General features: G+C 51.4%; 1 protein-coding gene across 2 annotated transcripts; it reads left to right on the top strand.

Moving 5' to 3' along the window:
• Positions 1-40,338: 40,338 nt before the first annotated feature.
• GSN (gelsolin) lies at positions 40,339-67,064 on the top strand (the record flags this gene model as incomplete). Of its 2 annotated transcripts, none has more annotated exons than XM_084238746.1 (17): positions 40,339-40,497; positions 41,963-42,164; positions 42,835-42,989; positions 47,511-47,672; positions 48,979-49,128; positions 50,227-50,316; positions 52,813-52,945; positions 54,145-54,233; positions 54,389-54,604; positions 56,539-56,672; positions 59,060-59,150; positions 61,226-61,396; positions 61,978-62,152; positions 63,220-63,344; positions 63,568-63,645; positions 66,062-66,122; positions 66,703-67,064. In XM_084238746.1, 17 exons carry the CDS (start codon positions 40,354-40,356, stop codon positions 66,870-66,872), a joined length of 2,346 nt encoding a protein of 781 aa, XP_084094872.1. In that variant the 3' UTR covers positions 66,873-67,064. The 2 variants fall into 2 exon arrangements, with proteins under 2 accessions (XP_084094872.1, XP_084094871.1); XM_084238745.1 differs by lacking the exon at positions 40,339-40,497 and adding an exon at positions 40,594-40,617.
• Between the last annotated feature and the right edge of the window lie 3,445 nt (positions 67,065-70,509).

Below are 70,509 nucleotides of genomic sequence, written 5' to 3'. Positions count from 1 at the left end.
GGACCCTCGCCGCCGTGCCGGGGATCGAACTGGTGCTGCAGAGGCTGTGGGCAGCTTTGTAGCCGAGCACTCAACTGCTGCGCCACCAGGGGAGGCCCTCTAGATACTTTTTAAGTAAACTTTTAAATTAAAATAGAACACACAGAGCCCATGTTCATTTTCCAAATACCCATTAACAATTTTTGAATCTTTAGTAAAAATTAAATATAAGATGAATCAATTCTGCCCCCAAACATTTACTGAAAAATTTCCTAGTGCTGGCAGGTAATGGGGAAAAGGAGATGAATAATATCTGATCAGTGTTATCCAGAGTTCACAGTCTTTTGGGATTGGGTGGCTGGGTGTGGAGAGAGATATACAAAGTATTGTTTGAAAATTTCTGAAGTAGAAGCATTTATTTGACAAATATTTGGTGCATGTCAGGCACTGTGAGAGATTCCAGGAGGTGACCTCCCAGGGACCCTTGCTAATGTAAGTACAAAAAACCTGAGACACTGGTGAATCCTCTCACACACACCCCCACCCCCTGCATCTCTGCCCTACACCCCAGTTCTTGTATGCATAAAAAAAAAATCTAAACAACAACAACAACAAAAAAAAAAAAAACCTGAGACATCCTGAGAAGGGTTCTATTGATTTTGACCTGAGGGCTCAGGAATGGGGAAGTGGCATCTGAGCCAGGCTTTAAAGGAAAAGTAGAATTTTGGCCCATGGGGAAGGTAGAAAAGGAGCTTGTCTATTTGGGAACCAGCTGGAGCAAATGGGGTGAATGACAGGCATGGGAGCTCAAAGAAGACTCCTGGGATCAGAGGTGGATTATGAGTTGGGATGGAGACAGTGGCAGGAAATGAAGCTGGTGGGGATCCTTGGGGCACATCACCAAGGGTCTTGAAGGTATGTGTGCTCACCAGATATCCACCCCTCCCCCACTTCCCAGTCTGTTGGAGGGAACCACATGCCCCCCTCCCCCCCCCCAAAGGAAAACCACGTATCAGTTTTAGGCTGAGACATAAAGAAGCAAGAAGCAAGTTCTCCCTTAACCTTTCTGGCTTGGAGAGTGGGCCTGGAAAGTTCTTCAGCAGATGAGCAATACTGTCAGGTTTGCCAGATGCTGCCAGATTGTCTCCATCTCTGGGCAGCATGTTATTAACCACCATTTCCTCTCAGGTAGTTTTGTTCCAGCTCATTCAGTTCAGCTCCTACTTCCCTCATTCACCACCCACACCAAGTACAGATGCCCAGAGCTTTCTTCTCTCCACTCATTGGCTCCAGGGATCCGTTCCCTGGCTCTGGGCTGTTGACAGTCATTGTCTGGTGCCGCAGGGCAAGCTCATGTTGACGATGTATGGGTGGACAGGGCGGGCGCCTCTCCAGCTGGGCAGGCATCCAGTGAGTTAGTGATGGTAAAGGAGTGATTTTTGACCAGCTGCCCACACAGGAGCAGTGGATACGGACAGGCTAGTGCAGGCAACAGGGTTTCTCTCTGGTCATGGCTGAGCCATCTATGACCGTGACTCATTCTCCCCCTGCTCCCTGTTGCCTCAGCAGAGCCCTTGGTGGCCCTTTTGGCTATTTCCATGACCCTGGATCCATCGAGCACCTGGTCCTCCTTTTTGGTAAAATGCTCCAGACTAGTTCCCAGCCCAGCAGGGTTCAAACGATCCCTCCTGATCACTTTCTCCTCTTCTTTTTCTCTGGCCTCTGGTTTTGAGGAAATCTATTTTTCTCCCTTTCCTGCCTCCTCATTAGTCCTGCCCTATTTCTCTCTCCTAGTGCCTCTACTTTTCTCTACTTCGTTAACAGACAACTCGATAACCTAGTCGATCTAGAGTCTGGCCATCAGCAACTCGTACACATTAACCTCAAAAGAAAAAAGGAAAAATTCCTTTTCCTTAGAGTGGGGAGAACAACATCCCAACTGCACAATAATGGAGGAAATGATAGTGGTGAGGAGGCAAGGAAAGGGAGACAGCTCCAAACTATTTTGGTATAAACAGTCTGAGCTGTCACCTGTTGCCATGCTCACAGAATAGCAAGTTATTTCTCCCCACAAAGCAAGAGCCACTTCCTCTAAAGGCCTTCAGCTTTATTCCATTGTGGGCAGCCGGCCCAGGCCTGGAAGAACATTCTTATTGAGTCCCTTCTCTTTCTTTTCTTCATGACCCCCTTTTCCCAGTGTGCCAAACTCCGGCGTCTGGGCTCCATCCCATTGGAGGTAAAGAATTGCTTGACATCAGAACTGCCTCTTCACACACAGAGGTCATCTTTTTTAAAAAAGATTTTATTTATTTATGCATACAAGAATTGGGGTGTAGGCCAGAGGTGTGGGGTGGGGTGTGTGTATATGAAAGGACTCACCAGAGACAGAGTAGGGAGCAGAACAGGTGGATCTACTGAAATACACTGCTGAGGGGAGCCACGGGCGAGACAGGAGAGGTCTGCTGAGCTATGTGGGTCAGCTCCCTAGGTGGGGATCAAACTCATGCTGCAGTGTCTGGATAGCTTGATAGCACTGAGATTTTTAACCCCTGCGCCACCAGGGAGGCCTCAGAGGTCATTTTTTACTTTCCCAGGGTTTTAAACTTTCTTCTCCAGCTGAGGCTCTGAGTTTTGGCTTTGCACAACCACAGCTAAAATCCCTTGCAAGGATTTCTCCCCCAACACAAGAGCAATTTTCTGCAGAAGATGAATTATTCTGCCATCCCCTTAGCAATATGCACGCTCTGCAATCTTTGTGTCTCCACAGCATGTATTTTCCATTATTGCTCTATTTTGAATAGAAACTGCATTCAGATCATTTACAAATCAAAGGCAGCAAAGGGTATCCACAGAAAAATCTTTTTGTCCCCATCTACTAGCCACCAGCCACCAATACTCTCCCAAGAGATGACTGGTGCCTCCTGTTTCTTCTGTGTCTTTCCAAAGCGTTTTATACAAGTGTAAGCCAATATACATATCAAGTCTTTCCCCCTTTTAAATTTCTTTCACATTTGCTGATATCCCATGCATGCTGCTTTTCAGCTTGCTTTTTATTCATCTAAAAGTATAGACATGGCTGGGGGTGCTGTCTGGTTACAATGTGTGGCGGGGGATGAAAATGGATTACTCAGAGCCCATGCGCAGAACAGTGAGAGCCTAGAGGGACTACACCAAGAATGTGCAGCCCAGCTCCAAGGGCTGTCTCGTTTTTATTTAGAATCAGACAGAAAGTAAAAAGATTAAAGAAGCAAGCAGGCAAACGAAGAATGCACAAGTGTATAGGGGATGCGTAACCAGCTAGCCCCAGCCAAGGTTGAGAAATAAGGAGAAAGTCAAGGAAAGTCTCAGTGTTTATGCTACTCTAGCCATAACACCAATTGCTGTTTCTGCACATGCTGTTTTCAGCAGGTTTAGATCCTCACACGGGACTTTTGCCCTGAGAGGTTCCTTATCAACTTGCCCTGTTTCTGCACACTGAGAGGCACAGAATAGTCATAGCAAAGAATAATCAAGGCAAAGACATAGAATAGTTGAGGCATATAATAATACAAGCTCCCACAGGGTGCCCCTGTTTTAGTGTATGGAGTTTCACTATTCCGTAGTTTGCACTATAGTCTCGCCATCCTGGGTATGTCTATTACATCACTCCTTTGAATAATTCCTTACGGGTGGACATCTAGGTGATTTCCCATTTTTGCTATTATAACCAATGTTGTCCTAATCACCTTGCAGGGATGCAATTTTGCACATTTTAAAAAGTATAACTATAGAAAAAAATTCCTGTAATTACTGGATCAAAGAGAATAAATACTCCAAAGGCCCTTCTTGGGGCTTGCAGTAATGTACACTCTCACTAGCTGTTAAGAGACTCAGTTTTCCCACATGTATTTCTAGAAAAATTCTTCTGGGGCCACATGGAAACTGGATTGAAGGAAAAGGACTTAGACGTGCATATGAGAGAAATGGTGTGTCCTAGGTGAGGTAGAACCAGAGACAGTCACTCTCTTTGGGGGTTAGAGAAGCCATTCTGAAGATGAGGTCCTTGAAGATTCCAGGCATGAGAAGGAAACCTGTGCAACCATGCTGACTCTTTGTGGAAGTTTAAATCTAAAGAGCTGTTTTGGGACGAATAAAAATGTATGCCTGAGGATGTACCTTGCAGAATTAGCTGTAAGAGTGGGAAATAAGAGAGCATGTGATAAGGTTAACTACTGATGATATTGGAAGTCTATGTACAAGCAAAGTGCAATAAAATAACACCAACAGCTACAATAATAGTGGCAATGACTGCTACTATGTGTCAGACACTGGGCTAAATATTACACATGCATTTTTTTAAAAAGAAATCTCTAATAATCTTATACCAGTTCTCTTGTTTTCAGTTTACAGATGAGAAAACTGAGAATCAAAAACAATGAGTAACTTGCAAAAACAATATAACAGGGAAATAGCAGAGCCAGGATCCCACAGTGTGTGTGTGACCCCAAAGCCTGTGCTCTCACCCAGTAGAATGCCTCCTTCCGTTAGCTTGATGAACTTCAGAGCTTTGGGGGAGGTGTCACTGGAGATGAGGTGAGAAAATGAAGGTTCTGGAGGATGTATGGCTTTCACAGGGGAAATATGAAGACGGTATCACAACCTGGAAAAATGTTTGTTAAATAAGATAACAAGGGGAAAACACTCAGTGTATAATTATTTAAATGTGAGTATGACGATTGTATAAAAACAGGAAGACCTGGGAAGGGTCACAGCATTTCAGGACAGTCCTGGGTTTGAAGTTTCTGATTATCATCAGTCCTAAGTCAGGGCCCATGTCCTGACTTTAGGAGAATGGGAGAAATATGGCTAGTTTATTTAAAACTAAAGATTTTGTTACAACATTTCAGTAGTTACTGCATTTTTAATAACAAGACAGGTATGTATTTAAACAGGTAAGTATTGTGGAACAAAATCTGATCTCGTGATTTGATTAGAAATACATTGTTTGGTCTTTGTTCCTGGCTACTGGCCAGAACTCCTAAAGCCTTTGAATTTCCAAAGTGATAAAGGTATTAAGAACATCTCTTGTTCTATAAGAGGTCTTTGACCCCAGTTCTGAGCAGAGCTCCTAAATCCCTTGGAATTTCCCCAGGTGATAGGAGGGAGCCGCTATTGTTTTGCTGTGGAGATTCTTGGTGGACTCAGGGAGACCTTCAGCATGGGGGCTGGTCCCCAGAAAGGCTAGGATTAGAAACTCACAGGAAGGGGAGAAGAGCTAGAAAAGGAATCATTGGTAATGGCTATGTGACCAGGCCTCCACAAAAACCCCATATCTATATCTATGCTGTTGGAGAACTTCAGGGCTGCTGAACATTGAGAGGTGCTGAGTGGTGGTGACACAGAGAGAGCCTGGAAGCTCCTTGCTTCTACCTTGCATAACGCATCTCTTCCATCCGGCTGCCCCAGAGTTATATCCTTTTATGATAAACTGGCAACCTTGTAAGTGAATTGTTTTCCAAGTTCTGTGAGCTATTCTAGCAAATTATCAAACCTGAGGAGGGGGTCGTGGACACCCCTGATTTATATAGCTGGTTGTTCAGAAGCACCGGAGGTCTGGCTATTGGTGTCTGAAGTGGGGGCTGGGACACTCAAGCAGGACTGAGCCATTAACTTATGGGATCTGGGTAGTTCATGTCAGACTCAACTGAATTGTCCGACACTCACTGAATGTCACAGAATTGGTGGGTGTGGGAAAATCCCCATGATTTAGTGTCAAAAGGAAAATTTTGTGTAGTAGTAGACAAGAAACAGTTTCCTTTTTACACACATACACACACACACACACACGCTACAGTGTTACAGTGAATTCAACTTTTTAAAATATGAAACTTGGAAAAACCAGGGGGTGATATTTGATACAAAACAAGGTTAAGGAAGCAGACATTTTGAGAGGGTATCTTAGCCTTACTAATTAATGTAAATTGATATGTCTTGCCTATTCATTCAAAGGCTACTCTGGTCATTAGATTTCTGTGGTGATTGTTTTTTAAGGTTAGCCTTGACCGACTCCATTATAATTTGTTTTTCCAGCAATCAAACAAGCAGAATTCAAAGAGGAGTCTTACATTTATTTCAAATAGTGAAAATTAGAGCTATCAACTGGTTGTTTCAGAAAAGTTACTTGGAATTTTCTGTATTTGATTGTTCATCCTGCCTTTGTGTTAGTTCTCTTTAGTCATTTCATTCTTTCATGCACATTTACTACTCTCTTTTTGGGGGGCTGGTTCTTTGCTGGGAACTGGGAGCATCATAATGAAGAAAACGTGGTCTCTGCCCCCCAAACTGAAGATACAGGGAAGGCTCAGGGAATGTTAAGATAGGCAATTGCAGGGAAAAGAATTAGGGTGCAAAGCCTTGTCAGTATCAAGGTGACAGAAAGCATGATCTGCTAGGGGATTATCAGGTGACTCAGTGGCAGAGTTGTATAGGATTGAGGTGAGAGGGATAAGATGAGGCTGGGGAGATAAAGCAAGATCACATCTTGGCTGGCCACCAAGGCCAGGCTAAAGGAACTTGGCATTTGAATGGTGGTAAAATGTAGAGCTTACTAATCCGTGGCTCTTGGCACATAAGGTTCCTGGAGCTTTCATGGGTCCCCTAAAACTGGACTATAATGATGGCATTTTGTGCCATGATCAAGTTACACACTTTAAAAGAAGCCACAGGTTATCTACTGAGGATTTAACTGCTTTTCTTTGGGGCTCTAGAGAATGATAAACTTGAAATGCCTCTTGGGTAATTAATTCACCTTTAACTACCTATAGGATGCTCCCTCATCCCTGCAGGGAGATGGGTAGGCCATCTGGAAACAAACAAGAGGGAGGTTTGGAGTTACTCAGGGTGGATCTGCAGACAAATGTTGATCTGGAGCTCCTGGCTGGCAGGTATCATGGCGAATAGCCGTGTTTCTTAACTGAGCACCAGGTCTGGCTAAGACCGAGGGAGCTGGACAGCGCCCAGAGACCCCTGGCTCCTACCTGGAACACCTGCACCTGCAGGGCCATCTGTCAGAGGTCAGGGTGAAGCAGCAGGACTGTGTGCCAGTGAGAAAGCAAAATTCCAGAGCAAAACTCCAGACTGCTGGGTGTGGGTGTGAGCTCACCCCCTCCCTGCTGGGCTATTTGGGCCTCAGAACCTGGGGGGCATTCAGGAGGAGACAAAAGCTCCATCAGGAAACTGCTTCTTGCTAATCAAGCCTTGTTTCTCAAGGTGTAGTTTCCACTTGAGGAGAAAAAGAACTGAAGTAATTCTATATGCCTGGTGAGTTTTTGGAGACATTCTTACAAATTGCAGATGGAAAACAAGACAGCCTAGGGGGACTTAACCTAAAGCCTAAGGTTTTGAAGGGCAGTCTCACTAGACAGGTGCCTGCTGACTCTCCTTAGGACAGGAAGACCTTCTGGCCAGTGCAGCAGAAGCAGGGGCTGGAAAAATCCCTGGTTTTATAAATCAAGTGTGACCTCTTCTAGAGACGGTTATTTTTATTGTCCCAGTTTGCAGATAAGACAATGGAAGCTCAGGCCTCTCTGGTGGCTCAGGTGGTTGAGCCGGTTGAGCGCAGCCCTGTGAAGCTGTCCGCAGCCTCTGCAGTGCCGGTTTGATCCCCGCCAGCCGCAGAGCAACCCACGTGGCACGGCAGACCTCTCCTGTCTTGCCCGCTGCTCACCTCAGCAGTGTATTTCAGTCAATCTGCCTGTTCTGTTCCCCACTCTGTCTCTGGTGAATCCTCTCATCCCTCACATCTCTGGCCTGTATCCCGGTTCTTATATAAATAAAGAAATCTTTGAAAAAAAATTTGTCTTTAAAAAAAAAAAAAGACAATGGAGGCTCAAGGAATGAGTAACTTGTCTGGAATCATTCTGCAAGACAGAGGCATGACAAGGAGTGAAGTCCATGCTCCAGTTCCCCCGGGCAAGGCTATCTGGAGCCCAGCAAAGTGCTGAAGACGGTGGTGAGAAAAGAGAAAGGGGAGACGAAAGAAAAAGAAGCACAAAAGGAGGTGCCAAGCCCAGGAGGGAGATTAACTTTTCACTCAAACCTTAATCCAATCAGCTGGTGTGTGTGTGTGTGTGTGTGTGTGTGTGTGTGTGTGTGTGTGTGTGTGTGGTTTCTCCAAATTCCAAAGAAGGTAATGATTTCTGGGCTGATTGTGTTTCCACTACAACTTGGGGCACAGGATACAGGGACTGTTTGAAAAGCTCATTGTTCCGGGTTGTGATAATATAACTCTCTGTAAACTGTGCAGTCCAGTGGACAAAGTACCGCTCCCTCCCACCCCACTGGTGACCTGCGGGGACAGCTGAATGCCTTCTGGTCTGCTGAGCCCAGAAGAGTGGGGCTGGGCTTTCAGAAACAGCTGGGCTGATTCATCTAGAACAAAAGCTAGCTCTGCCTGCTAAATCCCTGGCAGGCAAGCTCTTAGAGGCGTGTGGGCCCTGTGCCCCTCTGCAGAAACTTCTTCATCCAGCCCCAACAGTGTCAGTCTCCTGCCTGAGAGCCCCTCGCAGCTTCCCGATGCCCATCCCTGAGCCTGGCCTATTCTCAGCCCTACCCAGGAGGCACTGGCTTGCGACTGCAATCTGGGTCCTTGTCCCAGCTCTGTCATTTCCCAGTTGTGCAACACAAACAAGCAATCTCACTTCTCTGAGTCTCGCTTTTTCTTTTCTTTTTTAAAGATTTATTTATTTGTTTATACAAGCACTGGGTACAGTCAGAAGCGCAGGAAGGTGAGATAATTCACCAGAGCCAGAGCGGGGAGCAGAACAGGCAGACTGATGAAGTACACTGCTGAGGGGAGCAGCAGGCGCGGCAGGAGAGGTCTGCGCGCCATGTGGGACCCTCGCCCTGAGGCTGGTGATGGAACCGGCACTGCAGAGGCTGCGGGCAGCTTTGCAGCCCAGCGCTCAACTGCTGTGCCACTGAGGAGGCCCTGAGCCTCGCTTTTTCTATCTGTGAACTGGGAGTAAGAGAAATTTCAATTTGAGAAATCTGTGAAATCATCCCCAGAGTAAGAGCTGGTGAGCATGACTGTCCTGTTGCTGTCTGTTACTAACTCTGTACGCTGCCTTCCAGACACATTGGTACATGTTTACTCATCTTAACCCCTTACATGCCATTACCTGTGGGGGGCCAGTAATACCAGCTATTGTTGACAGAGACTTTTTACACCCCAGGGTTTGCAGCAAGCAGTTGACATAAATAAATTCATTTCATTTTCCTGCAACTCTTTGAGGTGAATGATATTATCAGACAAGGAGACTGAGCCGCAGAGAAGTTAAATGACTTGAGGGGTCCTCCAAGACTGGCTCACTATCTCCTTTGTGGTCTTCTTGACCCCTGTCTGTGTGCCCCGCCTCTCTTCCTCCTCACCCAGAGCTTTATCTATCTCGCAGCCTCCTATTTCCTTGGCCACAGGCCTTGCAAAGAGCAAGTGTATGACCAATGCCTCTCTGTGTCCTCAGCCCCAATCACAGGGCTTGACGCAATTGGTACTGGGGAAACCAGTAAGTACACAAGGAGTAAGGACAAACCAGAAACTATGAACTTCTTATGTGGGTACAGAATGAAAGGACAAAGATAGCACCACTTCAAGATTTTATGTGTGTGTGTATGAGAGAAGGGGTTTTAGGATTTTCTTTTTACTTGTGAAGCACAACTATTTAGAGTCTTTCTTAAAATAATTCTATATTTCTTAAACAACTCCAAATGCCTTCCATATAAAGAAAAAGTGAGTTGTCATCAAACATTTTAACGAGTGTACGGGAAAGAGCCTAACGTCAGGCCCTAACATGGTCAAGATCAAATAAATTGTTCCCAATCCTGAATAGGGGGTGCGGACAAGACCTCCTCTCTCTCATCTTTCTTGCTTTTCGATGGGAGGAAGAACCTGGGCTTTGGAAACAGACCTGGCTTCCAACCCCAGCCTATCACTCGCTCAGCAGTGGAACCAGAAGCAGGTTACTTACCTCTGCTGAGTCTGTTTATTTATTTGAAAATTGAAGACAATGCCTTTGATAATAGTTGTGAGACTTCATTCAAATAACAACGGCTTTGTTCTTTACTAAGTCTCCCCAAAGTGAGGCAATTTTCATTTGATTACATGAGTGCCGCTGTTGTATGTCAGCTGCGTGTGGCTGTAGCAGACAGATTGGCAGAATGAGGAAGGGCACCTGGGTGCTTTTGTAATTTTCTTGGAAATCTTACCTGGGAGGCTGGATGGAGGGGACATTAGAATCAGTGACCCTCACTGAAGCTCATGCTGTTCAGCATCTCACTGGCATCTGTGGGACACAATTACAGAATCGTGCCTGCCAGGAACCCAATGACGTGGAAACATATAAACTGTAGGTTTCATGAGTGAGCTGTCAGTAATTGCATTGGACCTATATTGTCAGTTATTAAAATATCGGGCAAACCCATTCCAGCCCCAGGCATGCAGGAAAGACCAGGACGGGCAGCTCTTGGAAAGCCAAGTGCAATCCTCTCCTGATTCCATCCGAGGCACCCAACTTACTCTATCTGATCAAACCCATTTCCTGATGAATTAATACAATGCAAAATTGCTAAGTATCTGCTTTGTTCCAAGGACCATTTGACACTGGGATATATTGAAGAAAACAAACGAACACACCCTTTCCTTGCACTGAGCTTTTCTTTATAATTTATTTAATTATAGGTTCATATAAATTAATTTTTATTGCAGGCTATGGTTTACAACATTCCTGGAAATTATAAACAGTCTGTGACTTGCTTCAAGCTGGCTCACTGAGGGGCTCAGGCTGAAACAAGTAACAGATACCTTCCTTTTCTAGACCTGTCTTCCTCCAACCTCCACATTCTTCTTATCTGCACCTTCTTACGTATCTGCACCTTTAACAGAAGATGCTTCCTGTTCCTCCTGATAAGTCAGATGATGGCTAGCAAAAAATTTTAATAAAGTATTTTTAAATTAAGGTATGTCCATTGTTTTTTAAGACTTTATGCTATTACACACTTAATAGACTGCAGGAAAGTGCAAACATAAATTTTGAGTGCACTGAAAGAAAAAAAATGTGTGAGACATTTAATTTCCATATTTGTTTGATTGCAGTGGTCTGGAAGCGAACCTGCAGTCTCTGAGTTGTGCCTGGACAGTACAGCCTGAGCAGTCTTCATGCATGCAAAACAAAGCACTAGGAATTTGCTTGATCTTCTGATGTAATATTGTTATCTCTGTCATCATCACCACTGTTATTTTGTATTATTTCTGTTGACAGCCTGGGTGATGGATTTCTTCAACACCAAATGGAGCAATCATGGGGCCAAATGTGCTAACCTCTCTGCATTTTTGGCCTCAGCTTCCCCTTTTCTAACCTGAAGATAGATATTCTCTAATGTTCCCTCCACCCAGATATAATATTCTCCAGTTCTGTGGAGACACAGACCCAGAGGTTTACCTCTCTTGGCCTGGGAGAAGTTGCTGGAGTTGGAAATGATAGGTTAGATCATTCCATGCATGTGTACACTGGGGATTATAATCAAAGAGCTCAGAACCAAAGAGCTGTGTGGCTGCCCTTCTCCCCAGATGCGCCACAATGGACCACACCAGGCTCTGGAAAAAGCAGAGTGGCGGAGAGGGGGGAAGCACCCAGCTTAAATTCTCATAGAAAGTGGAAGTGGGCAGTTTCCCAAGCTGGGAAAGGTGGCAGCATGTGACCTAGGAGAGGGGGCCAAGCACTCAGCATGCAGCCCTCTCTGTGCCTTGAGCTATTCTGAAACCTGTACTTGGTAATGTCTGTCTCCCGCGTGGGGAGGGGAGGCCGAAGGGCAGTACCTCAGGGGAAGCCCAGGGCATGGCACCAGGTGTTCAGGAAGAGATTCCTGGAATTATGAGTGTAATGCAAAGTGAGGGGGCAAGAGGAAGTGCCAGGCTGGCATATTCCAGGCCAGGAAATGGGGGTCTTGTCTTTTCTGTTACTTAGTATGAGCTTTTCCTGCCTGATTCCCTGGGCTCTGCAATTACCAACGTGGTGCATGCCAGCTTGCGTTAGAGGGAGATTCACAGTTGACCATGGGCTGCTGCTAACACCCAGCCAGGGAGTGGGCATCTGGGCCATGCAGTCCAGTCTCCTGTTTCTGATTCCTCCCAATTTGGAGTCGCAAATGCTTGCACCTGCACAGTAGGAGGCTCTCCTCACGCCCTGCACCATCTTAAACGGCTATTTCTCAAATGCATGTCAGATGCTGTTTAAAAACAAACTTGCACGCATCTTTTTGACAGTGTGGGATTTCTCCATAGTACCTGCCACCACACTAATAAGAACTTCATTTATAGGGGACCCGGAGCACCTGCATTGTGCGGAGAGCCCTCAAAATAGTTCCATGAAGAGGCAGTTATCAGGCCCACTTTACAGATGAGGAAATTGAGACATTGACATGTGAAATCATTTGCCCAAAATGACAGGGGAGAAAATACGCTGTGCGCGTGCTTACGTGTGTGTGTGTGTGTGTGTGTGCGCGTGCTTACGCGCGCGCGCGCGCGTGTGTGTGTGTGTGTGTGTGTGTGTCCAGTCCAGGCCGTCTGACGCCATGACCCCAATCAATGTTCTAATTTAAGGGCAGGGATGCGCTTCACATTTCTTGTTTCTTAGTTCCAAATGAAGTTGGAAATCACTCTTTTTCAATCCTTTCCCTGGCTCTAGCCGGGTTTGCACACCCTGCTTTCCCGGTGGCGTCTTTCACCCCGCCGGGGCTTTGTCTGCAGACGCTGGTCCTCCCCTGCGGCTCAAGCCGGCCTCCTGGTGCTCTGGCTCCCTGAAAGGCACCCCGTGGACACTGCAAGAGCCCGGCGCGCAGAGCACCCCAGCAGGCCTTCGGGCCCGGCGCAGCCCAGGCGCGCCTGCATCTCCTGCATCTCCTGCATCTCCCGCGTCTCCTGCATCTCCCGCGTCTCCTGCATCTCCCGCAGGTCTCCCGCTCAGTTTCCTCCCGCGCAAAGTAGGGCGCGCGAAGCCCTCTCTGCGCGGAGGCTGCGAGGAGCTGGCAGCGACGCGGGGTGCCCTCCCAGAACCCCAGCCCGAGCGCCCGCCATCCTCCCGGCTCCTCCCCTCGCCCTCCCAGCTCGGCCCGGCCGCCCCGCCCCGCCCCAGGGCCGCCCCGCCCGCCCGCGCCCTGCCCACTGCTGCCCGGAGCGCCGCGACCCAGACCCGCGCCCCGCCGCCCGGAACCCGCCGAGCGCAGCTGGACCCCGAGGCCGCCGTCGCCCGCGCCGCAGCCGCAGGTAGGGCAAGGGGTGGCCCTGCCCGGGCGCCTGGGCCCGCGCCCTGCCCTGCGGGTCGGAGCCGGCCGGAGCCTGGAGCCCGGTCCCGGGGCGCGGGCATCGCCGAGGAGGGGCGCCCTCTCGCCTCGCTGGTCTTTCGAGCTGGGCTGGGGGCTAGGGCAGGGGCGCGGGAGGGCCAGGCCTCGCCCCCGCCCCCCTGAGCCCCCGGAGTTAACTTTAACTGGGCGGGGCCGGGGTCACCCCAACTCGGAGTCCCGAGGGGGGCTTGCGGGCCAGCGGCGGCCGGCGCAGCCCGGGGGAGTGTGCGCGGCGGGTCCTGGACTCGCGGGTGGCAATGCTTTTGCCTGTCCTCTGTCGCCAAAGGAGCCCCAAGGCTCTCCTCTTTGGGAGCCAGGACTGTTAGAAAGTTCTTCCTTGTCTGAAGGCCGCTCGCGTTTGCTACCTGCAGGCGCTGTCTTCCCCATCCCGCGGGTAGGCTCCGTGCCTGACTCACCTGGAAACTTCTTTCAGAGTTGAGGACATTGATTGGAATCGCCCTTTCTCCCTGGGCTCCTTTCAGGTTCAGCACCCACAACACATGGCTGCAGGGTGCCGGGGGCAGTGCAGCTGCTGCTCTGGGTGGTGGCCAAGGGCAAGCCCAGTCCTTGAAGTCTGGGGGAGCCGTTGGGTGGCTGGAGGACCGGCTTCTGTTGCGGCCCCTCACCTGCCCAGACAGCCACCCTGATCCTGCCCTCACACCTTGCTGGCAGCAGAAAGGGGCTCTAAAAAGCTCTTTAAAAATCAAAAATATTCAGCAAATACCCAGGCCCGCAGCCTCTGGGGAGGTGCCTCCTTCTTTTGTTTGGCCTCTGGGGACTTTTCAAAGACATAATCCTGCACATCCTGTTCTCCCAGGACCACATATCTGACCTGGCACCAGCACCTCTGGCTGCACTGACACTTTGCAGTGACCAGAGCTTTGGGGAGTCTCCTCCCGACCCCAACCCACGGCTGAGAAAACTCAAGGATCTGAGAGTTTGCAAGTTTGCAACTGGCTCCTAGTCACACTGGGAGGAAGGGGCAGGGCTGGAAACCCCATCCAGTGGCCCTTAGCTGACTCCTAGCTCCTGGGGGCTTTTTCTTGAATGTTCCGTTCACTAAGTGATGGGGCATTCTTTTCCCCCACATGTCTGGGGGGTGCTGCTGGGTTTCTCAGGGATGTTAAGGGGAAGAGGTTTGGAAAAGAGGAAGAACAGGCCAGGGGCAGGCACAGTCAGGACCCAGCTCCTTTGAAACTCTGTTTTCCTTTCTAGGGCCTCGCTATTTATAATGTCAGGGAAATTATAAACAGCTGGGGGAACTTGGGTTGGCATCGGGTGAATTACATAGCAGCAAAGGAGGTTTCCATGTGAATCAGGGAAGGGAATTTTGCTCCAGAATTTTCCATAGTCATTTTTATTATGGATCGTAACACGAAGCCGGGGAAGCAGGCAGCTTCCTGGAGGGGATGTTGCAGGGTTTGCCTCTCTCGGTATTTCCTTCCTTCCCTCCTTTCTTGATTGACACTCTTCTGGGCCTTACTTCTGTGGCTTGCCCTGTGAGGGCCTGATAGCCCAAGAGGAGGACAAAGCTCTTTGTCCTCAAGAAGCTCCCCATCTATAGTAGTCAAGACAATCATGCCATAGGAGAGTTACTACAACCTGTGAGAGGGCTGACTAAATCTTTCTGGGTAACCCAGACCTCAGAAATGAGTAATCATTTACCAGGAGGTGAGGAAATTGGGAGCAAAGACATTCTAAGAAAAGGAATAACTTGTGCAAAGGCACTGAGATTTTCTGAGCAATCCAAGTGACTGTAATGGAGGGGGAGTGACAGCTGAGGTAGTGGAGCTGAGATTGTGAATAAAAATGAAACTAGATTGTAAGCTAAGGGTTTGGCCTTTATCCTAAAGGCAGTGAGAGGCTAAGAAAGGTTTTTGGCCAGTGCAGTGATTAAAAAACAACCAACCAAAACTAACTCTCATTCATCTGGTGACTCGTGTAGGGGATGCACTGGAAGGGGCTAACCTGGAGGTAGGGCACCCTGAGGAGCCTGGTCTGACCCAGAGCAGGCACCCCTGAGATCCTGGAAACCCAGCTGAAGATCTGAAACCTGCGATCAGTTTCATCTAAAAGTAGTTAATAGCCTTATAGTTATTGGATAAGGCTACAAAATTATTTTGACTCTTTCAGTGTTGTTCTTTTTCTTCTTTTAAATTATTTATTTTTTTAAATATTTATTGATTTAAAAAACCAGCCATGTTAGTGGGGTCGGGCACACTTGGCTCGTGCTCTTGACCAGGCAGGTTTGGTGTCGGCGGGTCATTTGGGATTCCAGGTCGGCAGAACAGGTAGGACACATTTAAGAATTTATCTCCCTCTTTTCTCCCTGAGTTGTACATTTCCTCATTCCCTTTCCCTTGTAAATAAACTTTTTGTTAACCTTTAAAAAAAAAGAAAAGTAATATTTATTTACTTATACATATAAGAACTGGGGTACAGGCCAGAGGTGTGGTGGCAGGGGGGAGAGGATTCACCAGAGACAGAGTGGGGAACAGGCAGGCGGATCTACTGAAATACACTGCTGAGGGTTGCTGCAGGGAGCTAGGAGAGGTCTGCTGCGGCATGTGGGTCAGCTGCGCGGCCGGCTGGAGATAGAACTCATGCTGCAGAGGCTGCGGATAGCTTCACAGTGCTGTGCTCAACCCCTTGTGCCACCAGGGAGGCCCCTATTTTATGTTTTTAAAATTATTTTTAAAGGGAAAAATGTTGTTAAAAGAAAAGCTTTTGCAAAAAAAGCTTCTGCAAAACTTATGCATTTTGGGGGGCAAGAGAAAGAGACCAATTCAGGCAAAATAAAGTAAAAATATCCCCTCCCTTTCAAATGAGTGAGCGTGTGTTGTGGGTTTCTGAAGCTGACTTCCCCTCTCCTCCCCTCCCCCTCTCTCTGGGATCACATCGTCCTTTGAAGAACAGGACAGAGAAAGGTAGTGGGCATGGTGGACTGGCAAAGTTTGGCATCAGAAGGCCTGGGCTTGGTCCTGATTTTGCCACTGACAGGCTATAGGGCGACTGTGCCTATGAACGCCTTTTTCTCCAGGCCCCAGTGTCCACCCTGCCCTGGGAGTTGGACAGGATAATGACTGGCTTACCCCGCTCTGATGACCTGTGAGTCACAGAGCTTTGTGCTCAGTACGTGAGCACGGATCTCACTTGCGCAAACCAAGAGGAGACCACAACAGTCACCAGGTCTCAGTCATTGAATCCAGCCTGAGATTCAGCTACTATTGGTCACTTTGGTCTTTGTGGACCAAATTGATTGTCCCATTTTGCAGATAAGGAAGTTGAGGCCTGGGATTCATTTATGGTTCCTTTTCCCATTTCTACAAGAGGAACAGCCATGACCACCGCACGTAACCTGCTTCCTGTGTGTTCACCCTTTGTTTTCACCGTTTTATTTAATCTTCTAACAGAGGAGATGCTGACTCAGTGCTATACAGATGAGGAAATTGAGGCTAGCCTCGAGGAGATGGAATGACTTTCTCTTCTTGGAGTCTCATAGTGGGCCTGAGGGTGTCATCAGGCAGCCCATTTTATAGATGAGTAAACTGAGGCTGCAGAAGTGAGCAGTCATGCCCAGGGCCCCCCAGAGGAAGGTTAGGTCGCTGGACTCCTTCAGGGTGATTGCTTGTTCTGACTCGCCAGATCCTCTGCATCTCTGGATTCAGGCTTGACTGTATGGACTGCAATGTTCTTTCTGGGCTGTATAGTATCTCTGGAACTTCCTTTTCCCAAGTGGGGTCTGGAAATGATTGACCCACAGGACCTCTCAGATAATGCAAATAAGGGGTCATAGTGTGGGAGTAGATTCTGTTGAACTGGTTAAGCCAACAGTTTTATACTTACCCACCTCACCAAGGATATCATCTGATTTATTTGCCAAGTAACAAATGTGATTTATTTGCTAAGTAACAAAAGTATATGGTACATGTGAGCCTTTGGGGTGGGGCAGGGGCTATATTTTCCTTCTGGAGTGTCTGGGCTGGGCCCTTGGTGGGTACTCGGTAAATACCAGTGAATTTTTGGGGAGTGGCAAAGTGGTATGGGTGTGATACCCATGGAGTATGGGGTGCTTTTTTCTCCTCTTCTTCCTTTTTTCAAGGAACATTTTCTTTTTCTTTTTTTTTTTTTTTTCTAATAACAGGAAATTTAGAAAAATTAAAAAAACACAAAATTAAAAAAAAAACACATAAAACTACCCATAAGTCTACCAACCAGAGATAATCGATAATCACTGCTAACATTTGGGTGCTTGTACTTCCTGATATTTTCAGCACATTTTTTACCCCCGCGTAATTGTGGTCCTACTGCATTTATAATTTTCTATTTTGATTTTTTTCCCAACAGTACTTTCTCATGCTATTAAGGACTCTACATTTATTTTTTTAAAAGAGTTTTAAAAGTATACTATATCTAGATACACAAATGCATGTTTATTGCTACTAAAGTCTTCCATCCCAAGAGTTCGGGGAATTAAAGAAGTGAAATAATACATTTTATTTGTAAACACCAAGTTTCACTTTTTTATTATGAAAACAATATATGTGAACTTGATTTTTTTTTTATTATTCTCTATGATTATATCTATGATGTGACTATACCTGATATTCTGTTAGTAAGTATTAGGCTGTTTATAGATATTGCTGCAATGAACATCCTAGTGCATAAATTATTATTTCATTATTTCTGAAAGAGGAATGCAAGAATTAGAGGCGCTGGGTCAGAAATGACACATTTTACAGCTTTTGATAAATTTTGCCAAAGTGCTACCCAGAAAGGTTGAGCCACTGCTATGTCAGAAGTCTCACTACCTGTGAGACTTTCCTGACAATCCTGCTTCATCCATTCATGTAGCAAATACCTTTGCACAGTTCAGCATCAGTAAAGGGTAACAGATCCCAGGTTGAAGAAGCCAAAAAGCTCCTCCCCTTCTAGTTTTTACTTAGCGGTTGCCCTAAGACTTGAGCAAATCTCTGGGCTTCAGTGTCCTCACCTGCAAAGCTAGGACTTCATCTCTAATTTCATGGATTCATGGGAAAATGTCTAACACACTGGGTGGCATGTGTGATCACTCAGGTGCCAGGAGCTTTTTCTTTTTCAAATTATCTGATTCAAATCTGCCTGATTCACACAGGCACAGCTCTCTCTCATTTTATGGACTCAGAGAGGGACTGGCCATGTGTTGTTGGCTTCCTGAGTTTCAATTCAGGAAGCAATAGTCCAGTTGAACTATGTCATTCAGGAGGTAAAACAGGCTTCTTTTGTGGGCTAGCCTGGAACCTTCCCCTGTCTGCCCCAATGGTATCTCTGTTTCTTTTGGAAAGTGTGTTCTGAGTCTTCTTTCTATAATCTTTCAGAAGGTGGGAGTTGCCAGCCTTGCATTTTAGTGGTCTTTTTAAAAAGACCATAAATTTCAGGGTTGCATAAAATTCCATTTTTTTTCATACATGATTTAAATTGTATTTTAAATGCACCAGGGCTTCATCTGAGAGCTTTTGAGAGATGTGGAATGTCAGGCTCCACCCTCAGGGTTGCCATATTTAGCAAATAAAAACAGAGGACACCAGTTCTATTTGAATTTCAGATAAATACTGAGTAATTGTTTCCCATGAGCATGTCTCCTGAAAATTTGGGACATATTTATACCAAAAAAAAAAAATGTGGCTGAAGTTCCAGTTTAACTGGCATTGTCCTGTGTTTTATCTGGCACCCCAACCCATTCTGGACCTACGGAGTCAGAATCTGCATTTTCACAAGATCTTGTGATTCCTGTGCAAATGCAAGTATGAGCGGCACTGCCCCAGGGGGTTATTATTAAATCTCAGGAAGAATCTTTTTTGTAATGAATCTATTTGTAAAAGAGAAGATGCTATTTATATGACTCTAATCCTTACCTAACCAATCATGTACACACACTGTGTTCAGATGTTGGACTTTCTTACTGCAGTGTACTCGTATATCATTATCAGCCAGAGGAAAAGACCCCTGTACAGCCACCTTTGCTTTAGTTAGAAGTAGGTCCAGGGGGCCTCCCCTGGTGGCGCAAGTGGTTGAGCGCAGCTTCTGCAGTGCCAGTTCGATCGTGGCCGGCCAGCTAGGATTCCACATGGCACGGCAGACCGCTCCTGTCTCGCCCGCTGCTCCCCTCAGCAGTGTATTTCATCAGTCTGCCTGTTCTGTTCCCCACTCTGTCTCTGGTGAATCCTTTCATCCCCCACGCATCTGGCCTGTACCCCAGTTCTTGTATAAATAAATAAATAAATCTTTAAAAAAAAAAAAGGAAATCCAGGGTAGGGCCTCAGAAACTGCATTTCTAATGGGCTCCCAGAGGATGCAGGAGTTACGGATGGGGCCCACTTTGCATACTAAGACCCTGAACCCCTCAGGGCCCAGACCAAAGCCAGATCTCAATATCTGCGGGTTCTTCCTACACAACCTATTTGTCTCCTTATTTTCTCTCCTCAATGTCAAGTCAGAATGTTTGGTTCTTAGCTATGAGTTTCTTGAATCTAAACAGTCCTTGAAATATTTTACTGCCTTATTTTGGAATGAGGTAGGGCCCTTCTCTAGGAGAGAATGACTCAATAGGAAGTCATCTGAAGGGGGAGAAATACCATGGATGGATCTAGCATTTGGCTTAGATAAGCATTTCCACCAGCAGTTTTTATACTTAAGATTCTCATATTATTCTCTCTATAGTTAGAGGCTACCAACCATTGTGTTGGGGGCGGGGGACCTGTCTGTTTTCATATGCTTCCAAGCTAGGAATGTTTTTTCCTACATATTTCAAAGGTTATAGACAAAGAAGACAAGACGAAAACCAAAAAGAACAAAGAGAGTATGTGGCCTGCAAAACCGAAATGTTCACTCTCTGTTCCTTTAGAGTAAAAGTGCAACAGAGACATCGCCATAAAAAGGGAAGCGTCTGTGTTCCTTGCTCCCCCTAATGAGGGCCAGAGCTGAGTGGCCAGGTGAAGCTATGTGACATGGAAGGCAGGTGGGCAAGAGAGACTAACAAGAGGCACACGAGGACAACACAAAGAGAGAAAGGGGAAGGGAGGGCCTCCCTGGTGGCTCAAGGGTTAAAAATAACGCTATCAAGCTATCTTCAGCCTCCACAGCACTAGTTCAATTCCGGCCAGGGAGGTGACCCACATGGTTCAAGCAGCCCTCTCCTGTCTCGCCCGCTGCTCCCCTCAGCAGTGTATTTCAGTACATCTGCCTGTTCTGCTCCCCACTCTGTCTCTGGTGAATCCTTTTACCCACCTTATCTCTGGCCTGCAGCCCGGCTCTTGTGTGCATAAATAAAGAAAATACATTAAAAAAAGAAAAGAAAAAGGAAGGGAGACACAGGAGAAGGGGCATGAGAGAAACAGGGGGAAGGAGAGCATGCTTGCTTCTTGGCTTTGGACTTGCACCATGGACTTGGAGTGGAGACAAGTAGAGACACTTGAAAGAGACATGGGGGTGGGAGTCCTGCAGAGAAGCTGACAATGGCAGCCATTACCTTGATTTGTTCTTAGAATTTGCTTCTTTTATCCCAGACTTGCCTGGCCGCACCTACCCCTCTTCCATAGCTCCCCTCCAGAAGGTGTCTTAGACGTGTGGTGAGCTTTTGGGCCTCGGTGGCCCTGCTTCAGGCCAACCCTGTTTGGCTGGACATTTCCCCTTGAGGGGACAGATAATTTTGGGTGTTTTATTGGGAAACTATGTCCTTTCTTCTCTCTGTGTTCCCTAATTCTGTTAAAGTTCTTTGACTCTGTCTCCTTGTCTTTGTGTGCGTGGATGGCCGAACTCCTTTAGAGCATGCAAATTTGGGGGGTCTCAGGGTTCCCCTAGGTCTACACACTAACAAAAGTTTCATAACCCCTGATCTAGAGTAAATGAAGCTTTGTTTTTCTCTTGTGAGCACGGGGTCTAGCCTTACTTGAAATTCAGTGAGAGTAAGAGGTCAGGAAGGCAGCTGGACTGGGTGGGGACTACCCAGACATCTTAGCTATGTGACCCAACGCACATTACTGCACATCTCGGAGCTGAGTCCTTCCTTCACAAACTGGGGACAACATCTGCCTGGCAGAGTTATTGTGAGGTGGGAGGTGATGTGTCTAAAGAGTAACACAGCAGGTGCTCAGAAAATGATAACTGGCATTTACTAGGCAGATCACATGCTTCTCCTACCATATCTGATTATCACCCCAATGAGCTGGGAGTGGTCTTAGGACAAAAACACTTCTGCTCCAGACACCCCCAAGTCACCCCCAGGGCAGAAGTCTCCTCTTCAGCCAACTAGAGAGATGGACTTCCTGGTGGTGTGCCTGTGTTCACTAACACGACCTCTCTAGCCAGATACCAGCTTTGACACTGACAGGCAGCTGACTATTGCTGGGGGGCACCTCCTCGCCCTAAGCTCCACGATGTAATTCAGCCAACAGGCACTGGGAGAGAGCCGGGGGCTGGGATTTCAGAGCTGGAAGGAAAGCCCACTCTTTATGGCTCCCTCTGGGTGGACTAGAGTCAGTGGTTTTTGGGCCTTGTTTTTAGGCCACTGTGGCCTTAAGATCCAAAATGGAAAACAAACCAACTTGCAGTTAGCTGAGGCTTGTTCTAAACCCAGGGGGTTTGAAGTGCTGGAGTCCAAATCCTGGGAGAGCATGTAATGCTCTTTTTGCCCATAGGGGGCAGCACTTGCACTCCTAACCGGCTCCGTGAGAACGTGTGTGTGCACGTGAATATATGTTCACGCACATGTGCGCACATGTGTACGAGTGTGTGTGCAGGGACGAGGTTTGCTAGTTTCCTCCTCTGGGGGAAATCTTGAACTGTGGTGGCCCCAGCTCTAGGCTAGGTGCTGGGATATTCGGGAGCAGCTCTTAGTCTGGTAGGGAAGGCTGACTTGGAAACAGACCTCCAGACAGTAGGGTAGGGAAGACAGGGGCCTGTGGGGCTCAGAGGAGCTCAGCCTGGGGACTTGGGGAGTGGAGGCTAGAGAAGCCTTCCTGCGGGAAAGCTGGGGCTTGATTATGAGTGGAAAGAAAGCCAGGGACAGAAGAGTTCTAGAACAGCCTGCACAAGGAGCATGCAAGGATTCCAAGAACAGAGGGCAGTGGCTCCAGGCTGGATCTAGAGGGTGTGGGTGGGAGACAGGAACGGATGAGAACTGAGGCTCAGGGTGCTCAGGGGGCCATCTGAAGGATGCTGAAGAGTCTGTTGGGGATCTTGGACTTTAGCTGGGAACCATAGGGGAGCAGTGGTTGGATCTGAGCAGAGGGGTGACGTGGTCTGAGTTTGCCCGGAGGAGGCTGCCCTGTAGGGAGGAGGTGGGAGTCCCCGTTGGAAGCACTGCAGCCACCCAGTGAGAGGGGCCTGTACTTGGACCAACATATGGGCAGGGGGATGGGGGAAGAGGATTATTAGGACAGGGTCGCAGGACTAAGAGGTGGTGGGGGGGAGAGCTACAGAGAGGGGAGATGGAGCAGGGCAGTGCCAGGTGTCTGGCTTGGTCCATTGTGCGGATGGTGGACGGAGGCGCTGAGATGGGGAGCACTTGGGAGGAGCAGGTCACACTGGAGATACCTGCAGCTCCGCCAGTGAGGATGAGGGTGTGCCTTGGATGCGCGTGGAAGTGAACAGGGCCTGGATTTAAAAGGTTCATCCTTACACAGAGTTAACAGAGAGTGGGAGGTCATTAGTGATTTGCATTAAATAACACCCAACTCTGCTTTGATCTATCCCTTAGAATCAGCAGTTCCTGGGGAACTGAGAGAGCCCCTCAAAAGTAGTATTTAGGGCCTCCCCGGTAGCGCAGTGGTTGAGCGCTGGGTTGCGAAGCTGCCCGCAGCCTCTGTGGCACGGTTCGATCCCCGGCTGCTCCCTGGCCACCGGAGGAGGGTCCCACATGGCGCGCAGACCCCTCCTGCCGCCCGCTGCTCCCCTCAGCAGTGTACTTCGGTCCTTCTGCCTGCTCTGCTCCCCGCTCTGGCGGATTCTCTCACCCCGCTGCGCTTCTGACTGTACCCAGAGCTTTTATAAATAAATAAATAAATCTTTAAAAAAAAAAAAAAGGTAGTATTTAATACCGGGTCCCAGATCAGCATCCATACTCCTTTCAGAACCCTGTGCCGCTCACAATGCAGAAATCCATGAGGAATGGCCAGGCATTTACTGTCAGCTGAGAGAAGGGCTCATTGTGCCTTAATCCCAGGACCCTGCAGGGCTCCTGCTATATCTGGGACCCTGATTTGGCTTGGAGAAGCTGATTTGAGTAGAGCAATTTTCCAGCGTAGGCAGGAGCCAGCTTGCTTGGCAGGCCCCTGAACTCCGGTGACTGGCACTACAGGCAGTGAGCAAGGGCAGAGGTGGGCAGAAGTCTCAGAAACCTCAGGGGTCCAGGTGCACTGATCCTTCCTTCACGCAGCAAGCATATGTACCCACAGTACTATTGTTTGCCAGCATGTACCAGGGCCGAAGCTTCAGGGACAGTCTGGTGGAGCTCACGATCAGATGGTAGAGAAATACCCATCACCAAATAATGAGAATATGGTCTTGCAACAATAGAGCAATGCTTAGGCACAGAGGTGGGAATGTGGCCGGCACACAGCTTGAGTCCCCACACCACACAAGTGTAGAATGAGCAAATACAATTTAGAGGAAAAAGACTTAGGGATTTAATGACTAATAATCAGAGGAAACCTATGTACCATACAAACCTCTGATGTATTTTATCTCATTTAACCCTTATAATGACCCTACAGGGTAGGTTCTAATATAATCCCTCTTTTACAGAGAAGAAAACTGAGACAGTGAGGGGTGAAGTAACTTGATCAAGTTTCACCTTTAGTTAAGTGGGGGCTCTTTTGTCTAACTGCAGAATTCTGAACCACAGCCCTGAAGTTGGCTTTAAGCTGAATTCAGTCATGCAATGGGCCACCTTAACATTTTTATGGGATTTTAGGCTGGATTACTAGAGGCATGATGTCTAGAATGATGGAGGTGAGAGGTTTACTTGCTCTGCTCTGGATAGAGCTCATCTGAATGTCTAATTCTGGGCCTTGAGCTGTTAGTAGGTACAGGGTTCATTTAGAACAGATCAGGGCGGGGCAGAGGTAAGGGAACCTGTCACCCTGCTCTCAGGAAGAGGGTATACAACTCATAGAAGACCGAGGGGCCTAAGATACTGTTTTCTAGCCCCCCAGCAGCCTTTGGGAAACAGGGTGACAGACCTGTTCTTGAACAACCCGAGGGAAGAGCTAGAACCAGCAGGTGGATATAAAAAGTAGGGACAGGGATCTTTGCAGATACTAATAACAGTTCTGTAACCAGCCAAACTCTTCACTGGAAGGTCTCGCAACCTTGGCAGAAAGCCAGTTTCCCTTACTGGGGAGTACAAGTAGAGGCAGTATGACCTCATGGTGGGGGCATCAAAGGGGGATTTGACCAGATGACCTTGAGCCCCTGATATTGGATTCCTGGCCCTTTACCTACAGGTGGTGCTGACAGCCCCTGGCACAGTGCTTCTGCCCTGGTCCCTGCACTTCCCACGGAGCAGCCTCTGCACCCTTGCGGCCCTACGAGGTAGGTAAAGCAATGCAGACACCCCAGTGTCTTCCCAAACCAGCCCTGGCTGCCAGGGGAGTCTGCATGATAGAAGCAGCTGTTGGTTGCCACAGTGGATTCAAAGGAGTCCCCGAGGTTTTCCTAGTAAGGCTCGCAGGACGCGTCTGCTCACGCCCTCATTTGCTCCTCACCCTCCCTGGAGAGTGGGGATCCTGTGGGGGAGTGACAAGGACTGGGCTGGGTGCCAGGGCCCCCGGGTCCCACCCTGGCTGCTTGCTTGCTTGCTGTGTGACTGTAGGAAAGTTGCTTTCCTCTGCTGGGCCTGTTAGCTCTTCTGTTGGAGGGTAAAGGAGGAGCACAGGAATTCTCCCCAGAGACTTTGGAGAGGTGAGAAAAGCTGGGGTGGAGCCCGGAGTCTTGGGGCTTGTTGACCAGAAAGTCCCTGAGCTGGGTGAGTCATGGGAAAGCTGGATGAGTCATACCCACATGGGGATGCCCGGGCAGGGTGGGAGCCACCTGGTATCAGGTTCACAGGTGACCCGCTGAAGTCAGTGTAGAGGCAGGGGCTGGGGTGTGGAGTCCTGGGCTGGAGGCCAGAGACCCAGTTGCATTCCAGCTTGGGCCTCGGTTCCTCTCCTGCCAAGTGGGTGGGTTGGTCTCCCTTCCACCCACTTAGCAAGGTTGCCATGAGGACTGCACGCTCGGCGATGCCGGAGGGCTCTGTGGGCAGTGAAATGGGAAGGATTACCGTTTCCCACTGCAAGGGAATAACCCAGCTCCCAGCGGGTTATTTATCTGTGGGAGACCCTGGCAAACACCCTCCAGCTGATGACCTCACCCTCCGTTGCCAAAGGAAGAAGGGTTGGAAGCCTGCAGGGTTTACTCAGCGCTGGCTCAGCTGACTTGTGGTTGGGGAGGGGGGTAACCCCCAACTGCTGTCAGAGTTGTTCTTCTTTCTCAATGAAAGGCCTCTTGTGGTCTCCCGAATGTCCTGCCCTCAAAGCCAGGGATTCCTAGAAGGTCCACTGGACCCAGGGAGAAGCGGGATCCTGAGGGTTCTGCTGGACCAGGAGTGGGGGCCGATCTGGTACTGATGCTCCTGTCTTGGGGACTGAGCCCTGACAACTTTCAAAGCCAGATTGGCTCAAAGGGATCTGTCACCAAGAAGAATGTTTGCTCTGCGAATGCTCTGGGTAACGCCGACACAGTCCTGCCTTCTGTGTCCCCCACTTCTGCAGCCTCTGCAGACCCAGCTGAGTGCCTGTTAGTGGAGAGACCTGCTTGTTCACCCTCTCCCCTTCTCTCCTCTTCACCGTGCTCGCCTCATGCCCACCTCCACTGAGCCCGGGCTCCACTGAGGAGGCCCCAGTGACCTCCTACCTGTCAAAATCCGGTGGGTTTCCTCAGGTTGCCATGTGCCCTCTCTCTGGAGTATCAGATACCTTCTCCTTCCAGAAGCTCTTTCTCCTTTTTTGCTCCTGGGAGGCTGCACCTTTCAGTTGATCTACTTCACCGACCTGTTTTTCTGCCTCAAATGTTCACCAGGATGCCAACCACCTTCTTGGTTGAGTTACAGATCTAGATTTTTCATTCATTCACTTACTCGTTCACTCCTTCGGCTATGTAGGGTCTGGACTGGGTGTTGGAAAACCAGCAAAGAATAAGATATTCCTGTCCACCACGGTTCTTACAATCAGTCATCCTGCATGTAACACAGTCACTCTCTCTTCAGCTGCACAGGAAAGGCGGAGGGTTTCTGAGCCTGTAGGATCAGGTGGGAGTGATGGAGAGATGAGGGAGGCCTCCCTGAAAGAGCCCAGCTGTGAAGCAGGAGCAGAGGTGGCTGGGCCAGCAGGAGCAGCGTGGACGTGTGGAGGCTTGCCTGTGGGTCTTCGAGGAACTGAAAGAAGGGGGGCAGCGGGCCAGCAAAGGGAGTGTGGCGGGAGAAGAGCTTGCACTTCAGGCAGCACCTAGGTCACGAGGGCCCTGGAGTTTGGGTTGGATCCGAGACCACTGAAGAACCACTGAAGTTTTAAAGCAGGGGAGAGACTTGCCCAGGTTGCATTATTGCAACTTGCCAAGCCCCAGGGTGCAATTTCTGGTCCTTCCACACCGCGGCGCCCTGGTGCTGTGCATCTTAGGAGGCTCGGTGGCGAAAGCCCACCTGGGAAATGAGCACGCCCCTGTGTTCTCTGGGCTCTTGGCATTGTTTCCATGTTCCTGGCCCACCCTGGCTGAGCCTCTGCCTGGAGAGGGAGGCGAATCAGACCCCGCCCTGCCGAGACCCACTCTGATCCTGGAGGGAGATTCGTGGCTGAGCACATGCTCAGTGTCAAGGAATCCCGAGCCGGGGAGGGCTTGTCCTCTGAGTCCCGCACCAGGCTGAGAGGGGTGTGTGGGGCGGTCTAGATAAAGGAGTCACTTGCGCAGAGACCTGGGGTCCTGAGGCCACTGTGCTGGGGACTAGTGAGCAGCACAGATGTTGGCTAGAGGGCGGGGATGGCAGGAGATGACAGGAGAGCAGGGTTGGGAGAGGTCTCGGATGCCAGGGCGCCAGGGAGCCAAGGGCAGGTCTGGAACTTTGAGGAGTGGCTTGATGGACAGAATCTTCCGAACTATCAGTTGGTGGGAGGCAAGCGATGGGGAGAGACAATGTGGTAAGTAGCTGCAGAGGATGTGGATCATGGGTGGAGCCTGGTCACACCACTGCATGCACACACAGGAGCACACCCCATGTCCCTTTCTGACCCTGCACTGGTTGGGTTAGCTGCCCCCCCCCCCACCTCCCCCCCGCCGTTGGCCTGCCTGAGCTGCTTCCACCGGGGCTCCTGAGGCCAGGGGTATGAGCCTGAGGTGTGGCTCTGGCCTGGACTTACTACGCCCCTTCTCCCCTCTCAGCCTCAGTTTCCTCACCTGTGACATGGGGGACACTAGGGTTGTTGAGGTGAACTGAAGCCCTGAGCCGAGGCCTGTGTGCTGTGGGCTCGCTTCTTACTTCCCTGTTGGCCGGTCAAGCCCAGTCCATGTCCTAATCAGCCCCTCGGGGAGTCTTTGGCCATAACTCTGTAGTCTGAACTGGAAACAAGGTGTCCCCAGGGGCCCTGCTCGTGGGAAGCCAAGGGGTTTGGAAATGCTTTTACATTTCCCTCACTGGGGCCTGGCACAGAGGGCTGGACCAGGTCCTGTTTGACTTTTAGCCCCCGCACTCAGCCCAAGGCTGGCCTGTTGCGTTCTCGTGAATACTGAACAAAGAAAGAAAGATTTAAAACAAAGCAAAACTTGGGCAGCACCCACCAGCAACTTCATTTATGCCTGAGGAATTTGGGGCCCCCCCTGAGGGGGACAGTGCCTAGGTCACCAGCCCTTCAGTGGCAAGGCTTGGGCCTGTTCATCTCTCCTTGGCTCAAATATTTCTCACAATTCTAATTTTTAAAATGCTGATAATAAAAAATTCCCTAGGTGTATAGGGGAAGGGTAACAATGGAAGGAGCTTTTTGGGAGTAGGAGTCTCCCCTGACAATTCCAGGGAGCATCCTGGCTAGAAGTGTGACAAGCTGTCACGTCCAACCTCCCTGGTTTACATCTGGGGAAACTGAGGCCCAGAGAGAGGTACTGGCTGGCTCAGGTCCCAGGACAGTGGGAAGCAGAAAAGAATTGCAGGAGCCACGGCACATCAGCAGTATGTGGGTGCACTCTGCTCCCCCGAGCCCCTGACTTCATGCTTAAGAAAGTGAATTAGAGCACGAACGATGCAGGAAGTTTGGTTTTCTATTGTGTTGGAAAGGTCCATTTCCAGAAGTATGTGTGCCCATGTGATGCCTGAGCACTTGGGCCTGACACAGGTATTTCAGACCAAGCCACGGGGTCTTATTTATAGACCGATGGGATTAGGTTGGTGCGGTCAGGAGAGACCCGCCTGCTCTCTGGCCAGACCATCCATGGTTGAGGAGGAGGCCTTTCAGGGCAAATGCTAACCCATGGGTGAGTAGCCAGGGATCTGGGGTGATCCTCAAAACCCGCACAGAGGGAGGGCCTCTTGACTCCCAGCTCAGGCACCAGCCAGGTCCTCTGAGAGATGAAATTCATTCTTTCCCTGCTTGAAAATACTGCATGGCCTCAGCCAAGGCCACGACTCTGCAGCAGACAAACCCCTTCCCTACCCACTGTTCCAGTCTCAGCCCCAGCCATGGGCTTGCTGCCTCCCCAACCTGCGTTTCCCGGTGGCTGTGGGTCCCCCTCTAGCCCTTTGCTTTTACTGCTCCCCCCACCCGACTTGCTGGGCCCCAGTTCCCCAGACAGACATTTATCGTTCGTCCTTCAAGACTCTGCTTGGATGCTTCTGGGCTGTTCTCTGCTTTGTGCTCCCACTGCCCACAGCCAATTGAGTGACTGCCTGCGCTCACGTGTGCTCCCCTCCGGCTGGGAAGTCCCGAGGCAGCCTGGCCCAGCGCAGGCAAGAGGGGGAAGGTGCTCCGGTGGAGCGCCGAATGTGGTCAGTCGCCTGACGTGTCTGCTAAGATATGATCTGCGTGCTATTCTGTGCAGTGTGCATTTTTATTATTAGTGATTTTTCTTTTGGAGAAGAGAAAAAGCAGATTTATTGAAATACCCTGCAAGAGAGCAGGGGGTGAGACGGGCAAGGTCTGTACCCAGTGGGTATTTTTTAAAAAGTGTGTGATAGTGAGAGGAGCAGCAAGAGAGTCCTGGATCAAACCCCACTCTGTGCTTCCTAGGTGTGTAACTTTGGGCTGAAAGCCTCAGTCTCCCCGTCTGTGAAATGGGCACGATGCTGGTCACAGATTTTGGGAAGTATGGCATGGTCCATAGGCGGCTTACAAAGCACTTACCGTGATGCCCGGCCTAGATGTTTCCCTCTGTGCGATTTCCAGGTGGGGACACGGGCTCAGAACAGAGACGTGTCTTCTCCAAGGTCCCACATAAGTCAGTGGCCTAGAGGAGAGACCATGTCTTTCAGTCCTGGCCTCCTGGTCACCCGTGCTCTCCACCCCTCCCACTAAGCCCACTGGGCCTATTCTATTCCCCTGGATCAGTCAGGCTTTGTTTGGGGATTGTTTTTCCTGAGAAGTTTCCTCTGTGGTTCTGCATGACTCAGAGGCCTGAGTCACCAGGAGGGTGGGGGCTGGGGGAGGAGTTTGGGGGAGAGCAGCAGGGAAAGGGGAGAAGGGACAGGGTTGTGGCTCCAATTCCAGCCCCAGTTCTCCCACGGCTGGATCAATGAGGTCTGGCAAGTCCCCGCTCCTGCCTAGCCTCAGTTTCCCCAAGTGTGAAAAGAGGAGGTTGGGCTTTGATGAATGCTTCCGAGCCCAGGCTGAGCCCCAGAACCCCAGGTTCTGGGGCCCCACCCAACTTAAGACTCAAAGGCTGGGTGTGGGGCCTGGGAATCTATGTTTTCTGTGGCTCTGCAGGTGAGTCTGCAGCACACCTGGTCTACAGAGGTGTTGGGAATCAGGTGGCTCAAGGCCCCTAATGGCTGGGCCTGGGGGTGGTTGCTGAGCCTCAGCTTGGCGTGGCTGACTTCACCGTCACAGAGAGCTCATGTCTCGTGGCAGATGCTTTGGCAGAATGAATGGCGCATGGGAAGTGTGTGAACTATTTATATTTTTAACAGCACATTTATAATTTACATACATTATTGAGGTAAATTTACATGTTAATATAATTTACCCATTTTTAATTAATTCAGTGATTTTTCTTAGTCAATTTATAGTCATGCCACCTTCATCACATCCAGTTTGACACCTGCCTCCTCGTCCACATTGAGCTACTTTCTGTCTTGAATGCCCAGGCCTGTGTGCATCTCAGCTTCACCCTGTTGGCTGTGTGACCTCAGGTCGATGACCACCCTCTCTGAGTTTTGGATTTCTCCTCCATAAGAGAGGGGACAGTCAGATCCTCCTTGAAGCTTGTTGCTTGTATTTCGCTGATGGGTTAAGGTGGCTGATGCATAGTAGCAGCCGGGATGGGGGATGCAGTGTAGACGCCTGCCCGGCTGTAACAACACTAGCAAATACTTTATAGACCCACTGTGTGCCGGGCACTGGCCTAAGTACTTCAAAGGCATTGACTTTTAAGCCCTATAACAACCCTATTAGATGTGTTAATATCATTTCCTATTTCACTGCTGAAGAAACCAAGGCACTGAGAAGTGAAGTGACTCTTCAGGGGGCGCGGGGTGAGGGTTGGTAGGGCTGGGCGTCTGTCCCAGAGCCCGTTCTCCATGATCACACGCAGATGGGACTCAGGAGCGAGGGACGCCGCTTGTGGATCCAGGACACGGTTTCTGGCACGCACTTCCAAGGACGGCACCTGGTACAGGTGGAAAGATGGGGCGCCCTACTGAGCACATCGTATGACAGGTGTGACTGCCTGGAGCATGGTCTCAGGTGCTGGGGATATGGCTGCAGGATGTGGAAGAGCGTGGTGGTGCACCTCAGCATGGGATGTGAGGGCGCAGGACCTGGCGTGGGGCTGGAGAGTACGGTGCCTGTGAGCTGACAAGGTGCCTGTGCGCTGACGAGGTGCCTGTGAGCTGACAAGATGCCTGTGAGCTGACAATGTGCCTGTGAGCTGACGAGGTGCCTGTGCGCTGACGAGGTGCCTGTGAGCGGACGAGGTGCCTGTGAGCGGACGAGGTGCGAATGTACGGGACAGGGCCATGCAGCCAGGGTGGGGACTTGAGATCAGGCAGCGGGCCCTGCTCCTGGCCACAGGGACGTTCTCATGTCAGTGCAGGGCCAGCGGCAGACGCCTCTTGTCTCCTCTCACAAAGGCCTGTGTGTTTTTTGTCCTCCTCCTCCTCCTTGTCTCTTTGGATGCCAAAGAGTGGGAGTGTCCCAGAGGAGTGGGGCCCAGTGTACCCCACTTCATCCTGCCATTTCAGACAGGGGTCAAGGCTTGGGGCCAAGTCCATGGTCCCCCTTCTCCAAGGCAGCTGTGAAGGCGAGGTTGGCTGGGCCAGACCTGGGTAATTTTCCTCTAAGCTGGCCTCCCTCCTGCTCCCTCCCTGGCTGCATCTGCTGGCCGGCAGTGAGGGTGTCTGCATTCTGGGCTTAGGGGAGACAGAGGCTGTCCAGGGCTGGCCCTCTGGGGTGGGGGAGCGGATGGCTAACAGCTGGTATTAGAAGGGCTGAGGGTGCAGGGAGGAGGCAGTGGCCGGCAGGCTTGAGTTTCCTGAACCTTCCTGGCACCTGGTGCTCATTCCCTTATCTTGTCTCTTCTGCACCAGAGCCCTGATAGCCTGACGAGGAAACTGAGGCCCAGAGAAGCAAAGAGCTTGTCCAGCGACAGTGCAGAGGCCAAACCCATGCTCTCTGGAGGCAGGAAATTAAGGGTGTTTAAGGGCAGTTAGGTGGCACAGAGGGTGATCTTAGGGGATCAGTGGCTGATAAGGCTACAAGAGCATGTGGGCACCAGGTCCTCGAAGGCCTTAAATGCCAAGCCTGGAGTCCTGACTGCTGTCTCTCTGCATGGTTGGAGAGCAGGGGGGAGGTTTGACCCTGGCAGATTGACTAGGGAATGATGCAATTTCTGTGGATAATAGGAGAGTCGAAGACAGCAAGGAAGCTGGTACAGTGGTTCCAGAAAAAATTGGGACCCTGAACCAGGACAGTGACTGGGGTGTGGGGGTGGGTAGTGAGTGGAAAGTGGGGAGTGTGTGTGGGTCTCAACTTTGGCCACAGCCCTTATATACGGTCCTGGTGGGGTGACTCTACCACTAGTTGTCACAGAGGATTCCAGAAGCTCCCTGAGGAGCAGCACCTGGAGGATGATGCTGGTGACGGGACAGGTGCCTGGAGGTGAGGCTGGGGGCACACGGGGAGGAAGACAGCTCCCGCTCTCCACCTGCCTGCCAGCCCCTCATCAAGTGGACCTCATCGAGTTCTTTCAGCTGCTTGTGATTGTTCTCTGAGCTGGGAAGAGGCAAAAGCTTTGCCCTACTGCCCACTGTGTGTGTTCAAGAGTGCTAAGTACTTTAGAAAAAGCAACTGTTCCAATGAAAAGGAAAAAAATCAAGCATATCTTTGAGCCCTAATAGTTCTATTGCAGTTAAACATTTGAGATAAATTGCCGAGAATCTCTAATCGTGCTATGATAGTTGTAGTTTTTCCATAGTGTTTTTTTTTATTAATGCCAAGTTCTGGCGACCCTGTGAGATCACCTCGTCATTCTCTAGCAGAGGACACTGGCTCACAGAGGTTGAGTCACTTGCCTAGGGTCACCCAGGTAGTGGGGGCAAGCCTGGGATCAGGGGGTGACCCCAGAGCCCTTGGTCTTTTGTGTGGGGCAGACCAGAGGAAGGGTGGGCAGGAAGGTGGGCTGTTGAGGTGTTGCCTAAGGCCCTCTCCAGAGATGGCCCCACCCCTGGCTCCAGACACCTCCCCAGGTCTCTGAGCCTGGGCTGGGAGCCTCCAGTCCTCCCCTGCTCTGGATACAAGCCACAGAGTTAGAGGTCAAGGGTGGGTGTTGGGGTGAGCCCGACCAGTGGGCCCTGGGTGCAGGGCCTGTACACATGCTGGGGTTCATGTTGCCCTGGACAGAAGGCTGTGCACCTTTCACCTGCTGGTCACCCTTCATGTCCTGAGCTTATTGGCCCTGCTCCTGGGTGCCTGGTGTCCTGCACCTGTCCCCGTGGGGCTTGTTGGGAGTTCTGCCTGCAGTGTGCAAACTGACCCCCAGAGGGTGGGCTCCTGCTTCCCACAAGTGCTGGAGGAAGGAAGCCTTGGCTGCATCTGGCTGTGCCAGGATTGGGGACAGAGAAGGGCTTCACCTGGAGCCGCAGCAGAAGAGATGTGTCTCTGACTTCTGCCGTGCTGTTGTCACTGCTCCCAGCATGCCCATTATTTGCCTCAACCCTGGTAAATCCTGGCGCAGGATGAACTTGACCCCCACACAGGCAGGAGACCCAGGCCAGATGCCCAAACACTGTTTGCCTTTTGCTGCTCCTTTCAGAATCTGAGTCCAAAGGTCTGAAAGCCCTAAGTGATGGGCTGGTTTGCCCGCCGCCTGGCCCTCTGCCCTGGGTCGTCACTGGCTGCTCATTCTAGCTCTGCAAGAGGGAACGAAAACCAGCATTTTGAACATCTTTTTTGCAAGACAGGGCCCTGAAGTCTTCCATACTTACGAGCTCATTCAAGCCTTTCCACTTGCCTTCGAGAAAGGTTTTTCAACTCTGATTTTGCACATACGAAAATGGAGTCTTGGAGAGATAGAAACTTATCCAAACCCCCAAGGAACAATAATTGCAGCTTCCTGTATCTGTGCATACACTGTGCCAAGCCTCAACTGTATTTCACCTCATGAATGTCTCACAAATTCTCACAAGGTGTTATAATCCCCACTTTACAGAGGAGGAAATTGAGGCTCACAACCTTCCCAACCCACCTCCCCTCCAGGAAAGGGGAGACAGATGCTGTAGAGTCTGGCAGGAAGGACACCAGGCTTGCACTCAGAGCTAAATCTGGCTGCTTCCAGGGCACAGGATCAGGAAGTGGCTGTGCCAGGCCCTTTCTGTATGCCCTGCCCTGCCTCTTAGAACTAGTGAGGTTGCTTCTGAAAGCTGGAAGAGGGCCAGTGGCTCTGGTCCCTGGGTCAGCTTGTCTCCTGGCAGTGGCTCAACCAAATCCTACTATCCATCTCTCTGATAGCTGTCCACACCCAGGATGGACTGGGCCAAGGCAGAGGTCCAGCTGGACCTCACAGGATCCCTGTCAAGTCATGGAGACTCGGGCCTCACTCTGGCCAGGGAGCTGAAACCTCGGTTCCAGGTCCACTCTGCCAGTACTTGCGATGTGTCTCTGAGAAATCACTCCTGTTTTTTGGTGTTATCCTCAGTGTACCCAGTGTAGTAAGTCCTACTGTGTGCAACACACCCACACATCCCACTCCGTAACTCCTAACCACTTTGTAACTTGGCATCTCTATCCCTATTTTTTAAAAGATTTATTTATTTATGCATACAAGAACTGGTGAGAGGATCACCAGAGACAGAGTGGGGAACAGAACAGGCAGATTTTCTGAAATACACTGCTGAGGGGAGCAGCGGGGAAGACAGGAGAGGTCTCCTGTGCCATGTGGGTCAGCTCCCTGGCCGGGGATTGAACTTGTGCTGCAGTGGCTGGCGATAACTTGATAGTGCTGGGACTTTAACCCCTGTGCCACCAGGGAGGCCCCACTACCCTTATTGACACATGTCTCACCTGAGGGTCAGAGAGGGAAAGTAACTCGCTCTAGGACACACAGCTCAGGCCTGAACTCAAGAATCTGACTGCAGAATCTGTAACCTTTCCCCTGCACTGCCTTACTGCTCTCATGGGCTTTGTGCATGAGGAATGAAGGCCTCTGGGCAAAGAATCCAGACAATTCAGGGAGAAACATGGTAGCTTTGGGGGAGCTCCTACTGTGTGTTGGGTCTTGGGCCTCCTCACTGCTCTGCGAGCAGGTATCATTCTCCCCATTTTATTTTTCCTTTCTTCCTTCGCTTCCTCCTCCCGTCCCTCCCTCCGCCCCTCCAGGACAGAAAGAGAGGGCTGAATGTGTTGGGAAGCCCCTCATGGTTCACTGAACTCATTTCGCTGGCCATGAGTCTGTTCCCAGCTCTGGCTAAGAAGGCATCTGCCAGGACCCCTCCCCGAGGGGTAGCCATAGCACCCCCTGCCCAGCCTGCCCTCTCTTGAAGCCCCATTCTCTGGGAACTCAGCACTCTCCCCATTTTATAGATAAGGAGGCTGCCCACAGGCGCTGTCTTCCAGTCTGAAACGTGTTCTTCCCAGCCCACCGTTCTGCCTGGACTTCACTGAGTCTGGTCCAGTTTCCCTGGTTGCATAACTGGCTCTCTGTTTACTGACCATTGGCCCAAATAGCAATACCCGGGGCCAGGGGGTGGGTGTTCCCCGAGGGGCCCAGAGAACATCAGGAGCCACAAAGCAAACATGCTAAGGGGGGCTGCCCATGAGCGGCCAGCTGCCTGGGAAGTCAAGAACAGCAGTGTTTAGGGCAGAGAGAAAAGAACAGGGTGGTGTCTTCCAGGCCTGGCCAAGCCTTTTGTACATTGTGGTCCAGGACGGAGGGTGAAGTCGCTTCCTCTGATCACTTGTAGCTTCCCTGACAGGGCTAGGAAGGCTCAGAGAGTAGCCTCCGGCCATAGAGGGAGCAGGGCCTGCAGCTGCTTGTGGGTGCCCTGGGCCTGACTATGGGAGAAGGACATGGACCCTGAAAAAAGTGCCTACTATGTGTGTGGCACTGGGCAGGACCTTGGGACACTCAAGCTCAGAGATCAAGGGGCTCTCTGGGGTTCTGAGAAGGGCAGGGACTAGGATGGGCTCCCCAAGGGAGTGATGGCACGGAGAAACCTAGCCAGACCTGAATGCCTGTGAATGGCAGAGAGTAGGTGCCACTGCCCGTGCCCACCAGGGGCCCACAGCCTGGGGATCATCCTAAGACTTGCTTGTGTCCTGGGTGCCCACATCAAGTGTTAGGAGGGCTCAGGGTTCTCTGGCATGGTCTAGGAAGACTGGCTTGGCTGGAACCTGACTGGTTTAACAAGGCAACCCTTTACCTGGAAAGGACATTGTTGCTGCCTGCCCAGGCTGGAGGATACCAGAATACCCACATGGTCTCCCCAGACAGAACTTGGGCACTTTGAATCCCAGCATTGCCTCCCTCCAGCTGAGTGACTCTGAGCCAGTGACTGAACCTCCCTGGGCCTCAGTTTCCCCAACTGTCAGGTGGGAACTTCAGTGTCTGTTTCCCCAGGTTGTGTGAGGAGACACGGTGTTATTGGAGCCCTGTTCCTTTCCTCCTTCCTCTCCCAGAAACATCTGGAGCCAGAGGTGAGGTGGCCACTGCTTACAGTGACAGCAGTGCCTCCTTTTGCAGGTCCGGGCCCTGGACTGTAAAGGTAACCTGGTCCGGTGCCCCATTGTGCAGATGGGGACCCTGAGGCTCAGAGACATGTAGGTTCTGGATATGGCTGCACAGCTAGGACCTAGGGGTGTAGGGTTAGCAATCAGACTTCAAGTCCCAATATTGGGGCCCACCTTTGTCTTTTGCATATGGAGACCCTCAGGCTCTAGAGGGAAAGTGAGTTGCCCAAAGTCACCCAAGAAGTCAGTGGCAGAGCCAAATCTAGCACTAGGGACCCTTCTTTTCTACTGGGGGAGTCCAATCCCTTCATTCCCCTGAACTCACAGATCTTCCAGGCAGGAAGCAGCCTGCAAGGCTGCTTGTATACCCTCTACATCGCTGTCCCGAGGGAGGATTTCCAGGCTGTGGGCTCCCCAAGGGCAGGGGCCAGGGCCTGCTCACCCCTCTCTGGGGCCCAGGCTCTAGAGCTATGTGACAGGCAAAACTGCAGTGTCTTCATGATCATTAACCCAGGGCCAGTAACCCCTGGGGCGGTCGTCAGTGACCTCTGGGACCAATTTCAAGCCACAGTGGCCCTCTGTTAATCACCAACTAGACCGGTCAGGGCCATCCTGCTCCAGAAGGACTGCTCAGCTGGGCCAGCTGTCGGCTTAGATTTACTACAGGCACTGGGATGGCAGGACATTTCTTCCTATTGGTTTGGATTTTCAAATTGTCTGATGAGCAGACGTCACTTTCAGTAAATTTATTAAAGATATTTTTTCCAGATCAGAGTTTTATAAAGCAAAACAAAATGGGACAACTGCATTGGAAACATACTAGTAAATAGTCTCAAACCCTACAGCAGGTTATTTTTATTTTTAAGCCTGTATTTTCAGGTATAATTTACCGATGGTAACAATTCACCCATTGTAAGCACATAGTGCAGATTTTTCAGTTGTGCAGTCATCACCATAATGCACTGTGAGAATGTTTTCATGACCCTGAAATGTTCCCTCTTGCCCCCTGAGTGGTCTGGGGACTCGCTCCAGCCTCAGGCTATTTGAGAATGGAATCCTCCCCTTTGCCTCATCAAACAGCCCTGACAGTCTTTACCTTCCTTGACTTTTTTTTTTTTTAAAGATTTATTTATTCATACAAGCACTGGGTACCGTCAGAAGCGTGGGAGGGTGAGAGAAATCACCAGAGCCAGAGAAGGGAACAGAACAGGCAGAGTGACGAAATACACTGCTGAGGGGAGCAGCGGGTGTGGCAGGAGAGGTCTGTCGAACCATGTGGGACCCTCGCCGGTGGCCGGGGATCGAACCGGCACTGCAGAGGCTGCGGGCAGCTTCGCAACCCAGCGCTCAACCACTGCGCCACCGGGGAGGCCCTTCCTTGACTTTTAAAGGCGGTATTGCTTATAAAAGAGAGAAACTGCTGTGTCCTGCAGTTTGCCTTCTGTACCGGGAGGTCTCTATGTGCGCTGAGTGCCTACTAAGTGCCTACTACGTGCCAGGAACAGATCTGACGGGGCTTTTTTCACAGCTGCATAGTGGTCCATTGTCCAGCGGCTCCATGATTTATTTAACCGGGGCATTTGGATCCTTTCCAGTTTTCTTCAAACAATGCTTCAGTGAACGTCCTTGCACATATATTTTTGTGTTCCTCTGTAAGTAACACTGAAGGAAGTGGGGCCGTTGTTGGCATTGTTGTGTATTTTGTAATCCTACAGTCAACTGCTAATCAGAGAGGTGACCCGGCTCCTGCTTCCATCTGGAGCACATGAGAACAGTGGGGTCTGTATAATCCCCCAAAGGCTGATGGAGACAGAGGAGCTCTCTGAATTTAGCCCCCAAGCTGGTCCAGAGGCTCAGCCTCAAGATCTCACACCTCTCCCTGTGGCTCCCCCTGGGCACTGGGGTGAAGAAAGGACTCCTCAGTGTGGCATGTGGGTCCTTGTGACCCCTGCTGCCTTTTCCAGCCTCATCTCTTGCTCTGTGTGCTTGGACTGGACCACTCATTGTGGCCTGCCCTTGCTTGCCCCTGCCAGCAAGCTTGCTCTTCTAAATTTGCATCATCCCTGTCCCCCAGGCCACGTCTCCAGTCCCTTTCTCAACGATACCTTCTTATGATCCCTAATGCCTGAATGCTTTCTTTGCTTTCTGTGTTTCCTCTTAATCTGCCCACATTCCCCCTTCAGTGGGGGGCAGTGGTGGGTGGCGGAGGACTAGCTTCAGCCTGATTAGATAGAAGGCCAGAAGGGCCTGGGGCAGGTGACCAGGGCTGGGGGCAGACAATTCTTGTTTCTTAGGGCCAGGCCAGGCTGTTTTCAGACTGCAGACTGATTTAATCCTCAGCAGCTACCTCCCCACTGAGACTGAGGCATAGAAGAAGAAAGTAACTGGTAACAGTAGAGCTGGAAGTAAACCCAGGTGTCCAGCTCCCCAGTTCTTGATTCTGTCATTGAACTGGGCTGCTGCAGATCTGGGGTGCAAAGGGAATTTGAAAGTAGAGGAGCAGAGTCAGGCAGAGTGGAAGCAAAGGACAGGAGCCCAGAGGCGTGGGGAAGAGACTTCAGTGCTGGACTTCAGGGGGAGCCAATAGATAAGGTGGAAAATGCAAACAACCAAATGAAAAACAACCCCCAGGCTCCTCAAAAAAAAAAAAAAAAAAAAAACACCCAAAAAACAACAACCCAACAAACCACTACAAGAAGCGACAAGTGCTGGTGATTTAAGACCTGAAAGTAAATCCTGAAATCATCAGCTAAAGGATGTGGAAGTGGTTGCCCCTGGGGGGAGGGATATGGGGTTGAGAAGGAACATGTATTTGTGCAAATACCTGACTTCAAATTTTAAATAAGTTTTAAAAATAAATATTTTCTAAAAAAAGCCCTCTGCCCTTGGCCTCTGAGTCTTGCTTGCCCCCTGCCGAAGGAAGGGAAGTCCCTGCCCTGGCACCCTGGCGGGTGGCTGCCCCATGCTGCTGCCCAGGTGGGATTTCCACCCAGATCTGGACTGCCTGGGTTCAAGTCCTGGCTATGCCTCTTCCTGGTGTGTGCCAGGAACTTGGCCATTCTGCCCTCTCCATGCCCCTCTGTAAAATGTGGCCTCCATAGAACTCGGGGACGGCTGCTGTGCTCTGTCAACCTTCTTAGGATGTGTGGAAGCTGTCAATAAATGTTGCTTTTGTCTTTTTCTCCCGGAGACGTTAGTTGTGGAAAGAGGAAGGGGCTTGCTGGGGCCACACAGGAGGCAGCGTGGGGCGGGTGGTCAGTGGTGCATATGCCCTTTTAAGCAGGCACCGAGTTAATGCCTGCTGTGTGCCAGGCCTGGTGCTTGGGCTCCACCCTCCAGCCGAGGTGAATGGGTGGTGCTCCCGGCCGGGGCAGGCCCAGTGGGAACTCCGATGTCCCCAAAATCCAGGCCAAATCACCGCCCTCTTGGCCCTCCCAGCCTCGCTGGCTCTCTGTGGGGCGGTCCCTCGCCTGGGCGGGGAGAGGGGGCGGCTACTTAAGGCTGGCGGCCGGGAGGCTGCAGCTGCCTGCTGGGTGAGCTGCCCCGGGTCTGCGCTGTCGCCGCGATGGCCCCGCACCGCCCTGCGCGCGCGCTGCTGGGCGCGCTGGTCCTGGCGCTGTGCGCCCTGGCGCTGCCCGCCCGCGCGGCCGTCGCGGCTCGAGGGAACCGGGCGCCCGCGGCTCCGGGGAACCAGGCGCCCGCCGCGCGGGTGAGTGCTGGGGTCCCGGGGCTCCCGGAGTAACTCTCTATTGTATAAGTTCTTGCAGATACAGCGCTAGGAATTGGGGAGTAATTCAGGTCTAGAATGGAAAAACTGTTTTGTTGCTTTGTAAGTATCTTTTGCTGCTTTGGGGTGCGTGGCTGGGGTGGGAGCCCCGGGTCCTGGCTGTTTCCCTCCCTAGAGGCTAATCTCACCCTGACTGGATTTCTCTCCCCTCCATGCCTTCCCATTTCGGACCCGCTCCTGAGATTTGGCTTCTCCCTTTTGTCTCGTTTCTCTGTTTTCCTCTTCGGATTCTCCTTCCATGCCAGAGTCCTGTTGCTCACCTGATTTCTCTCTCCCTCTCCGATGTTTTCTCCCTCTTGGTAGTGTGACCTCAGCTCTGGCTGCTTATCACTACTGTGACCTGTTCTTCCCTCTCTGCTATCCATGTCTAGTTTCCCCTCCTCTTTCCAGGCTCCCCGATGTGCTTCTTCACCCCTCTCCTTGAATTCTTCTCCCCATACAGTTGCTCTGACTCCCCCAGATTTGTCCTCCTGCCGGTGGTGACCTGTGCCTGCAGGTTTCTGCCTCCCAGCTCCAGCTCCAGCTCAGCTCCAGCTCCAGCTCAGCTCCAGCTAACCGCCCCGCTGTGCCGGCTCCTCCCCAGTGCATGTTTGACAGTCTCCCCTGACGTTAACCACCTGGTCTTCAACAGGCTCCTGCAGACCCTGGCTGCATCCTCTCCACCTTTTCCAAGAAATGGAATTTGGGGGGGTGTGGGGTTTTGGGGAGGGGCAGGAGGGAGGAGGCAGACAGCGCAGGAGGCCACTTGGGCTCAGTCCTCTAGGCCCTCCCAGGGGTGAGTTTGGGGCAGGGATGGTGCATGGAAAATCTTTGCCACTTCCAAAGAGCAAAAACTGTCTGAGTGACCTTGGGCCAGCCCCCTTCTTTCTTTGGGCTTCAATTTCCCTGTCTTCAGAGAGTTGGGGATGAGCTCTTGGAGCACCCTTCTAGTTTTAAGGACCCCTGAGGACGCTGGAAGGGAACAAGCTGAGTCTCTAGGACCCCAGATTTAGCCCATGTTCTTGGGGCCTGGGCTGATTCCTGCTGTGCCATTTCCTAGCAGGGCGGGGAGGGGTCCCTGACAGGTCTCTCCCCCTCTGTGCCTCAGCTGTCCCGTGCAGCTGCGCTCAGAAGGGAAGAAGGGAAGTCGAGCCCTCTCTCCTGCCTGCCATCCTGGGGGAGCTGACTAGGAGGCAGAAGGTGGCTGGGGACAGGGTTTGGAGCTAACCTCTGCCCTGTTTGCTCACTCATGGAGACCGGGTGTAGAAGAAGGGTACTCCCCTTGGGTGGGGAGAGTCAGAGGTTCAAGTGAGATGCTCTTGGTGCTGGAAACCACCCTCCCTCATGCCCAGGGTCTCCCCCACGAGGGCCCCTAACCCCTGCTCAGGCTCCTCCTTGTCTCTTCCAGCCCAGCATGGTGGTGGAGCACCCCGAGTTCCTCAAGGCAGGCAAGGAGCCTGGCCTGCAGATCTGGCGTGTGGAGAAGTTCGACTTGGTGCCCGTGCCCCGAAATCTTTATGGAGACTTCTTCACGGGCGATGCCTACGTCATCCTGAACACGGTGCAGCTGAGGAACGGGAACCTGCAGTACGACCTCCACTACTGGCTGGGTGAGGCCGGTGCCCCTCCAGCTCCACATCTGTCCTGTACCCCCAGCCCTCTGTAAAGCCCAGAGGGATTTACCACAGAGGGACCACCTGAGGGTGGAAGCACCCAGGGGAGCTAAGTGTCTGTTGAGTGTCGAGTATGTGCCAGGCCCCTGGCTGGTGCTCCCAGACTCTACAGCCAGCCCGCTCATTTCCAGCCCCAGTTCTCTCCAGTCACTCAATGTCTCTGGCATGTGGGCTTGAAGATAGTGACTTGTGGACTGGGGACCCCTTCCTGAGCTTCCCTGGTCCAGCTCCAGCCACCCTTCAGAGTTGGGAGCCTGGAGGCCCTGCCCAGCTTTGCAGTGGGCATCTAAGTCCTGCCCTTACTGAGCCCCAGTTTCCTAATCTGTGAATTGAGCCAAAGCCCCCAGGCCTTACTTGGTGCTTGGAGGGCTGAGTGCCAGGAACAGGCACAGGTGGGACTATGTCAGAGTGGGGGCACTCTCGGAGGCCGTGGAGTCCAGCCCCCCAGCTACCCCATTCTACAGAAGGGCATTGTCAGGCCCACCGAGGCAAGGGTGTGCTCAGCTTCTATAGCCAGGCCAGGGCAGTGCTGGGGGCTCCAGACTCCTCCTCTGGGGGCATAGGTGCTGTGAGGAAGCCACACTCATGCTGCTCTGCTGTTGCCCAGGCAACGAGTGCAGCCAGGATGAGAGCGGGGCGGCCGCCATCTTCACCGTGCAGCTGGACGACTACCTACATGGCCGGGCCGTGCAGCACCGCGAGGTCCAGGGCTTCGAGTCCACCACCTTCCTCGGTTACTTCAAGTCTGGCCTCAAGTACAAGGTGAGTCCCGGGCAACAGGGAAAGATGCCCCAATGGCAGGGCCACTGAGGTCCACCCGTCTTGCAGCCTTGTGCGATCATGTGGGCAGACAGGCTGGAGCACAGCCCTTGGAGCTGGTTAACCTGGGTTTCTGGGCTCTCCTTCGCCATGTGACCTGGGACAAATCACACTCCCATGAGCCTCTGGTTTCTTATCTTAATGTGGAGAGAAGAACATGCCCATCATTTCCCGGGGTTGTCTTCCTCAGTCCAGCAGGGAGGAGACCTTGTTTGCCCTGGTCTTAGGCTGAGTCCTGATTCTGCACCCCTTAGATCTCAGGCCCCGAAAACAGAGGCCCTCGTGTGAGGTTGGAAAGGTACCTTGGTCACGTAGAATCCCCGTGAATGTGAACGCTGAAGAATCTGGGCCAACACAGAGCTCCCCCACTCCCAGCTGGCAGTCCCTGGCCAGGCGGGCAGCACAAAGCTGAGGAGCCCCATGAGGCCGTGTCCTAGTATGTCGTGTGACTCCTGGCAAACCACTTGGGCACCCTCCCTCCCTCCCCTCCATGGTTACACGAGAGCCAGTCGTACCTGCCCTTCAGGCCTGGGGAGAGGATTTGTGAAGAGTTAGCTGGGAAATGCCTTGCATAGGGCTCGGCACTTGGGAGGCTCAGGGAAGGCTGCAGGTTTGTCTTTGGTTAGGACAGGGAGGGATCCCAGGCTTTGATCGTCAGACTGGGCCTCCCTGCTGTCCAGTGAATTTTCCAGGACATTTTTGGCTCATATTCTGAGGACTGCTCCAGGGAGTAGATTCCAACCTGGACCCAGATTTGGGGCTTCAGCCCTGCAAGGCTCAAGTGGAAACATGGGGTCCAAGGCTCCTCCTGTTTTCCACCTCCTGGGAGTCCTCTGGCTGCCCCCGCACTTGGCAGCTCAGCCCACGGCCTCTGCCTAGCACCCTCATCAATTATAGATCCCCAAGGAGCAGAGCTTGTTATGCAAGACTTGCTCCTGTGAAAGCCTGCTCCTTGGAGCCAGTGCTGCTCGTGGGGTGTGAGAAGGGGCAGGGAAGGGACAGAGGCCACTTGGAAGGGCTGTCAGAGGGCCAGGCCCAGCTCGTTCTGAGACCTCCAAGTCCTTAAAAGTCACTGTGCTCTCAGAATCTGTCGATCCCTCTTCTCCTTCCTCACATAGAACCCTAGAGACCCCCTTGGGGTTGGATTGTTTGAACCCATTGTCCAAACAGAATCTGGACTGAGGTCAGTCCTAGAGCCCTGGACATAAGGAATACAAGGGGAGACCCACAGAACCCCGCGACCTTTCCTGTCTTCCTTCCCATTTCTTAGATAAAGAACCCCAGATTCAGAGCATGGAGGGGATCAGCCCCAATCAATACATTTCCTTTGTTTTATAAGCAGTTTAAGAGTTAAGAGGGTGCTAGGCAGAGGCCGTGGGCTGAGCTGCCAAGTGCGGGGGCAGCCAGAGGACTCCCAGGAGGTGGAAAACAGGAGGAGCCTTGGACCCCATGTTTCCACTTGAGCCTTGCAGGGCTGAAGCCCCAAATCTGGGTCCAGGTTGGAAAAATAATATAATTTTTTATAGCTGGCTACATTTTTTCAAGATTTATTTATTTATGCATATAAGAGCTGGGGTACAGGCCAGAGGTGTGGGGGGTGGGGTGAGAGGATTCACCAGAGACAGAGTGGGGAACAGAACAGGCAGACAAACTGAAATACACTACTGAGGGGAGCAGCTGGCAAGTCAGGAGAGGTCTGCTGTGCCGTGTGGGTTGCTCCCTGGCCGGCCTGGGATGGAACTCGTGCTGCAGAGGCTGCGGACAGCTTCATCGTGCTGTGCTTAACCCCTTGCACCACCAGGGAGGCCCTGACTACATGATTAATACATGTTTATTTTAAAATGGCAAACATTAGAAAAGTACAGATTTTAGATAGTAAATGTCCCCTGTGATTCTGTTCTTAGAGATATACACTAAATGATGGTTAATTTTTTCTTTCCTCTTTATGAAGTTTAGCTATGTATACACATATATAGCCATAGAACTACCTATAAATAATATATATATTATATATATCGTCAAGTTCATTTGGAATGCGGTTTTTAAAACAATTTATCCTATTGAATTTTATTCAAATAAGTTGATACTAATTTCTGTCCACCTAGCGATTAGTCCTTAGGAGGCTCAATCAATCCCAAAAATCATAGTAAAAAAAAAAAAAAAAAATCCTGCCTCCTGCCTTTGTAGACCCACTAGTGTCTTCTAAGAACTTGCTGTTATTTTTTTGTTAACTCATCATTCCAAGTCTAATTTCCTAGGTTGGGAAGATTAAAGGAGTTAATTAATCAGGAAATATATCTCCACAATTACTAGAAATCAAGTATTCTTTCATTTTTAAATTCACATGCAGATCATTTATTGGAACTGAGATTTAGTACATAAACAACCTTTTCCTTTTAAAAATGTTTCTGTTTTTTAATAACAAAGATAAAATGTTTGAATGAGTCAACTATTTAGAGATGTATTAAGAAAGTGGTGGGTCTTTCTCTTCTTCATCCCCGATTCCTGTCTTGAGGAATCAGGGCACACGGTGGGTGTGTCCTTGCAGCATCTTCTGGAAAAGCTTTTATGAAGTCTCCACCTGAGAAGTCTCGGGTCAGGGCTGCCACGGATACTCAGGAGTGGGGGAGGCTCAGGGAAGGCCAGACTCGGGACAAACACTTAGTGTTGCCACTGACTGACTGGAGCCCTGGGCATAGGGCCGAACTTCTTTGCACCTCAATTTCCTTGCCTTGAACTGGGGTGAGCCCCCTCTCAGGGGCTGGCTTTGAGGTCTGTACTCATGTCCATAAAGCAAAGACTCAGTAGGTGGTGGCCTCTGTGGTCATTGCCAGGTGAGGGGGTCATGGTGTCTCCACCACAGTGTCCCTCCCTGGCCTGCTCCCGGGCAGGAGGGCCCTTGAAGTGGGCAGAGAGGCAGTCAGTGGGGCAGAGAGGCAGCCAGCAGGGCAGAGAGGCAGTCATCAGGGCAGAGAGGCTGCCAATGGGGCAGAGAGGCAGCCAGCAGGGCAGAGAGGCCGCCAGCGCTGTGAATCCTTGGGAGGCCCCACAGAGCCAGGATGCTCTCAACCAGGATGCGCTGGACCAGGCTCCTGCTGGTACCAAGAAGAGACGTCAGAGGGCGCTCCAGCCCCTCGCAACAGGAGCAGCCTCGTTTCTACTCAATGGGCTTGAATGTGAACAGTGGCTTTTTCCTGCCTCCCAGAATGATGTTAGGGGGGAAATGTGGGCCTTCTGCACCCAGTCACCATGATGAATCCTAGCACTGTCATTTGCAGCTATAAGATCGTGGGCAAGTCCCTTCACTGGACTCCACTTTCTGCATCTAAGTTGGGGCTCGTGGAGATGCATATAGATGCCAGCCACAGTGGACATTGGCGCCTCACAGGCCCCCCTCTATCTGGAGCCCGATCCAGACTCCTTCCTCAGTCTCCTTGCCCTTGTGGCGTCTGTGCAGAGAGCCAGACCTGGCTTCCCTCTATGATGTTTGGCAGCAGAGGGCCTGTCTGGGGTGCTGGGCTTTAGTGGAAGCCCTTCTGCCTCCTCCCCATGATGTGTGGAACAGGGGGATGAGCCCCAAGTTGGGAGCAGGATGCAAAATTTCAAAATTCTCGACTGTGACTTGACGTGCCTGGGGCATGGGGTGGGTGAGCTTGAGAGTGGGTGCTCACAAGACAGCTGGCCTATTCCTGAGCTCTATGCTAAGCCCAGGGCAGTGTGGAGTGCTGTGCAGACACCCTCCTCAAGTCCCTTCCTGGGGCTCGGTGAGGCTGCCGGGGAGGCACGGAAGGTGGAGCGGGGCAGCAGAGCAGGAGGTGAGGTCTCCATTTCAGAAAGGAGAGGACCGAGGCTCAGAGAGGGAGAGAGACCTCCCCTGTAAGTGGCAGGGCAGGGACTTGAACCCGGGCTCGCGTTCTGTCCCTGACCCATAGCTGCCTCTTCAAGGCACAGCGTGGGGTCTGTGTGGTGGGGCGGGGGGTGTGAGCTGAGCAGTCTTCCTAGAGAACCTGGCAGGCTGGAAAGGCTCTGGATTTGCACTTTTCATCGTGGGTTTTGCAGGCAAGATGTGGTGGAGAGAAGCAGATCTTGATGTGCTAAGCTAGGGAATGCTGTGTGCGACAGACTTGCGGGTGTGTTTGTCCCAGGACTTCCCCGAGCTCTTTAGAAGCTGAGGTGCATGTGTGACCAGCAGGGGACAAGTCGGGAGCCGTCCCTTCCTTTGAGAATGTCTTGGGGGACCAGAGAGCCTCAGGATGTCCCTTGGCAAAGGCTGGCCCTGAGAAAGCAGTTGCTGCTTGCTGATCCGGGAAGGTGGTCCCTACGGTGGAGGAGGAGCACTTACCCACAGCAGGGAGCACCTGGCAGGCCATCGGTCCGAGGGCCAGACTTCCCTTCAACACCATCCTGTCCCTCCCAGCCCTATCTGCTCCCCTGGTAACTGACTCTGTCCCCTTGACCCGACAGAAAGGCGGCGTGGCATCGGGATTCAAGCATGTGGTACCCAATGAGGTGTCGGTGCAGAGACTCTTCCAGGTCAAAGGGAAGCGCACGAGCCGTGCCACTGAGGTGCCCGTGTCCTGGGAGAGCTTCAACAATGGAGACTGCTTCATTCTGGACCTGGGCAACGTGAGTCCTGCCCTTTCCTAGGGGCCACCTGGCCCGGCCAGGCCTAACTCCTGGGAGGTGGACACACCCATGCAAACACATGCATAGAGGTGGCAGGGCCAGTGGGCTCCCACACACACGAGTGACTCAGACATGCCTGCAGAGACTCAGGGCCTGGCACAGTGCACGTGTGGACTCCCATGTGCATCAGTGCACGCGGGGCTGGTGCACAGACTCCCTGGCAGCCTGTGTTCACACGCACCTTTCCTACACTTCTCACATACAGTCATCCCGTACACGTGCTTGGCAGGTGTGTGCCCACCATGGACGATGAGTACCTGCAAAGTACACCTGGCATGTTGCTTCAGGAGCCACATGTGTGTGCACACACACAGCTGTGCACAGGGTGTGTGGGATGCAACCAGACTCACCTTACAGATATGTGATGCTTTGTGCAGATGGACATGGGTCTACTCCCCACCCCAACCTGATGTGTACACGCACACGGTGTACATCCATGCAGATGTAGGCTCATGCTGATCTAGTGTGAGCTTTATATTAAAGTGCACTGTGCACACAGAGTGGATTCCTGAGCGGGCAGTTCTGAGCGTGCACATGTCTGTGTAACCAACACCTGGATCAGAAACACAACATTGCTGGCCCCCACAAGGCCCCTCCTTCCTCTTCTGGTCACTTTGCCCCCAGGGTGACCATCATGCTGAACTGTCACAACAGCAGAGAGGAGTTTGTTCCTCCTGCACCTGGAGACTTTCTTTTCTGTCTGAGCCCTGCTCCGCACCACGCGGCTGACATCTGTCTCGGTGCTGTATTAGTTATAGATGGATCGTTCTCCTTGCTGTGTAAGGTCCAGTCAGCTGGAGATGCCCTAATTTATTCATCCTTTCTGTTGTTAATGGGCACTCAGAGCAGTTCCTGGTCTGGGCATACAGGGGTGCTGCTCTAAACCTGCACCCCATGTCTGTTGGATAGACACTCGAATGCACTTCTGTTGGGTGTATCTCTGGGAGGGGGTTCCTGGCTTAGCTCCACTGAGCTTTCATCGCTGCAGTTTTCCATGGTTGTGCCAGGTATGACTCCCTCCAGCAGGCGTTTTTATACACTCTGTGTGTAACTGTGTCTGTGGAAATTACATATTCAAGTCATACAGTCCCCTCCCTGGTGCACACGGATCACACCCACTGGGCCCAGACCCTCACCTAGGCAGGCAGGGAACAGGTGAGCTTCCACAGCACATGGGTCCTTGCCATGTCCCTGGCAAGGTTTCCAAGCAGGCTGGGCGCTGCCTCATGTGTCCCCTGTCTTACAGGACGTCTACCAGTGGTGCGGCGTCAAAAGCAACCGGTATGAGAGGCTGAAGGCCATGCAGGTGTCCAGGGACATCCGGGACAATGAGCGGAGCGGCCGGGCCCGAGTGCACGTGATTGAGGAGGGTAGCGAGCCTGAGGCAATGCTCCAGGTACCCAAGCTGCGTCCCAGGGGCAGGGAGGGGCCACAATGGGGCCCGGGTGTTTGTTATTCTTCCATTTGGTAGCAATTTTGAGGTGAATTTGTTTCTCCACTAAGCTAGAACTCTTTGGGAAATGGGAAGGAGTAGCTTCCCTGACAACTCTCCAGAGATGGGCTGAACCCCAGGACTTGGTGCGTGCCAGGCTGTGAGCCACACCCTCCAGGTTGGAGGGCCAGACCTTCCAAAGTTGCTGAGGATGTGGGTTTTGGCATCTCCAGAGGATAAACACAGTGCTGGAGCCAGATCAGGAAAAGACAACTGAGCCCTAATCCCTCTTTTCTCTTCTGACCATCTGTGGTAGTTTATGCCACATTTAGTCAACTGCATGGTGGCATTGCAGCCATTGTGCTTTGAGGACATGTTAATGGAGGCAAAGGTAAAGGAGGAGACTGAGCTTGCTCTGCTCCATTTCACCTGGCTCCTGCTTGTCTGGGGATGTTGAGTTCCAGTTTTTAGGAAGAATGGAAGGTGATTATTAAGTGGAGGAGCTTAGCCCACCAACTATGGTTTGGGAGGAGCAGTAGCCTGAGGAAGGCAGAATGGAGGAATGAAAATAGGTTCTAAAGTCACAGGGGTCTGGGTTCAAATTCTGCCTTAGCCACCTCACAACTGTATGGGCAAGTTCCTTTAGCTCTCTGGACTTCACTGTCCTTTTCTGTAAAATGAGAGTGATAATCCTTGTCTCCTACCATGGGGCTAGGAGGGCCCTCTTAAACGCTTCAGTAGCTGTAGTCATTCTCAAGAGGCTGCAGCAGAGCCAGTACCTGAAGGATGGTCCTGGAGGCCGAGGAGCAGGGGCATCTCAAGGAGCTCCTCGTGACCAGGCCACAGGGTGGGAGAGCCTGGGCAGGCTGAGCTGGTTCAGCTTTGCATGCAGCGGGGTATGAACAGATGCAGATGTCTCTGGAGAGGCCTCTCCTGTGCAGAGGGTCACCGAGGGTGCGTGTGTGCATGCTCCTGGCTTCCTGGGGGGGAGCCTGCTGGGGAGCCTAGGAGACAGCCATGAGCTCACAGCCTCCCTTTTCTCTGCCTCTCCACCTCTTGCAGGTGCTGGGTCCCAAGCCCACTCTGCCTGAAGGCACCGAAGACACAGCCCAGGTGGACGCTAGCAACCGCAAGATGGCCAAGCTCTACAAGGTGAGTCTCGGCCCCGGTCCCCTGGGTGCAGAGTCAGGGCGGGGCCGGAGGCAGGAGACCTGCTCTGCCCAAGCTCCGGGGTGGGGACCTCAAGCAGAGCCCCCTGGCGGAGAGGTGGAGTGGACGACTCTGACGAAGAGTAAGGAGGTGCAGCCAGCCGCAGGCACACCTGTGTCCAGTTTACATGTGTGTCGGTAGAGTCACTTGTGCAGGGTCTCAGGGATCCCCCAGAGAAAACTGATAGCAAGGTGACTTAGGAAATGGGCGTGTGTGGGGGTGTGGGTTAATAACTTCATCTGTCATCTCTTCCTTGTCACTTAAATCTGAATTGAGATGTGAGCGAAGGGGCAGTTGGCTGAGCTCGGGGAGAAAGCCTGGTCTAGCCCAAGGCAGATTCGTTGTGCCTGACGCTTATTTGTGGTAAAATAACAACGAAATGGGATGCAGGGTCTCATCACCTCCAAATAAAACTACATTCTTCTGATTATAAAATAATACGCGTTCATGTGAAGAAAATAGCAGTCCTGGGGGCTGTGAAAAGTCAGCGCTGCCTGACTACTTTAAGATGAGTCCTGTTTGTCGCTTCTTCATTACTAAAGTAACATTGCTCGATTAGAAGAATCAGCCTTTCTTCCTCACCCTCCCCATGGGTTACCATGGTTACAGGGTCACCGTGTTGGAGAAGGAACGTCCAGATACATCTTCCTGGGTCTTATTAACTCCCTTTTTCATCCCTCTTTGATATGAATGGATCTAAACTATGGGTGCTCTTCTGGGGTCTTCTTTCCACTCACTGCGGTCCGGGAAGCCTTTCTTTACTAGACATCCACAGACCCTTTAGAAAGCAACATGGTGTTCGCTTTGTGAACATAAGACTGTCTGCAACCCTGAAGTGAGGGACATTAGGACATTTCTCCTTTTTCATTTTTTTGTTTTTTTTAAGATTTTATTTATTTATGCATACAAGAACTGGGGTGTAGGCCAGAGGTGCAAGGGGGTGAGAGGATTCACCAGAGACAAAACAGGCAGATTGACTGCAATATACTGCTGAGGGGAGCAGCGGGTGAGACGGGAGAGGTCTGCTGTGCCATGTGGGTAGCTCCCTGGCCAGGGATCAGACTCATGCCACAGTGGCTGATGATAACTTGATAGCGCTGAGGCTTTAACTCCTGAGCCACCAGGGAGGCCCAGTTTCTCCCTTTTCAATGGCAGAGGATTCCTCTACATTTGTGTTAAGTCTGGCATTAGAACAGGATCCCAGACGTGCCTTGCTGCCTCATAGGCTGAATAGTCTGCAATTAAAAATATCAGTTCTGGAGTCAGCCTGCTGGGGTTCGAATCCCAGGGCTGGTTCCTTTTTGCTGTGCAAGTGACTTCACCTCTGTGTGTATTTCCCTTGTGAATGGATGAGGGTCAAGCTAAGGTGGGCACTGCCAGGATCAGAGACTGTGACTCTCTGGGTTATTTCATTTGCTTACAACAGTGCTTGGTACATAATAAGTTCTCACTACGTGTAGGCCATTTATTATTTAAAGTTCTCATACATATTAATGAACTGCCCCCTACAAACACCCCCGAGGTACCCTCACCAGGGATTTGAAAGCACACGTTTACCCACTGGTTATTACCAGTCTTTTAAATTTTAACTAACTTGGCACACTTAAAATTTTGTGTATGTGAACTTTTTATTTTGGAATAAGTTTTAAGTTTATAGAAAAATTGCAAAGATAATACAGAGAGTTCCCATACCCCCTTCACCCAGCTTCCTCCTAACATCTCAACATAACCAGGTACATTTGTCAACAGCAAGATATTAACCTCGGCTCAACGCTACAGATTTTATTCTGATCCCTTTGTTTTTTAAGATTTGTTTATTTATTTATACAAGCGCTGGGTACAGTCAGAAGCGCGGGAGGGTGAGAGGATTCACCAGAGCCAGAGCGGGGAGCAGAGCAGGCAGAAGGACCGAAGTACACTGCTGAGGGGAGCAGCAGGTGGCAGGAGAGGTCTGCGCGCCATGTGAGACCCTCGCTGGTAGCCGGGGATCGAACCGGTGCTACAGAGGCTGCGGGCAGTTTCGCAGCCCAGCATTCAACCACTGCGCCACCAGGGGAGGCCCCGATCCCTCTGTTTTTCACTCCGGCTTCCAACCCAGGATACTACATTGACTTGAGCCCTTTTTACTTTTGTTTTTGTCTACACTTTATTTTTTCACTACTGGGGTTGAGTATATTTTCGGCCAATGATACAGTCCCCCCTGCACTTTGCCCCTTCCCCTTGCTGCACCCATGTGCCACCTACCTGAGAGTCACAGACGTGGTTCCCCCCAAGCAGAAAAGGAAAAAGGATCCTGAATGCACCTCAGGGCATACAGCGCAGGTCCAGGTGTCCTTTGGGTGGTGCTGGGAGGTGGGAGGCCCCCATGTTGGCTTGGGGTGTCCCTGCCGGCCGAAGTGTGGAGGTCACTCACAGCTACCCCCGTGCTTGTCCCCCCAGGTCTCCAATAGCGCTGGCTCCATGGTGGTCTCCCTCGTGGCCGATGAGAACCCCTTCGCCCAGGGGGCCTTGAAGTCAGAGGACTGCTTCATCCTGGACCACGGCAGCAATGGGAAGATCTTTGTCTGGAAAGGTACCGTGGGCAGGGAAAGGCTCCCCCACTTGGCGGGCCCGTCTGCAGCCTTGCAGAAACGGCTCAGGCTCACTCAGGAGGGGACACTGTCCCAGGGACCCCGGGGCAGTGGGGCTGCCTCCTGAATGGAAACCAGCAGTTATGTGACAAAGCCCGCCCATGCAATGACTTGCTGTGCCATCTCGGGCTCTTGGCTTACCCTCTCTGGGTCCCACATTCCCTATCTGGGCCCCAAGTATGTTGGAACACCAGTTAATTGGTATCATGTAAAAAACAAATCTGTGAAAAGGAGGAACAGTTCTATGGTGGAATAATTTTATGGACACCATGGGGTTAAATAATATCAACAGGATTGTTTATTGGAGGACTTATAAGAGCCTTTAACTTGTTAATAGATGCTGGACCATTTCATGAAGGTGACCTGGGGTCCGGGGACTCTGCAATGTCTTGAGACTAATGGGGGAGGCTGTTGGGAAACATGGACTCAGATGTTTCTGAGGCTGCTTTTCCCCCCGTGCTCCCTGGCTAGTCCAGCAGAAGGGGCAGAAGGGGTGGGAGGCCATGGATGGGTGGAGAATGGCGGGGTTGGGGGTGCTCAGAAATTGAGCTGTCATGGCCATTATTATTATTTTGTTATTATTATTATTATTATTTTCATCGTCATCATCATCTGGGCCCTTTGGCCTTGGTAGTAAGAAGGCTGGGGACTGAGGCCTGGCACCATCTGTCCAGGCAGGGGAAGGCCCTCAGGGCTGGGGTGGACTTCAGACTGTGCAGAGACCCCCCCCTTCCCAATAACCAGGTGGCCTGTGTGGGTTGCCGCCTTCCCACCTGTTGAGTGGTCTTGGTCAGGTTACTTAACTCTCTCGGATCCTCATTTCCTACATGTAAATGGGGACAAGATAATAATGGTCTTGCTAACTTAGGGTTGTGAGGATTGAATGAGATCATCTCACAGAGTCTAAGCACCAGATGCTCAGTCAGTGGACCAAGCGGTTACCTTCATCAGCTGGGTCCCCCGTTGTACCCCTGGGTGCTCATGCAGTGGTCAGTTCAGAGGCACTCTGCCCTTCGCTGTCCTCAGTCAACAAGAATAGGTAGGGAGGTGTGACTGCTGCTTTCTCTGAACCATTGACTGCTAAGGCGCTGCACTCATCCCAGGCCCCTGACCTTCCATTGCCTTTTCTGGCTGCCTACAGGCAAGCAGGCCAACATGGAGGAGAGGAAGGCTTCCCTCAAGACTGCCTCTGACTTCATCACCAAGATGGGCTACTCCAGGCAGACCCAGGTGAGTCTTGGAGGCCAGGTAGGATGTGAGGATGGGTCCGGTTTGGTTGGGTGGACTGGGCATCTGAGGCTCCCCCAAAAACCCTTGTGGGGTGGCCCCTACCCTGCAGGGGCCTCAGAGCCCAGCCACATCCTGCTCATCCCTTTTCCTTCCAGGTCTCCGTCCTTCCCGATGGCGGCGAGACCCCGCTGTTCAAGCAATTCTTCAAGAACTGGCGGGACCCTGACCAGACAGATGGCCCAGGCTTGGCTTACCTCTCCAGCCACATTGCCAATGTGGAGCGGGTGCCCTTCGACGCCGCCACCCTGCACACCTCCACCGCCATGGCCGCCCAGCACGGCATGGATGACGATGGCTCCGGCCAGAAGCAGGTACTGTAGGGCCAGGGGGGCCGGGGTCCAGGTCCCTCCCTCGCTCCCTGCGGCCCCGGCACTGCCCCCTGCTTCCTGGAGGACAGCGGTCAGTGAGGTTTTGACTAGTTTGGGTAGATGAGATTCCTTCATCTCACTTACTTGTACAATAATCACACCCTAAGCCCCTGTGTGCAAGGGGCACAGACACCACCCAGCTGCTGAGAGGTGTCTGGTCTGGGAGAGAAGAGGACCGTGGCCACGGCCCGTTGCTCAGACCTGGGTGGCCAGCAGAAGATGGGAGGTGAGCACAGGCCTTAGGGCAACACGGGAAGGGCCATAGGGTTGCTGCCATCTTCAGAGATGGGGCCCTGGGGTTGGGTCTCAGAGGACGAGGAGTTTGCTGCTGGGAAGGGAAACATCCCAGACAGGAGCAGCCTTGGGGATGCACTGCTGCCACAGGCCAGGCCCTCGCGTCCATTTGACCCGATAGCCAGTGGGTGCCGGTGTGTGTTTTTTTTATTTTTTTTTTTAAGATATGTTAAGTCTTTTTTTTGTTTATTTATTTTTTTAAGATTTATTTATTTATACAAGCACTGGGTACAGTCAGAAGTGCGGAAGGGTGAGAGGATTCACCAGAGCCAGAGCGGGGAGCAGAACAGGCAGACCGACGAAACACACTGCTGAGGGGAGCAGCGGGCGGCAGGAGAGGTCTATGCACCATGTGGGACCCTCGCCAGTGGCCAGGGATCGAACTGGCGCTGCAGAGGCTGCGGGCAGCTTTGCAGCCCAGTGCTCAACCACTGCGCCACCAAAGAGGCCCTATATTTCTTTTCTTGAAAGCAGAAATGTGATAGGCTCTGTTCTGTGCTTTAGAAAATCACCATGAAAATGGTTTAGAGGCAGGAAAATGAAGATAGAGACCCATGAAGAGATTGAACTAGGGCAATGAAGGCGACCTTGACACCAGGAAGGGCACAGTGAAATGGAAAGGTGGGGCGTGGGCTTCAGAGAGGTTTATGAGGTGGGGGTCTGCTTTTGACAAGCTCAGATTCATCCCTCAAGGTAGGACTAGCAAGTAGTAATTTTTATATATTATTTTGTTTTTGTCATTCATTCATTCGCTCAGTGGGAGGGGAGAATGCAATGAAAATGTTCAGGGAAGAGTCTTGTCAGACCTTGGATGAGTTATTTAACCCCACTGGACCACACTTTTCTCACCTGTAAAATGAAATTTAATCCCCTTCTATCGCCTTCAAGAATTTTCAAGGTCTACAGATTCTGGGGTTGTTTCCCTGGTCCTTGGGAGGCTCAGTGTCTCTGCAGAACCACCAGATGGCGCTACAGAGCGGCCTCTCCAGGGCGCAGAGACCTGCCGGTTCTGAGGTCACCTACCTAGTAGAGCTGGCCCTGCCCCTGGAGGTGATCGAGAACATCCAGACAACAAAATGATGAGTTCAGTAATGATACAGAGAACTAGTCTAATAACCAGCGTCACTGCCCCCTGCAGATCTATCACCCTGTGCTAGGCACTGCTGGACTCTTGCATGAGCTCACTTGATCCCCCTCAGCTAGGCAGCAGTCCTACGAGTCCCACTGTCCAGATGAGGAAACTGAGAGGCTCATACAGGTGAAGCAAATTGTCCAAGGTTGCATGACCTCTAATGGAGTGGAGTCTGATTTGGAACCTAGCTCGTTCTCAATACCACCCCACAGCTGCCAGTCCCGGAGCCCTTGGCAGGCGTGGGGGGAGGGAAGGAATAGTGGTGCAGGATCAGGATCTGGAGCTGGAGACCTGCGTCAGAATCCTAGTGGCTCTGTGATTTGGGAAAATTATTTAACCTCCTTCTGAGTCCAAGCACAATCGCCTCTGCGTCACCTTTCCTGTTGCAGAAGTGGCCTGAGTCAAGGGTGGGGGTGCTGTGCTGTGTCTGAGCCCAGCTTTGCTCTGGCAGATCTGGAGAATCGAAGGCTCCAACAAAGTGCCCGTGGACCCCTCCACATACGGGCAGTTCTACGGGGGTGACAGTTACATCATCCTGTACAACTACCGTCACGGCGGCCGGCAAGGGCAGATCATCTACAACTGGTGAGGGCCTGGGGTCCTGTGCTGAGTGGGGGAGCATGGCGGGGGCACTGGCGGAGGCACTGGCTGGGTCCTGAGCATGGCAACAAGGGGGGGGGAGGTGAGAAGGGCTGAGGGCAGCCTGAGGTGGGGCGGTCACACTCTTAATGGAAAACACCCTGACCTACAGGAAACACCTCTTGTCTTATTTCAAAACAGCTTTGAAACTATTCTTTTTTTTTTTTTTTTTTTTTTAATAGAGGCATGCTTTATTTATTTGTTTGCTGGTTTGTTTGTTTGTTTTTTGTTTATACATGCACTGGGTACAGTCAGAAGCGCGGGAGGGTGAGAGAATTCACCAGAGCCAGAGCGGGGAGCAGAGCAGGCAGAAGGACCGAAGTACACTGCTGAGGGGAGCAGCGGGCGGCAGGAGAGGTCTGCACGCCATGTGGGACCCTCCTCCAGTGGCCGGGGAGCAGCCGGGGATCGAACCGGCGCCGCAGAGGCCGCGGGCAGTTTCGCAACCCAGCGCTCAACCGCTGCGCCACCGGGGAGGCCCGCTTTGAAACTATTCTTAGGAAAGTTGTCCATGTCCATTGTAGAGATGCTGTGAATAGAGAGAAACGCACAGACAAAACCTCTCCCCCAATTCCATGCTAAGCACTGCACATGCAGGTGCTTATTCTGCCACATTTTCTAATGAAAAATTACCTTTAATTCCTTAAAAATAAAAAATATAGTCACCTGCTAAAAAAAATCAAAAGAGGGCAAAAAGGTATCCGGAAATTTTGTTCTACCCTGTCCCTTTCCATACCATTCTCCAACCCTACTCTGTCCTGGGTAACCCCTTTCGTTTGTTTCTTGTACACCTTTCCAGTAATTCTTAATGCAAATATAAGCAAATTTGGTGGATAGTCCTAGTTTTCTTCCTTCCTTCCACAAAGGATACCATCCTATGTGCATTGCTATGTTTTGCTTTTTTTTTTTTTTTTTTTTACTTAATATCTTTGAGATTAGTCTTTGTCAGTAGAGTGTCTTTGTTCTTTTCATAGCTGCATACTATTCCCTTTGTGGCTATATGGTCATCTTTTTAGCAAATTCTTTGCTGATGCATTCTTGAATTGAGCCCATTCTTTCCCTGTGACAAGTACTGTTGTAGTTAGTAGTCTTAAATGAACATCATTTTGAATGTGTAGAGAAATGTCTACAGAGTAAATTTCCAGAAGTAGGATTACCAGGTTAAAGAGTAAATACGTTTGTTACTTTGACAGATAGTTCTTTGCATTGCCACCAGCAAAGAGTGAGAACCTGTTTCCCAGCTCATGTTACTGAGCTTTTGAATATTTGCCAACCTTAGAGTTTATAATATGGCATTTCAGTGTGCTTTTAACTTGTATTGCCCTTACTCTACCAACTCAAATTATTTTGATGACTGACTGGATTTTTTTAAAAATTTTTTATTTTGACATAACTTTAGACTGACTATAAAGTTATAAAAATAGCACAAACAGTTCCAGTACAACTATTATGCAACCCCTTCTAAGTCCCATCTAACCATAGTATAATGATCAAAACTGGGAAATTAACATTGATGCAATACTGTAATATTTTCTAAACTGTAGACCTTACTTGACTTTTACCAATCCTCCCACTTGGCATCTAGTCACTCCAGCTCTAGTTTGTGACAGTTTCTTTCATAACCTGGATTCTTTGGAAGAGTGCTGGTCAGTTGTTTGCTAGAATGCTTCTCCATTTAACAACCTCAGACTTAAAAACAGCTTAAAATAATTTTTTGACTTGGAAATACATATGTGTGATAAAAAAAATTCACAGGAAGGCATTAAAAAGAATCAGTGCATCAGCACACCCATTTATCTGATTTTGTTTGCTTGGACAGATAACATGTGGTGATTATGGGAGATTGAGACAGGATAGGAAGAGGTGAGGCAGGAAGCACCCCCACCCCTAGTCTCTGCTCTCAAGACAGCTGCACTGGCCAGGCAGACACTGCACACGCCCATGGGGCCTAAATCTACAAATGTGCTCCTGTCGCATTTGCTGTTCCCTGGCGCACCTTCTCACCCTGAGAAAGGTCCCTGCCATCTGCCTGCGTCACGGGTTTGTGTCTTAGAGCAGCTGTGTTTGTGGCTGCATGGTGTGGGCTGCCCAGCTGGTCCCACAAGGACACACTTGGAACAAGGAAACCCCAGGGGAGTGCAAAGGTGCCATGCTAAGCTGAGGGTGTGGCATGGTGGGTAGATGCTCCTGTCTGGTGGGTCTTGAGCATCTGCCCTCTCTGTGGTTCAGTGTCGTTACCCATAATATGGAGATTTGTGAGGGTCTCGGGCCCAGAGCTAAGGGACACTCAGGTTTAGGGGCATCCCTGTGCTGATTGTCACTTCCTCTTGCAGGCAGGGAGCCCAGTCCACGCAGGATGAGGTCGCTGCGTCTGCCATCCTGACTGCTCAGCTGGATGAGGAGCTGGGAGGAACCCCTGTTCAGGTGAGTCCAGCCCACTGCCCCCTGGGCCGCACCATGGACCTTATGCATCTCATCTTTCTGACTGTCCTTCCACCTACCCACCCCCCACCCCCCCCCGCCCATGTATACAGGGCTCCCTCACGCCCAGCACTGCAACTGCTGCTATGAACACAGACACCTGCCCCTGCCCTGATGGGGCTCACAGACTGGGGGAGCTCACGTTCAGCAGACACACATGCAGACAGTGTGTAATCATACACTGTGCCCAGTGCACTGAGTGAAAATGATGCTGTGAGAGTGCAGCAGGGGAGGGCACCCAGCAGAACAGTTCAGAGGGTGGCTGTGGAGCCAGCGTGTTAGCCTTGAATCTTCTCTTCCCCTCTGGGGGGCCTTGGGCGAGTCAGCCTCTCCATGCCTCTGCCTTCTCAAACTGGGGATAATAACAGCACTTTTCTCTCAGGATTGCTGTGGGATGAAGAGTTAACATTTGTGAAGCATTTAGAGCCTTGTCTGCTCCATAATAGAGTCCATATGTGTGAACGTTAACTGTAAGGACAAAGGTTCCAGTTAGGATCTAGTTGGATTAGGGAAGACCCTCCTGAAGAAGGGACTTTTCAGGTGGGGCCAAACAGGATGAGTAGAAGTTGGCCAGGTCAAGCGTGAAGGAAAGCTCATTCCTCCCAGGTAGAGGGCAGAGTATATGCAAAGGCCCCTAGGTAGGGGGTGGGCATTGGGTATTAGAGCAAAGGCGGGTGCCATGACAGGAGTCTAGACAGGGGCTCAGGAGGGCCAGGCTACCCAGAAGCCATGGTGGAGATGATGCCTTGATCCTGAGAATAAGGGGATGTTGCTAAAAGGTAAACTGAGCTGAGGGGTTCAGGGGTCTCAAGGGTCTCTCTAGCTACAATGTGGGGCCCTGGAGGGCAGCAGAGTCAGGTTGAAGAGATTTGGGGGAAAGGAGACAGAATTCTCCTTCCTCCATTCTACCTGTAGAGTGGGAAGGATTCCAGATCTGGGTCTGGGGCCCTCTGGGTGCTGGGCACCGAGTGGGCTGGCCATCGTCCTAGCTCACCTGATCCTGACGGCAGCCTTGGGAGTAGATTTCTTTCTTTTTTTTTAAAGATTTATTTATTTATACAAGAACCAGGGTACAGGCCAGATGCACGGGAGGGTGAGGGGTCTCACTGGAGACAGCGGGGAATAGAACAGGCAGACTGACAAAATACACTGCTGAGGGGAGCAGCGGGCGCAACAGGAGAGGTCTGCGGTGCCATGTGGGACCCTCGCCTGCAGGCAGGGATCGAACCAGCACTGCAGAGGCTGAGGGCAGCCCCACAGCATGGCGCTCAACCTCCTGTGCCACCAGGGGAGGCCCCCTGAGAGTAGCTTTCTTTGCCCCATTTCACAGGAAGAACCTTAGAAGCTGAGACACATGCCCAGATTGTCCCCATCGGGGTGGCTCTGGTGATACCAGTGATAGGACATGCTGGGAAGTGGCCACAAGGACCCAACACACACGTGTGATTCTCTTTTAGATTTAGGCAGTGGGGGCCAGACTGGGATCTGAAATGAGGGGGCACACAGGCAGGAGCAGGTGTGGTATATCCTGGCCTCAGCCTCCCGCCCCTGACTGCAGCCTGCTTCTGGGGTGCCCTGGCTGTGCAGGAGGGGTTGCTCCAGATCTGAAAGGCTATGTTCTCACCACTTCCCTGACTTTCTTGCCCTGGGCTGACATCACCATCCTGGAAAAATGTCCCTGAACAGCCCCTGGGCTTCCATTTAAGGGAATATTAGCAACATGGGTTCTCTTGGTCTTGGTCTGGACTCCGGGTCAGCACGGCAGGGCCTCATGGCAAGGGGGAGGGGCAAGGCAATGCCCGAGGGACCTCAGGCAAGAGGCCCGTCTCTAAGCATCCAGTAACTCCTGTCTCCCCGCCTAGCCCAATGGGCTGACGGTCAGGCTCCCCACACACAGACACAATGGGGTGGCCTCCTTTGTGGGGGTGGGTCCGGGCCACTCTGGCTGGACCCGGGAGTGAGCCTGGTGCCACAGAGAAGGACTGACATCACCTCTTGCTGTCCCCCGTCTCTGCCAGAGCCGTGTGGTCCAAGGCAAGGAGCCCGCCCACCTCATGAGCCTATTTGGTGGAAAGCCCATGATCATCTACAAGGGTGGCACCTCCCGTGAGACTGGACAGACGGCCCCTGCCAGTACCCGCCTCTTCCAGGTCCGATCCAGCAGCTCTGGAGCCACACGTGCCGTTGAGGTAACGCCAAGTGGGGATTGGGCTCCCTGAAACCTCTAGCCTCGAGAGGCAGCCCTCTGGGCACAGAATTAGATGGGGTTGGTGAGAAGTTAAGAAGTGGCTTCCTGACCTGGTAGCAAGTTGAAGACTTCTTGTTTCAAGGATGCACAGACCCCTTGCACACCCCTTTGCACAACAGGCAGCTCACTACCTCCCAGGTAGTCCACTCCTTACAGTCTGGACGCTGTTCCTGATTACATCCCCATTAGCTGCTCTCTTTCATGATAGAAGATGCAGACCAGAAATAATCCTACAAGATGGTCTGAGTAGCCTAGAAGAGAATGGAACTATCACCTCCTTTGTTCTGGGTATTCAACTTCTGTTAATGTAACCCAGAATTCTAGAATCATGTTGATTAGCTTTAGTGCATTAGTGATTCTTGGGCATCAACTAAGCCACTCAGTGTCCAAAACTTGTGCCCTGTACTGGGTTGTACTCCTCCAAGTCTCCACCTGAGACCTGCTGCAGGGACTCCTGGGCTGTGAGAAGGGAACTGAGGACTTTCTATCTGGCTCCCCATTAATTGAGCACTGCCCTCCCAGATAATGCCCAAGGCTGGTGCGCTGAACTCCAATGATGCCTTTGTCCTGAAAACCCCATCAGCTGCCTACCTGTGGGTGGGAACAGGAGCCAGTGAGGTGGAGAAAACAGGAGCCCAGGAGCTGCTCAAAGTGCTGCGGGCCCAACCTGTGCAGGTGGCAGAAGGCAGCGAACCAGGTAGGAGCCGGGGACAATGGGTTCTGCTGTGCCCTGGGGACTGTAAGCTCAGGCTTCCTTCCTGTCCATCCTTCTATTTGGGGGCTCATATCCTTGCTGCTCCTTAGTGCCTGTCCCAAAGGTGTGTTAAGTAAAATTGGATGAAATAGATTGGATGAAAATGAGGACTGTGGTTCATGAGAGTGAGGCTCCCAGGAGATGGGGAAAGCTGTGGGCGGGGGGGTTGGGGGGGCGGGGGACAGGGTGGTGGCCCTTGCTCGGAAGCCCTGAAGGTTGTAGGCGTAGTGACGGCTTCCCAGGGGAAGCGGTCTCCATAGGCTTTAGACTCCCCATGGACAGAAATGCCACACCACACGCCTGCTCTGTCTCCAGAACATGTCAGGCCCATCTTCCCTTTGCTTCCACCTTTATGCTCTCACTCGGAGCCCATTCCCTCCTGCTTGATGCTTAACAGAATTGGGGACCAGTAGCCCCCTCACTGCCCAATGGGAACTTCAGAGAAGATGGACATGTCCTGTGCCACCAAATCCACCTTAGTGGCCACTAAGTCAGTCACTTGTGGCTGATGAGCCCTTGAAATGTGACTGGCGAGAATTATTGAGAATGAGGGACTGAGTTTTTAATTTTGTTTAATTTTAGTGACTTTATATTTAGGTACAGGCAGAGGTATGGTGGGAAGAAGTGGGGGTTGAAGTCGGGCGAGATTTGCATCCTGGCCCCACCACTTACTAGCTGTGTGATGTTGGGTGAGCTGCTTGACCTCTCTGAGTCTCAGTCACCTCATTTGTCAAGTGGGGAACGGGTAATTTTCCCCGTCCGCGGTGCTGTCGTCAGTCTCAAGCTAGACGTAGTCCTGGCTGTGTGTTACTGCCAAGTCTGCCCTCTGCGGGCCTGTTTCATCACCTGTGATTTCCCTCGGGTCGCTTCCCTCTTGGGACTTTAAGATGGAGGGTTGGCACTGGGAACAGCTGCTGGGACAGGGGCAGGCTTTGTCCTCCTGTCTGGTGAGAAGTGCTGGGTGGTGGGGGAGGGTGTCAGCTGGTGACTGGTGTGGACTCCCCTCACAGACAGCTTCTGGGAGGCCCTGGGTGGGAAGGCCGCCTACCGCACGTCCCCACGGCTTAAGGACAAGAAGATGGACGCCCACCCTCCTCGCCTCTTTGCCTGCTCCAACAAGATCGGACGTTTTGTGGTGAGCCCTTGTGGAGGTCACGACCTCTGCTTTCCCCTGGAGGGCGGGTTCCCAGGTACCGCTGGTATAGGTGGCAGGTGTGGGGCTGGAGCAAGCGCTGATGGCTCAGCACCGAGGCAGGAGCCCCCTGTTGTCTGGAGCTGGCTCTGCAGCTCCCTCCTGGGGGCAAATGGAGGAAGGCCCTTGCTGGGATGTTTCATGGACCCCCAACCTTCCTTCCCAGATCGAAGAGGTCCCTGGAGAGCTCATGCAGGAAGACCTGGCCACTGATGACGTCATGCTCCTGGACACCTGGGACCAGGTGGGTGAAGGACAGCAGGACGAGGCCCTCGGGGCCTGGGCAATGAGAGGAGCTAGACTTCCTGCTTTCAGCCCAGTTGCCAGGATTTAAAAGAGGCAACCCCAGGTGTTGACAGTGGCACTTACCGTGCATAATCCCATAAGTTGTAGATAAAACCAGCCGACAAACTGCCAGTGCAAATGAGGTGACCAGCTTGTTCTCCCAAGCCTTAGGGGTATACAAACTCTTACTTTAAGTCTTGGAAAAGGAAGTTGAACTTGGGAGCATGTCATACACAGGCATAAATCATCCACCGTCATCTGGAGGTTTTGAAGTCCGTCGTCTTTGACAGAGGACCTTGGCCTCTCTCTGCCTCACCTCCTTTGAAAGACTCTTGTGTAGGATCTGGCAGTGGAAAATGCCATTGACTGATTGAGTCATTCATTCAGTGGATGAATGACAGCAAACAACTGGCACCTACTCTGTGGCAGACACTGTTCTAGATGCTGGAGACTGAGTACACACAGCAGACATCTCCCTGCCCTCGCAGGACTTGTCTTCCAATGGGGGGGAGCAGTCAATGACCCTTCCTGTCAAGTGGCTTCTCCCAGAGTTTTCAGGGCTGTGGACAGCATCCACGCAGGCATGAGACCCCCCGCCCCAGTCACGGGGTTGCTTCTTGGAATCCCCACCATGTTTGCGGCTTCTGCTCTTGTTCCTGATCACGCCATTGGCTGTGTGTCCTGTTTATTGTTATTCAGGCAACATCTATTCAGTAACACTGTCTTCCTGGCAAAATGCTGGGGTGTAGGGAATTCTATGATGAGCGGAATAAATACAATGAGGGCTTCCACTTGAGAACATTTGTTGACAGGAGCACCACTGGGCCTCCCTGATCGCACGGGTGGTTGAGCGCTGCACTGTGGGGCTCTCCGCAGCCTCTGCAGCGCGGGTTCAATCCCGGCCGGCCGGTGAGAATTCCACATGATGAGGCAGACCTCTCCTGTCTCTCCTGCTGCTCCCCTCAGCAGTGTATTTCGTCAGTCTGCTTGTTCTGTTCCCCAGTTTGTCTCTGGTGAGTCCTCTCGCCCTCCCGCGCATCTGGCCTGTACCCCGGTTCTTGTATAAATAAATAAATCTTTAAAAAAAAATAGGAGCACCACTTTCATTGTCATGATAGATACTGTTTGAATATATTTTTTAAAAGATTTATTTATTTATGCATTCAAGAACTAGGAACTAGGGTATAGGCCAGAGACGTGGGGAGTGAGAGGATTCACCAGAGACAGGTATGGGAACAGAACAGGCAGACTGGCTGAGGGGAGCAGTGGGCGAGTCAGGAGAGGTCTGCTGTGCCATGTGGGTTGCTCCCTGGCTGGCTGGGGATAGAACACATGCTGCAGAGGCTGCAGATTGCTTCATAGTGCGGTGCTTAACCCCTTGCGCCACCAGGGAGGCCCTGTTTAAATATTATTATAGACATACCTAAAATATAGATGATTAAGTCAGACAGATAGATTATATGTTATATAATCTATATGGTAAGTCATGAAACTTATAATACTCAGAATGGTGGTGGTAGTGGTAAGGAAGTCATTTTTATTCCTAACTTTAGACCCATGTTGGCCCAGACCCAGAGACTGGGATGTAACAGACTATCCATGCATATTTGTTGGATAAATAAATGAATGAGTCTATGTTTGACCCCTCATTTGTTGAACAGATATGTCCCTGAAAAGGGATTACTCATGAATTTGTAGAGAGGAATTTCAAACTTGGTGTTTGAGACACCAACAATGTCACCTTGTTGGCATTGTTAACAAGGGAAGCAGCAGGGATGGGGAGACATGAGGAGTGGTAGAGCCTGGAGCAAACTGGAACTGTCTATCTAAAGGCCACAGCTGCTGCTCAGCTTTGCCCATGTGACTATAGCAGCCCACGGTTGCCAGATCCTCAGGTTTCCAAGTGATGGGTCCGAAGCTAAATTTGTCTAAAAAGATGTTGTTTACCAGCATTGCAAGGAGGCTCATTGTGGGTGGAGCAGTCAGAGAAGGCTGCTGGAAGGGTGGTCAGTTGCCAGGAAACCTTAAAAGATTGTAGCTGGAGTAACAGCCTCCCACTGGCAGCGAGCTCCTTAATCTTTAGAATCTCTGTGGACAGAAATGCCGCATGCCTGCTGCCTCCAGAACATAGGTCAGGCCCATCTTCCCTCCACCTCTGCCTTTCTGCTCCTACTCTGAGCCCATTCCCTCCTGCCTGTTGCTTAATAGAAATGGGAAGCAGGCAAAGTGCCCTCTTTGCGAATTCTGCTCCCATCTCATCCGTGGGCTTGTCAGCTGTGGGCCCAGCCCTTGTAGGACCTGCGGCCTCCGGGTTTCTCCCTTGCAGAGAGTCGGCCAGCACTTCTCAGACTCTTTGCATTTCACTCTCACTCCAGGTCTTTGTCTGGGTTGGAAAGGATTCGCAAGAAGAGGAAAAGACAGAAGCCTTGACCTCTGGTGAGAACATGCTCCCTGGGGCCTGGTTTGTGAGATGTGGAGGGAGTGGCTTCCTGTGCGGGCCTGGGAGTCTGTGACGGTGGGCAGGGACTTCCTCACCCTGGCCACCTCCTCCTGGGTCCTGCCTCTGCCTCCGGTGGTGAAAGAATAGACTCGTTCCTGCAGAGACCCTCGGGTTATGTGCTGGAAAGGGAGGAACAGATGATGAGCTGCTCCCCACTTCCCACTCGGCTCCCACAATGCCCAGGGTCTGGCTGTTGGCCCCTGAAAGCTGCATTGCTCTGAATTGCTTAGGGAACCCCAAAACTCATCCTTTAATATTTTTCAGTGGGAGGTGGCAAGAGAAAAATGACCAAATTTGTGAAGCAGGAGATTCAGTTTTCACCTCTGTCCCTTCTGCATTCCTGGGTAGGGTGGGGGAGGAGTCCATGGGTGTGGTGGCCTTTAAGGTGCCCAGAGCTGGGGTAGACTGTGGGGACAGTAGGACAGAAACCATCCTCACAAACTCCTGCTGGAACCGCCTCTTCTTGGGAGGGAGGCACTAAGAAATCCTGGGTTTCTTCCCCGCACGTGTCTGCAGCTAAGCGGTATATCGAGACAGACCCCGCCAACCGGGACAGACGGACCCCCATCACCGTCGTGAAGCAAGGCTTCGAGCCTCCCTCCTTCGTGGGCTGGTTCCTCGGCTGGGATGACAGCTACTGGTCTGTGGACCCCCTGGACAGGGCGCTGGCTCAGCTGGCAGCCTGAGCAGGCCAACCCGCCCCTGCCACCGGTCAGTGCCTTGCAGACTGTCCATTCCTCAAGGAGACCGAGCAGCGAACAGGGCCACTCTAAGTGTGTTTTGTAATAGCCAAAAAGAGCCCTGCAAAAATCCAGGATGCTTGCAAAATCATTCTTTTCTTCTGGATATTGAATTTAATAAAAAAGCTTTTTAAAGTGTGTGAGCTTCCGTGAATGAGCCTCAGTCTCCCCGGGTGTCGGTCCTGGTCCACGAGGAGCAGATGCCAAGATGAGACGTGTGAAGACGGAGCTGGGGGACAGGAAGCCAGGGAGGCCAGGGTGGCTGAAGAGCCCCAGACACAGGGTGATCCGTCGGGGAGTGAGGGAGCCACGCCTGGGTGGAGGGTGCCGGACGGCTGTCCACCAGCACGCAGCAGCACCTTCAAAAACTGTGTCCTAAACTATGGCTCTACTGTTAGGTTCCGTTGTGGCAAACGAGACATAGCATAGCATTATAGCATTAGTCATTTTGGCCATTTGTAAGTGTACGATCACTGGCATGAGCTATAATTACAATTTTGTCTAGCCGTCCCCACCAGCTACCCCAAACCTTTTTTTCATAATCCCCCACATAAACACGTGCCCACTAAAAACAGTCCTTACCCCTCTTCTCTCCCCTTACCCCGACCTCCTCTGTCCCCCTCCGCTCCTGCTCCTGGTCACCGTGCCTCTCCTTTCTGTCTCTAAATCTGCCTAGTCTGGCACCTGGCACAGGGCAGCCCTGTGGTGCTTGTCCTCCAGGCAGGGAATACTTCGCTTGGCTCAGTCGTGTTTTTGAGAGTCATACAGTTGGTGCCATGTATTGAAATTTCGTTCCTTTTTGCACTGATACTTGGTTGCATATGCACTGTGTGCACATATGTATTCTGTATGGACACTGTATGTGCATCTATGTGTGAAGCACTGTATGCATGGCACTGCCTGTGTGTATGCATCGGCATTGTGCATGCATGTACACTGTGTACACTGCATTGTATGTGTGCATGCACACCCTGTGGGAACACTGCGTGGACTAGATGTATGTATGCATGTGTGCAGTGTGTATGCACACACACTATGCATGTACAGTGTGTTTATGTGTTATTTGGTGTGCACATGTACACTGTTGTGTACACTGCATTGTGTGTGCACACTTTGTGTATGCATGTTTACTATGTGTGTACATGTACATAACAGTGTGCACCATGCGCACACTATATGCATGTTCAGCATGTACATACTATGTAATGTATGCATGCGTACTCTGCACACGTACAGCTTATGTGTGCATATGCACCATGCAGGTATATGGCATGTGCATGCTTGCATGCACTGTATGCTTGTGTGTATCTGTATATGTATGCATATCCTATATGCACATGTACTGTGTGTATATGATCTGGCATTTGTGTGCATGTGCACGGCGTGCACCTGCATGTACACTAGGTCTATATGTGTAGGCACTGTATATGTAACATATAGATGTACACTGATTTGTTTATTCATCCGACCACTGATGGACAGTCAGCCTATCTCCGCCTTTGGCTGTTGTGAATAGTGCTGCTGAGAACATTGGTCTACAAATACCAGTTTTAAGTCAAAGTCACATCAGCTGACAAAAAGTAGTCTGGGGGTCTCCCAGTGAGTGTGGTCTGTCTGTCTTGTCTCCCTATTCCATTCCTTCCCGATCCGTGGGGGCAGAGTTGAGTGCTGTAGCAGGAACCTTGGTGAGGTCCATTCCTGGCAGTAGGAAGTTGGCTTGGTGCCTGCTTGGGGCCGCCACAACCTGTGACCTGTGCCTGCACCTCCTCACTTCCCTGTCCCACCTAATGAGGGGTGGAGCTGAGCCGCCAGGTGAAGGTGGGTATCCAACACCAGAGAAACACAGGAGGAGACACACCTGGGGCAGAGAGTCTTGTGAAGGAGGCTGGCTTGCTTCTCAGCTTGGGACTTGCACCCGGGCCTTGGGGGACTTGGAGGAGACACGTGGAGGAGAGATATGCTGGTGAGAGACACTTGGGGAGGCTCACGATGGCAGCCATTACCTTGATTTGTTCTTTGATTTTGCTCCTTTCATCCTAGACTTGCCCGGCCCCTCTTGTCTCTCTCCCCACCAGGAGGTGTCTTAGACTTCTGGCAGGCTTTCAGGCCTCGGCGGCCCTGCTTTGCGCCAACCCTGTTTGGGCATTTACCCACGTGCAGATGAGCGACTTCGGGAGTTTCCCTGGGAAACTATGTCCTTTCTCTTCTTCCCTCGTATACATTCATTAAAGATCGTACACACTAATAACAGGCTTTGTCTTTATGCAGAGGATGGCAGAATCCCTTTAGAGCAAGCAAGTCTGGGGAGTCCCAGGGCACCCCCTCATTGCAGCCGCAGCCACTATCACAAAAGGTGCCCTTGCAGGATCCCAGAGTCTTTGGGGTTTTGGAGAGGGACTCGCTTTGTGCCCCACTCTAGTCCCCTGGGCCCTGACTCTGCTCATGTCCCTCACAGATATTTCCATGAACTTGTGCCTCCATGGAGGTTCCAAACCAGTCCAAGGAATTTCAAGGGCACAGATCCCATTCCCTCCCTTTCTAGGCTTCTGGCCTTTTCTTAGTATGTTTTACTCATGTCACCTCCTCCCCCATCCAAGTTATGGGGGGAAACTCCCTTGCATACAACGGCAGGAGACCAGAAACCAGTATGAGGGTGCGTGCACTGGGATGGGGGTGTGTGTATGTTTACACTGTCGTTTCCAAAGCTGGCTGATGGCACAATTGCCTGGGGAGCTTTTTAAAAGCATAGCCTCCCCAGGAGGGCTACCTCCTGAGATTCTGGTTCATCACAGAAGTGACAAGGGTGGTGAAGAAGGAATTTTCCAGGTGAAACTTGGGGCAAAGCAAGTCATCTGAGCACAGTGTGCAGTAGGTACAAAGACAGGGAACTAGCTCAGAGGGAGAATGTCGAGCCCAGGGACATTCTGGGCGGCTAGCGTGGCTGGAGGAGAGCAGAGAGCCTAGGCCTTAAAGCTGAGAGGTGGGTCGCCTGGTGCTTGAAGGGCCCTGAAGGCTGGGCTCAGGGGTTTGGACTTGATCTTGTAACTCCTGCCTCTGGCTTTGGGGTCAGAGGCAGCTACTTGACACATGCAAAGCCCTGGTCCCCATGCTTCTGACCTGTACCCCAGTTCTTGTATGCATAAATAAATCTTTGGGGAAACAAAAGCAACATTTACCACCTGGAGCTTCCAGGGTGTTCCCTGGGGGCAGGTGGAGGCCTGCCGGGAACAGCCAACCACTCCTTTTAAGCCCAGGGAAGGCAGCTGCAGGTGGAGCCCACCACAAGTTCTTCACTTCCTTTTATTGGCATTCAAGGTGGTTTAACAACCACTGGCTTACGGGCAGCTGTGTGCTTAGAGAGAACTCTGCTTTGCTCTGAAAGGATGTTTCTGGGGCGGCCAAGTTGCTGAAGATGTCACAGTTTTTTCAAAGGCAACATAATGACTCAGGGACACTGTCACTTCCACCACTTATTTTCTTGCCCTAACAATCATTGCGAGGCCTAGGATTTCACCTACGATGGTGGCGTCCCTGTGCCCTGCTCTGACAGATGCCAAGGGCAGCTCTTGGGAAGGATGTGGGT

Source organism: Talpa europaea (genome assembly GCF_964194135.1).
Source record: "Talpa europaea genome assembly, chromosome: 7".
Classification (NCBI taxonomy): Eukaryota; Metazoa; Chordata; class Mammalia; order Eulipotyphla; family Talpidae; genus Talpa; species Talpa europaea.
The sequence above is the reverse complement of the archived record's forward strand: the minus strand, read 5'-3'. Positions and strand labels throughout refer to the sequence as shown.